The sequence below is a fragment of the Apodemus sylvaticus genome, chromosome 1 (assembly GCF_947179515.1).
Source record: "Apodemus sylvaticus chromosome 1, mApoSyl1.1, whole genome shotgun sequence".
Lineage (NCBI taxonomy): Eukaryota > Metazoa > Chordata > Mammalia > Rodentia > Muridae > Apodemus > Apodemus sylvaticus.
This window is the reverse complement of record NC_067472.1, coordinates 201,525,405-201,586,352: the sequence shown is the minus strand read 5'-3', so window position 1 is coordinate 201,586,352 and position 60,948 is coordinate 201,525,405. Positions and strand designations below refer to the sequence as shown.

The 60,948-nt window shown below is 55.0% G+C and overlaps 2 protein-coding genes and 1 long non-coding RNA gene across 5 annotated transcripts; 1 reads left to right on the top strand and 2 right to left on the bottom strand.

The window, feature by feature from the left end:
• Positions 1-328: 328 nt before the first annotated feature.
• On the bottom strand, positions 329-34,215 carry Nectin2 (nectin cell adhesion molecule 2). 2 transcript variants are annotated; one of them, XM_052171333.1, is made up of 9 exons: positions 33,889-34,215; positions 22,393-22,755; positions 15,692-15,988; positions 13,303-13,420; positions 12,686-12,834; positions 5,127-5,280; positions 2,953-3,016; positions 2,730-2,816; positions 329-1,464 (listed from the first exon to the last, which is right to left on the bottom strand). In XM_052171333.1, the coding sequence occupies exons 1-9, from the start codon at positions 33,974-33,976 to the stop codon at positions 1,192-1,194; spliced, it is 1,593 nt and encodes a 530-aa protein (XP_052027293.1). In that variant the 5' UTR covers positions 33,977-34,215; the 3' UTR covers positions 329-1,191. The 2 variants fall into 2 exon arrangements, with proteins under 2 accessions (XP_052027293.1, XP_052027298.1); XM_052171338.1 differs by lacking the exons at positions 329-1,464; positions 2,730-2,816; positions 2,953-3,016; positions 5,127-5,280 and adding an exon at positions 7,900-8,605.
• Positions 34,216-34,539: 324 nt separating this feature from the next.
• LOC127683757 (uncharacterized) lies at positions 34,540-38,553 on the top strand. 2 transcript variants are annotated; one of them, XR_007977582.1, is made up of 4 exons: positions 34,540-34,628; positions 36,019-36,183; positions 36,684-36,775; positions 38,262-38,553. It is a non-coding gene; the product is annotated as an uncharacterized LOC127683757 (long non-coding RNA). The 2 variants fall into 2 exon arrangements; XR_007977581.1 differs by lacking the exon at positions 34,540-34,628 and having other exon boundaries at positions 34,659-36,183.
• A 3,294-nt stretch (positions 38,554-41,847) lies between these two features.
• On the bottom strand, positions 41,848-56,416 carry Bcam (basal cell adhesion molecule (Lutheran blood group)). Its single transcript, XM_052171324.1, is given in 17 exon segments — positions 41,848-42,343; positions 42,434-42,551; positions 44,029-44,173; positions 44,262-44,406; positions 44,563-44,699; positions 45,440-45,482; positions 45,484-45,582; positions 45,744-45,815; positions 45,817-45,863; positions 49,025-49,181; positions 50,073-50,209; positions 50,988-51,170; positions 51,348-51,444; positions 52,344-52,414; positions 52,491-52,719; positions 54,182-54,303; positions 56,277-56,416. Coding segments are annotated over 17 exon segments (1,872 nt in total). The 5' UTR covers positions 56,341-56,416; the 3' UTR covers positions 41,848-42,337.
• Positions 56,417-60,948: the final 4,532 nt, after the last annotated feature.

Below are 60,948 nucleotides of genomic sequence, written 5' to 3'. Positions count from 1 at the left end.
CACGGCTCCCGCTTCTTATCTCTGCCTTTGGCTCATTGGCTTAGCTACATTACCCATCACGCCTTGGGGGCGTCACTGAAAATATTGCCTCGTGATCTTAGACACCTCTTGCATACCTATCGTTTTTTACTTTTAGTTGATGTGGTTTTGCTTATTATTCGCTAATTTCTGGGGCATCTTTTGGCTTTTTGGGCAGTGTGGGGAATCTATTCTGTACTGACTTACAGATCGCGAATGCCTTCAAGCGTCAGCCCTCATTCATTTCTTTCACGTGCTAGCCCACTCCCTTCACATTTCACAGAAAACACAAGACTTTATCAAAGTATAAACTCATATTAGGTAGGAAATGCTTACAAAATAATATTCCCAACCCAGATTCTCCATCACACACACACACACACACACACACACACACACACACGCACGCACACGCACCCCTAAAGAGGGATGTGTAGTTGTCATCTCACTGGGTAGGGCTTAAAAGACTTCAGTAGTCTCCAGGGTAAGAGCAGATTCTCCCAAACTTTGGGTGGCAAGGCACACACACTTGCATTAGGCCCTCCCCTCCGGCACTGGACCTGGAATTCACTCTGTAGACAGGAACTGGGGTGCTAGGTGATGAAGAGAGGGTGCGAACCCTGAGATTCCTGCCTGCAGGAGTGGGTGGAGATGGGGAGGCCCTACCTTACATTGGGAAATCCTCTCCTTTTCACTTTTGGGGAGCAGGATGGGGAGGATCAGGGGGCTTCTGCTGCCTGGAGGGCTCAGGTCTGAGCAGCAGGGAGCCGCTGACCCGCTCTTGCACATCTGTCGGGATTCTGTGGCCTGAGGACAAGGGCAAGGCCCGCAGTCTTTGGACTTTAAGGGTAGTTGAGATATAAGTGTTCAGAGACAGGCATGGTCAAAGAAAGGGTCAGTCTTAGGAGTCCTCGAGGAGCCCTAGGCGGTGCTGAAGGATATTCTGAGCGCCCTGTCTCTAGAGATAGAATTCTCTGGTTTCCAGTTATGCAGGTTTGCCTGCCCCAGGAGTCACAGGTTGAACATCATGGTGGAGCCACTAAGAAGTCACAGGTGGACTGCATGGGTGACACCTGTCCCTGGCTTGCCTGGAAGTCAGAGTGTCCTAGATCACTGGTGGAAAGCTGATGGGTCAAGGGTGAAAGGTGAGAGGTCAGAGCTCCTGTGCCTCCCTCACACATACATGGCCCGTGACACAAAAAAGTCTTTGCTCTGGTAGGAGTCAGAGGGGCTGGGGTAGGACAGGGCATCATAAATAGGGTTGATTTTATCCAGGAAGTCTTCTTCCTCCTCATCTTCCTCCTCATCTTCGAGACCCAGGGAAACTCCCTCCACAACATTGGGTCCTGGAGGCACCAGAAGAGAAGGTCCCAGGCCTGTAGCCCCCAACAGCAGGGGCCCTGACCGCTCTTCCAGGGTGGGCAGCTCATGATACCGAGGCATCTCCTAGAAGTGGGGAGCAAGCAAGATGTCAAGCCACCTCAGTCTCAGGATGGCATCCCAGACCTGCCCCCTGCCAACCAGATCCCACGATACCACTGCCATCCCTTCTCCCTGGACCGAACTTCTCTGAACAGTCGCTTCGAACCCAGGCCAGCACTGACCTCCTCACCTGTTTCAATCTTCTTTGACCTCTGAAGCCCAATCCTTACCCTAGAACTCTCTCTCTGTCTCTGTCTCTCTCTGTCTCTCTGTCCCCCACCCCCACCCCACCCCCGTTTATGTAGCTCTGGCTATTCTCGTGGGCCAGGCTGCCTGCCTCAGTCTCCCGAGTGTCCTGAGTGTAGGAATCAGGGTCTGAACTCCCATGATTACAAAATGCTGAGCATCGAACCCAGGGCTTTGTGCATGGTGGGAAAAAAAACAAAACAAAACCAAAACCAAAACCCAAAACGGGACCAACTGGCTATAACCCCAGCCTAGCCTTAATCTTTTTGTGTGTTCGGAAAAGAGGTCTTTTGTAACTCAAGGTGTTCTCTGTAGCCAAGGATGCCCTTGAACTTCTGACCCTCCTGCCTCTATCTCCTAGGTGTTGGGAGGAGAAGTGTGCACTGCAGTGGTCTGACTGACTTTTTTGTTTGTTTTATTTTACACAAAGTCTCACTAGGTAGCATAGGTTGGATCCAAACATGGCAATCCTGCCTCAGACTCCCAAATACTGAGATTACTGGTGTGTACCCCGTTCTAGGCTTGGCTTTGGTCTTTTATTTCCTAGATATTTGGAAATTGTGTGTGTGTGTGTGTACTACTATTTGTGCAGAAGCCAGAGGAGGGTATCTGATCCCTCAAAGCTGGAGTCACAGGCACTGGAGGACACCTAGTATGTGACTCAGACACAACTCTGGTCCTTGTGACCCAGCAAGCTCTAAACTGCAGTCAATGGTCACAAGGTGGAGCTACAGCGCACAGTTCTGACCTCAGTATTTACTTTATTTGACTTCGAGTGCCAATCAGGTCTCTCAGGATGCTTTGGCCTCCTTATCTGACTCTTGACCACCAAGGAGATGGTCTATGATGTCTCCATCATAGAGGGGGCTGCAGAGAAATGTCTCCGCCACAGGGGTGGGGTGGGGCGGGGGATGGCTCCAGGGTGGTCTCTCTCCACACAGCCCTGGACGACTCCTATGTTCTAGTCACTCCACTCGACCACCCTTGACCCTCAACCCTGCAGCCACCCCTAAGCCCACCCTGGTTTGCCCAGAAGCTCCCACCTGATCAGCACAAGAGACACCAGCGTCGAAGTAAGGCGTCTTCACCGGGCTGTGCTCCGAGGCCCCCAGAGTGAAGAGCTGAGAGGGCTGTGGAAGGACACACGGGGAAAGTAGGGCCCTCCAGTCTGCCACTCCCAGCCAGCCCCGCCCCAGGCCTACAGCCCCACCCGCCTGACCACAGGAAGGGAGGCAGGGTAGCCTGGGCTCTAGGGGAGCTGCTCACCATCTCTGGTTCCTCCAGCTTGGCCTTTGGGGTGGGCGGCTTATAGGAGGGAGGTCCTTCCAGTCTGCAGGGGTCGGGGTAGGAGGCAGATCAACGGGAGGTTAGCCGCCCTTCCCGGTTCCCCTCTTACAGGAGGTGCCCCTGGTTCTCTAGAGAAACAAAGGACTGGCCACACTGGCCCTTCTGCCGTCTGGCCACGCGATGGGCAAACAGGAAATGCTGTCTTTCCGGGGTTCAGCGCCATCCCTGCCCCTGCCCCTGCCCCAGCGCCATGAGGGACTCAGACTGAGCAAGTCCCAGTCCCAGAACCCTCCAGAAAGAATTCAGAAAATTCTCTTTCAAGCAAGTGAGCCGGGTGTGTGGCCCACACCTGCACTCCTACCACGGAAGGTTTCTGAATTCAGTGCCAGTCCCAGCTAAGTGAGGAGCCCCAGGCCATCAGTGTCCCAGAGTGGGACCCTGCTTCAGAACCAAACCAGAGCAGGCAGAGCCTGGGCAGTGTTGCCAAGGTTGTCCTCTGCCTTCTCTATGTGTGAGCATTTATTTAGTAACACACTTGATTAAGCTGTTATCAACACACACAGATAAAAAACAAAATGGTGCTGGCAAGATGGCTTAGTGAGGGGAGGGGCTTGCAGCCAAGTCTGATGACCTGAGACCCAAACAGTGGAAATAAAGAACCTTTGCCTTCCAACAAGATAATACTATCACACACACACACACACACACACACACACACACAAAGAGAAACAGACAAATAGTCATATAGAGACAGACACAAACACCAATAACATATCTTTTTGAGACAGGGTTTCTCTGTGTAGCCCAGGCTGGCCTGGAACCTCCTCTTGTCAACTGGCATCAGATTCACAGAGATCCACCTGCCTCTGCCTCCTGAAGACTGGGATTAACGGCGTGTGCTACACCGGCCAGGCAAGAAGATAATCTTTTTTGTTTTTTTTTTGTTTTTTTTGATTTGGGTTTTTCTGAGACAGGGTTTCTCTGTGTAGCCCTGGCTGTCCTGGAACTCACTCTGTAGACCAGGCTGGCCTCAAACTCAGAAACCCGCCTGTCTCTGCCTCCTGAGTGCTGGGATTACAGGTGTGTGCCACCACCGCCTGGGCGAAGATAATCTTTAAAAAAGAAAAACAGCAACAAAAACAAAGAAACAAACAAACCAGGCAAGGGAGTTGGTTCAGCAGATAAAAGTCTTGAAAACTTGAGGACATGTTTTATCCTCAAAATACACATAAAAAAGGAGGTCCCCTGTGGCCACAGGTCCTCTGGCCTCCACATCCACGCCACGGTCTATGCACACATGCACAAACACATGATAATTCTAAGTTTACAAATTGTAAACAACAAGCCAGGTGGGAGGTGGCACACGCCTTTGATCCCAGCATTTGAGAGGCAGAGGCAGGCAGATTTCTGAGTTCGAGGCCAGCCTGGTCTAGAGTGGAATCCTATCACAAAGATAAATAAAGGGCAGGAGATGTGTTCAAGCACCCGTTTTGCTCTTTCAAAGACCCCTGGTTTGATTCCTAGGACCCACATGGCAACTCATGCCCTCCTTGGGAGCCACGCATGCATGCAGTATGCAGACATACATGCAGTACACAGACACGCACGCAGGCAAACACACCATAAAGTAAAAACAAATCTGTGTTTTATTTTCCCTAGACTGAGTTTCTCTGTGTAGCTCTGGCTGTTTTAGAACTCAAACTGCAAACTCACAGAGATGATTTTTTTCCCCCAACAAGGATCTAGGATCCTTACAAACCAACTAATCTCCCTGACTACTGTGCAACTTTTTGTTTATTTTTTTCATTGCTTGGTTTTTTGTTTTTTTTTTTTTGAGTCTCATGTAACAGAGGAAGCATGACCTTTAACTTCTAATCCTCCTCATTCTCCCGCCACATTCAGCAGTTCCTCAGATCTGAAGCTCTAGGGACAAGCCCTAGGGAGCAACAAGGTGGTGGGAGCCTGGGTCCTGCCGGCGCCTCAGACAAACTCACACCCATACTTCACGAAGAAGGAAAAACCTCCTCCCCACCCCACTTAACATCTCAGTTAGTTCTGGAGGGGTCTCTGTCTTACACGGTCTCAACATCTCCTTCTGTTCCGCTCTCTGTACTCCCCAGCTCTGCTGTCCCTCCTCCCCACCCATCACTCACTCTTCCTCCTCCTCCGCAGCGTGAAGCCTCTGCTCCTTCCGCTGTTGTCGGCAGATGAGGATGCCGGTGCCAGCCACTGCGGTGGCGATGATGGCAGCGATGATGCCCCCGATGATGCCACCCGTGGCCCCTGCTCCTGCTGTGCTGGGCGACTCTGTCAGGACAAAGACAGCATGGGTCATTATGAGAAACTCACGGATGCTTCTTCCAGCCCTGTGCTTCAGATAACACATATGCCAGACTTTTCAAAATGATTGTTTTATGTATTTGTTGAGACAGGGTCTCATATTGTAGGCCAGGCTGGCTGGACCTCTCTGTAAACCAGAATAAATCTGTGCTTCTGCCTTCCAAGTGTGGGGTGTAGCCAGCAGGGGCACGTGTCACCATACCTGCGGTCATGTGTGTTTCCTTTTGGCTGCACTGGGGACTAAACCCAGGGCCTCAAGCATGCCTGGCACATGCTCTAGGTATGCCTGAGGACATCCCCTGCTGTCCACCCAGCCACGGCCAGGGGCTTGGCTTTATCCAGTCACCCCGTGAGCCTGATTTCAGGAACACTGATCTACACAGAGGTGCACTCAAAGCAGGGCATTTTCACCCTCATGGAACGGAAGTTACCTGTAGCCCGGGCTAGCCTTGCCCAAGAGCAAACAAGCAGATCTGATGCTATCTAATGTCAAGATGGAACTGGCCACAAGTAGAGAGGAGGGAGGGGACAGGGAAGTCACAGAACGCTGGACCCAGTAAGCCAGCCAGCCAGGGCTAACCTGTGAAGGGGCATCTGAGGCCTCTGGGTATTGCAGACGGGGAAACAGGGTACTCTTAAGGAAGAGCCAGTTGTGAGTTTAGAGGAACCTACAATTCCAGCACTCAAAAGGCTGAAGCAGGAGGATTATATAGTATGAAACCAGCCTGGGCTACATAGTGAGTTCCAGGCTAGTTACAGCTGCATAGCCAAGACTGCTTCAAAGACCAAAACAAACAAAATGTCACACACACACACACACACACACACACACACACACACACACGCCAAAAACAAAACAAAACAAAACAAAACGAGGAAGCAGCAGGCAGGACATGCTTCAAGTCCAGCCTCAGTTCTGGGCTGGACTGGAGAGGAGAGAGAAGGATGGGGTGTGGGGGAGGAAGCACCCCTTATTATTATTGGAACGCGATGTTTTCCAGCCCATCATGAGACAGAGCTGAGAGCCCCAGGCTTCCCAATCCCAACTGTTCTGTGCACCTCTCCTAAGGCGGCGTTCCCCGAAAGGACCGGGTTCCTCACCGGATCCATTGCCCTGGGTCACAAAGCAGGCACCTAAGAGAGGATCTGTGTGCAAATCAAGCAAATTGCCCACCCTGCCCTCGACGGCTGAGAACAAGACAGGGTCACTGAGAACACTCAGAATAGACAAGAGTTCAAAACCTTACAGTGTCATCCGTGAAGTTAATGCGCTTCCCACACACGGAGGGGAAGCGGCCCAAGGGTACTGTCAGCATCCGCTCTCCAGCTGGGTATCCTCCAAAAGGTCGCTGTGTGTGTGTGTGTGTGTGTTGGGCAACTGGCGTGCACTACACAGGGCCATACCAAACACTCAGCATTTCCTGCCATTGTTGCTGGCTGGCTGCGTTCCAGGATGAGGCTCTGTGATCTAGGCCTGATTGTGTCCCCAGCACGGCAGGCACAGGTTTGGTAATCTGAGGTCTGTGACACCTGGTTGAGGAAGTGCGTGACCAGGCCTCCTGGCTGCACCACCCACCCAGAAGGCAGCATCTGATCCTAGCTAGTGTCCCAGTGCCACAGATATGTGGGGAAGATAGTTTATCTTCTCTCGGGGATAAATGCTCCAGGGCCCCGAGAGTCAAAAGACTGCTAGCTATAGGAGGAACACGTGCGTGCATATTGTACATGTGGTGTATTTGTATGTTGTGTGTGAGTATATGTGTGTCAGTGTGTACATGTATGATATATATATATATATATATATATATATATATATATATATATATATATGTGTGTGTGTGTGTGTGTGTGTGTGTGTGTGTATGTGTGTTGTGTCTGTGTGGCCCATCTGTGTTCTGGATATGTGGTGTTTATCTCTGTGTGTATGTACACCGTATGTGTCTACATGTGTGTGGTGTGCCTGCATGTTGTACATGTGGTGTATCTGTGTGTATGTATGCTGTGCTTGAGTACATATGTGTCTGTGTATGTATATATGTGTGTCTGTGTGGTGTGGGGGCACAGAGACATATCAGAATTGCTGATACCTTCCACAGACCCAGACCCTGCTCGGAGGGTAGAAGACAGGCCCCCAAAGTCAGGCTGCTTTGAGGACACCAAGGTGGGACATCTGGGTATTGCCAACACCTGGCACAAGCCTATGTGGGCCTTGAGGTCCTCAAATAGAGAGAAGCCACCCTCCGTTCCTAGGACCCCTCTACAGAGAAAGGAGATCTGTGTGCCCCCCACTCCCGGTCATTAGGACCCAGCACAGGCAGCTGACTGCTCTTCCTAAGGCAGCCTGCTCACCGGCCGGCATGTTAGCTGCGAGTTCAAGCCCTCCCCACACTGAGTCTCAGAGCAGCACGGCCAGAGAGCCCCATTCTAAACCCTGCAGCTTCAGGGAGGCTTGGGTACAAGTGACCAAGATCTCCCAATCTGGGTCCAGCTGGTTTCTCTTCCTTCGTACTGAGCGATCCCCGTCCCACCCAGTCGTTCCCTGGGACACAAAGAGTGGGGTCTGATGTATTACAAGACACCCCGAGGTTTTCTGACAAGGCATTTATTAGCTCCTGAGTGTTTCGGGGCCAGGGCCAGGCTGGGGCCGAGGCAAGCTCTGAGGAGCCCTGAGCTGCACCACGGTGCTCCTGAGTCCTGACTCCACGAGGCCCTAGAGACAGGAGGCTGGTGTGGGGCTCTACTTGTCCTCTATCCTGAAGCAGGGCGGGGCCCTTCCAACTCCAGTGTGCCCCAGAAGAACCAGTCCAACCGGTCCCTAGCCATCGGTGCTGGCTGGCATTGGTGTGGTTGGCATTGGGGGTGTGACTTGGCGTTTCCACGTGTCCAGCGTCTATGTCGTGGGGGGGTCACACGTAAACCGCCCGCCGAGAGATGAGGGAGCCGTCCAGATGGGACTCCATGTCGTCCTTAGGTGACTCGTGTGGAGGTAGCATGAGGCCTTCCTCTGCCTTCATTTCTTCCTCTTCCTCCTCCTCCTCCTCCCTGCCATCCGGCCTCATGGGCTCAGGGGATGCTGACCTCCAGAAGACAGGACCCCCGTTCCCAAACACCTGAGTCTTTGGATCGTAGGACCCTCTGTCGCCATCATCTCCTCCTCCAGGGCTCTTGCGCCTCCTCCTCCCCCTCAGCAGGATCAAGGCCAGGAACCCCCCAGCCAGGAGTAGCACCAGCAAGGTTCCCCCCACGGCCCCCCACACCAGCGGACCCACATCTCGGGAGGCCTGGGGGGTGTCTGAGGAGAGAGGAAGGAGAGAGAAAAAGAGGAGAGGGAGTCAAGAGGACACATCTGGGTGTGAGGGTGTGGGGGAGACCCAGGACACACACGGGTTAGTGACCAGACCAGGACTCAGGAGGAGACTAGCTGAGAGAAGGGGGGAGGAAGACGAGGAGGAAGAGGAGGGGTATCCGTGACCCTTCACTTCAGGATGGGCACTAGACAAGGAGGGGCTGCCAGCTGATGCTGCCTAGATAGATATCTAGACTCAAAATGTCCCCCCGAATTGCAGACTGCAGCAAGGGGTGGTGGCACAAGACTGCTATATCCTAGCATTGGGAGAACGAGGAAAAGGGACCATGCTATCAAGGTTAGCCTGGGCCATGTAGTGAGACTCCAGACTCTCAAAAACTCTACAAAGGGGAAGGTGTGTTGGTGGACTGCAGATGATCAGCAGGAGAGCCCCTCCCCCAGTGAGGGGCTGGGGGCGTGGCTCAGTGGTAGAGCATTTGTTTGCTTAGAGGCCCTGTATTCCATCTCCAGCATTACCAAACACTACGAATTAAAACCATTTTTGTGACCTGTAATCACATCTATTGAGGAAGCTCAGGTAAAATCCTGCTTGAGGCCTGGTTGTCTCCATCTCTTCCTTAAAACAACAAAAGACAACGAAGCCAGTGATTGGGTACGGGGAGGGTGCTGGCCTCTCGTATGCAGAGGTACAGGGTGGAGACCACTGTGAGCAGAGGCCCCTTTCCTCTCCCACTAGGATCCAGAACGTGGCTATGGGAGGAGGGAGTGGGAGGCTCTGGTCCTCTCAGGACAGCTCCTTGGTTTGGGCGGTCTCGGGTCACCTTCCCCACCTCACGCTGCTGTCCCCGCCTCCTGCTGTCCCCGCCTCCTGCTGTCCCTGCCTCCTGCTGGTCCCATGCGCACCTCCCACAGCTCCTTCCCCACCTGCTCCACCATGGCAGGGGACATAAAGAAAGCCAACAAGAGACCTGGGGGACTGTCATGATGGTCCTCAGCCCACAAGGGAGACACGAGCAGACACCTGCAAGCCCCCGACCAGCGAGCCTGAGGTACCAGGAGTAGAAGTCGCCCAGCCCCATGCAGCCTAGTTCTCAAGTGCTGAGACTGCAGGGCTGGGCTGCCACACCCAGGGTCTGAGCAGTGTTTGCAAGTAGAGAACTGTGCTAGCTTCAGATACTGCTCATTTTTAATCCCACCATGTAGGAGGAGGCGGAGGCAGGTAGAGGTCTGACTTCAAGGCCAGCCTGGTCTACAGAGTGCGTTCCCCACCAACTGCAGCTACGCACTGAGACCCTTCCTCAAAACGACACATAACAAAATCCAAGGGACAAAATAATACAGACATACAAATAAAGGCATAGTTTTTTGGGGGGGAGTGTTACGCGGAAGCTCTTTGCAAGCAGCGCATTGTACACACGGGCCTGCATCTAGTGCGTGTGGATGGTCTGCAAAAGGACACTCTGACAGAGGCAGGAACGAGGCTGCTCCACTGGAAATGTGGGTGCAGCCATGAAGTGAGGGAGGGGCCTGGAGTTCGGCTCGGACAGTCTATCCTGGGTCAGTGAGTTCAGGATCGTGAGTCGGCTGCAGAGAGGCCCGCCATGCCCACTCGTGCTTTTCATTGTTGAGAATCTAAAGCCATGCTCATGCAAGACTGTGAATGCGTGGGCGCTAAGACTGCATGTCTGCGAGTGGGCGCGGGCTCAGTACCATGGACAGCGTCAGGACCGAAACTGCTGAAGTTTCCCTGGTGGGACTCGGCCACTCCAACCTCTGCCAATTGGATTTATATCCTCCCTTTCTCTTTTCTTTTTAAAAAAATTATGCTGGTTTGGAACCTGCTATATAAACAAGATTGCCCTCTAACTCAAAGAAACTCTCCTGCCTCTGTCTCGCAGGTGCTATGATTACAGGGCGGCACCGCCGTGGCCAGCTTGTTTGGTTTTCTGAGGTCCTCAGGCTGCACAGACGGCTCTGGACTCACACGGTAGCCAGGCCGGCCGTGACCATCTATCTGATTCCCCCGCCTCTGCCTGCCTTCCTGAAGGCTAGTCTTCGGTGTGTGCCGCACGCCGAGCCCAGCCACTCGTGCGTGGGGGCTCAGTCTGCTCTCTTCTGCTGCTGTGAAATGCGGGACTTGTCTTAGTGACGCTGTCCTCAAGCACGCTGCTGTCGTGTGGCAGTTTCACGTGAAGTAAAACCTGCGTCTTGGAGGAAGGGAAGTCAAAGGGAGGGAAACCGTTCCATCCCCAGGGAATCACCCTAAGCTTAGAAAATAAAGGGCTTAAAAGGTTCCAGGAAGTCCCAGATGCGGGCGAGGCCGCCCTGCTCGCCCTCTAAGCGGAAGTAAGAGATAATGAAAGCAGAGAGTCTCGCACCAGGAGCCTCCCAGAGGAGCCGAGACAACCTGAGCTGCGCGCGCGCGCGTGTGTGTGTGTGTGTGTGTGTGTGTGTGTGTGTGTGCGCGCGCGCGCGCGTGTGAGTGTGCACGTGTGCGCTTGCGTGTGTGTGTCTGTGAGTGCGTGTATGCGCGCGCGCGCGTGTGTGTGTGTGTGTGGGGGGGGGACTCCAGGCTCCGGCCTTGTGACTGTCACCTATGCTGGGGCCGGTGTTGGTGCTGCAGCTGTCCTTGTGTCATTTCTGCTCCCATAAAGAACCTCAGTGCGACTCTTCAGCAGTGAGGAAGCATGTTTATGCGTGTGAACTGTGGCCCTGTTTGACATTGCTTTGCTAGGAGCACATGTCCAAGGACTCAGCAGACCAGCAGCGCGAGGGTGTGTTCCTACAGGAGTCAGCCGGCCCTGGGGTGTCTCAGCAGGGGTGTGTTTTCGAGAAGGGCGGGTCCAGCATATCACAGGGCCAGGCTCTAAGCCATTTTTGATTCTGAGGGGCTCAGGTCCTGCCTGGTAGGGTCACCACTTAGATCCATGTATTTGCAGAGATAAACTGTGTGGTACCTACACCAGGGCTGCTAAGGCTTCGTTTTCTGTACAGGAACTGAGGCTTGAACTTAAGGTGTCCAACATGCTAGGCAGGGTTCTACCACTGAGCCACGCCCCCAGCCCCTCCCTGGGGGATTCTAGGCGGGGCTCTACCACTGAGCCACGCCCCCAGCCCCTCCCTGGGGGATTCTAGGCAGGGGCTCTACCACTGAGTCACACTCCCCTTACTAGGGGAGTCTAGGCGGGGCCCTACAACTGCCATTTCTCTAGGCCTCATCTTATGTTTTATTTTGTGAGATTATAGTTTTGTTCAGTAGCCCAGTGTAGATCAGAACTACTTCTATAGGCCCTGCACACTCTGAACTTGCTATTCTCCTGCCATACCTTCTACCAAGTCTGGCTAAGGGTGTTTCTAAGAACCTTTCTTTCCTGGTTCCTGTGACATGTCATAGGCCCTGGCCAGTGTCTCTCTTTCTTGGGATGTGTCTCAGTGACAAATGTTCCAACTATACAGGGTTACATCTGGACGATGTCCAGGCTTGGAGAGAGTCCCCAGGCCTGGGTCTCCAGCCGAGGATCTTCATGCCTGAGCAAACTGCTTCTAGCTTTGCGTGGGTCTGGGCATCAGCGGTCATAGGCACCAGGGTGTTAAGACCCCCGTCTCTTCCCAGGGACGAAGCTCTACAGCTGCCCTTAGACCTCCCCCACAGACCCAAGCCAGCTTCTTGATTCTCTTTTCAGTGAACTTGGAGCATTTTCTAAAACAGGAGTCTCACTAAGTAGCACAGGCTAGTCTCACAGTAATCCTCCTGCCTCAGATTCTTGAACAAGTGCTGGGAGTATAGACTTCCACCATGCCCAGCTTAAGCCTTGGATTAGGTATAGCCCCAGTTTAAAGGCCCCCACTGGCTCCTCCCTGGTCACCTCTAGTCACAGCCCATGGTCACAGCCTACACCTGCAGGCCAAAATGGACAAGCAGAGCGATCTGCTCATCTGTGCAGACAGAGGTGGGTCTGACTCTCTTTCGTCCGAGGGCAGCATCAGTGACACCCCAACGTGGACCCAAGCCCCAAAGGGAGAAACCATTGGGCTTTAAACTCAAGCACCACACGGCTTCCTTACCTCGCACCAGGATGACCTGCTCGGCACGGCCTGTCCCCACAGCATTGGTGGCTGTGCAGATGAAGGTGGTGTTGACCATGCGATCCACAGAGTGGACAAGCAGCTGGGAGCCCTGGGCCACTGCAGAGGCTGGGAAGACGCCCGAGGTCCTAAGGGCATGGGGTGTGGTGAGCGACAGAGCAGCCACCGGGGAGAGCAGGCTGCCCTGCAGACTCCCAACAGTCAGCCTTCTCCCTCAGACCCAGAGATGCACACCCCAGCCCTCCTCTCTCAGACCCAGAGATGCACACCCCAGCCCTCCTCCCTCAGACCCAGAGATGCACACCCCAGCCCTCCTCCCTCAGACCCAGAGATGCACACCCCAGCCCTTCTCCCTCAGACCCAGAGATGCACACCCCAGCCCTTCTCTCTCAGACCCAGGAGTCCAGGCCCCAGCCTCCTCCCTCAGACCCAGGTATCCAGGCCCCAGCCTCCTCCCTCAGACCCAGGGGTCCAGGTCCCAGCCTCCTTCCTCAGACACAGGGGTCCAAGCCCCATCCCTTTTCCCTCAGACCCAGGGACCTCGGCTCCAGCCTTCCTCCCTTCCTCAGACCCCATCCTAGGTTCACATCACTCACGTGCTCCAGTCATAGCCTGTGGGTTCTGGGTTGCTTCGTACATCACAGGTCAGTATGGCCTCACTGCGGCCAAGGTACCAGTTGTCATCATAGCCGGAGATGGAAACTTCGGGAGGGTCTGGGGGAAAAGGATGACTGACTCAGAGACAGGTGGAATCCAGAACTGGGGACAAGTTAACAGCATTGGTGTCAAGAGATCCATCAGTTATAACAAACTTAGGTTAGCAGACCACGCCATGTGTGCTCTAACTAGTGTAGACCCAACCTGGGAAGCCACTTGAATATCAGCCCAGGCAGGGCTCAGAAAGCAACTACAGGTACCCTGTGTGTGGTATGTGTGTCCCCGTGTCCGCACACATGTGTGTGCAATACAACATGCACAGAGTATACCCAGACAGGTTGGGGTGGCCAGTGTGGACAGACAGGATGCCAGGGTAGCCAGGCTCACATTGATGGTCTCAGGATGAACATGGCTGGAAAGAGCCACTGCAGATGAGGCAGGGGACTGACTCTACCACACGGCCGAGGGGATCCCGAGTCGGCTGCCGCAGTGAGGTGACAGGATGGCACTGCAAACACTAGATCTGAAGGGCGTGGCTCATGCCTGCAACCTGGCACTGAGGAGGTGGCAGCAGGAAGATGAGGTAAGGTCATCTTCAGCTACAGAGAGAGCTCAGGGTTAGCTCAGGTACACGAGACCCTCTCAAAGAACGGAGGCTGGAGAGACGGCTCAGCGGTTAAGAGCACGTACCGAGAATTCGGCTTCCAGCGCCCGCATTTGGAGACTGCCAATTGCCCAGCTCCGGATGCATCCAACGCCCCGGCCTACACTTGTGCAGAAAGTTCAAGGCCAGTCAGGGCTACATCGTGAGACCCCGACTCAAAGCAAAACAACAAAAAAATGAAGCTGGGGGGGGTGGGGGGAGAGAGAGAGAGAGCGCGCGCGCGCATGCATGCGCGTGCATGTGTGTGTATGTGTTTGTGTGTGTGTGTGTGTGAATTCCAGCTTGGGTGTAGAGGGCTGGGTGTGTCTCTAGACAAAACTGAGGGCTGTCACTTGTCACTGCAGGCAGTTTTTGCAGAGGCCTAGGACACTTTGGGGAGGCTTGGGGAACCCCCAAGGCAACAGCCCAAGAGAGCAGGGGTCAGACGATGGCGGTTTAAACAGGGCTGGGCTGGAGTTCTACTATTAGCTCCTCAGAGGTTCATGCCTGTAATTCCTGCACTCTTACATGTGTGTGTGTGTTTATTAATTATATGAGTACACCATAGCTGTCTTCAGGCACACAAGAGGGCATTATAGACGGTTGTGAGCCACCATGTGGTTGCTGGGAATTGAACTTGGAACCTCTGGAAGATCATCAGTGCTCCTAACTACCGCCAATCCCTGCACTCTTAAAGTAGCATCTCGTGTCTCAGAAGTTTCAAGCAGTGGTTATCCTCGGTTACATAAGGGCAGCCTGGACTACACAAGACCTTGTCCAGAAACAAAAGAATTGGAAACCTTTGGGAGTCTGCTCAGGGTTGAAATCCAGGGGATTCAGGCAGGAGAGAGCCCTGTGGGAGACTACAGGCTACAGGCATAGGTTATGGGTCTGCATATGAGCAGATCATCCTCATCTGTCTGGGGTGTGTGACGCTAGACCAGGCTACATGAAACCCTGTCTCCAAAAGTGAATCAGTAACAAAATAGTGTGGCAACAAAGCGGGTGAGCAGTGTGTAGACTGTGGCCTAGGATAGTTAAAGACCTTTTTTTTTTGGATTTGGTTTTTTTCAAGACAGGGTTTCTCTGTATAGCCCTGGCTGTCCTCGAACTCAAGAAATCCTCCTGCCTCTGCCTCCCAGAGTGCTGGGATTACAGGCATATGCCACCACCGCCTGGCTAATTAAAGACTTTTAGGGAACCACACATTACCTGGTGTCCCTGGAGGCCAGAGAGGATGATGCAAGGGACAGCTGTTTGCAGAAAAACCCAGACTTTTCTCCTTTTTTTTCAAGACAGGGTTTCTCTCTGTAACAACCCTGGTTGTACTGGACTTGATTTGTTGACCAGGCTGGCTTTGAACTTAGAGATCTCCTACCTCTGACTCCTGAGTGCTGGGATTAAAGGCCTGAGCTGCCACCACTGCCTAGCATATTTTTCTATTTCTCGAAACTGCGAAGTAAGTGAACCTTTGGGCTCTCAACCCCTCTCAGCTTATCTTTAATTCTTGAAGGCAGGAACCCACAGCAGCGAGTGTGCCTCTCGGTACCTAAGAGACTCAGAATAGCGCGGATCTCTAGAACAGACCATACACAGGCAAGATTTGGCTGGTGGAGACTGAGGCAGACAGAACTCGGAGCCAGGGCGGACAGCAGGGGAGGAAAGCCTCCTCCCGTCACACTCACAGCGCACGGAGAGGGTCACCGGCAGCAGGATCGGCTCTTCAAAGCTCTCATGTTCCACTCTGCACGTGACCTTGACGCCATCCGCTCGGCCCACCGGCACCAAGGAGTATCGGCTGACGATGGTGACCGTGCCGGGCTGGAGCCCCGGCTCCTGAGTATCTCTGGCCTCTCCACCCAGGGATGAGATCCACGTGATTCTGGCAGGGGGACGACCCCCCGTGGAAACACAGCGGGCAACAGCCACCGCCTGGGGGCCAATTGTGACCTCCTGGGCTTCGGCGTGGTTCTCAGGCTGGGCTAGGGAGACCAAAGAAGGCTTGTAACTCACGACTTGCAGTCACTTTACAAAGGTCTCAACAGGGGAGGGAGGCACGGGGAGGGGGGGGGACGAAGACGACGGGACCAGACAGAACTAGACAGGACGAACTCAGGATAGATAATAAGGAACCACACAGTCAGGATCTGCTTCCTGGGTCCAGAGCCCAGCTCACCAGCCTAGCATATGCATAGCTTCGGGCAGCCGCCATTTAAACCATTTTCTCTGATGTCACATGGGACTGACGCATACCCAGTGCTTGGATCCGTGTGGCATACATTATCCTAGTCTGGGCAATTACTATATACATATATATATTATATATAACTTATGTATTATATATTTCATATTTATAATACACTGTGTTATATATCATTGTTATGTTATTTATATGCAATTATATATATAAACTTTTTTGAGATGGATCTCACAAGGTGGTCTTGGCTGACCTTGAACTCAGAGAGCTCCAACTGTCTCTGCCTGAGTGCTGAGATTAAAGGTGTGCAACACCAAGCCAGGCCTAAGTAGACATTTTACAATATCCACTGTGCCCTATCAGAAAGATGTCCAGGCTAAGCCTTGTAGCACAAACCTGTGATCTGACTACTGGGAGAGGCTGAGGCAGGAGGATGTTGAGTTTGAGGATGGCTTGATCTTTATACTCAGACTTTATCTCAATAATCAATAATCAAAAGAATAAATGGGCTATAAATGGGGGTGGTAAAAGGAGGAGGATCAGAAGTTCAAGGTCAGCCTTAGCCACACAAATTCCAGGCCAGTCTGAAATATATGAGATTTTTTTTTTTGTCTAAACAAAACAAAACAAAACAAAACAACTAAACCAAAACCGAACAACAAAGTTACTAAAATTAATCTGTAAAATTAAAAGCAGAGACAGAGTGTCACAGCACGAAAGAAAATGAAAATTCCCTAGCGGAGCCTCTGGTTTGAAGGTCCGGCCTGAGCTGGCGGCACACACCTTTCACCCCAGCACTCCACAGGCAAAGGCGTGCAGATCTCTGAGCTCAAGTCTAGCCTGGTCTACAGAGCAAATTCCAGGATAGCTTGGAATACACAGAAACCCTGTCTCAAAACAACAACAACAACAACCAAAAAAAAAAAACCCCAAAATTCTTTTTTGAAAAAACAAAAACAAAAAGCCAACCAAACTAAGGGTCTGTGAGTGGGCTCAGTGGAAAAGCTCCTGCCCACGATGGTGAGGTGCCCAGTCCCATGCCCAGCACTAGGAAAGAATGGACAAAGTGTCCGATCTGTTTTCCTGTGACAGCCATTGTACTGTGCTTCCAAAAGGAATACAAACAAGAGGGTTCCCCAGCCGCTCACTTTCACCCTTCCGCCTTGTCCTTCCGAACACAAGGAAAAAGCAAGGCCCCCTCCCTCGCTTGTCTGAGCCAGGACTCATGGGTCCCAGTGTGCCGCTGGACCCGCCCACCGGGGCAGGCATCCCCTGGGCTGCCAGTCTGCTGTTCCTTCTGCTAGCCTATCCGCAGTTTCCTCCTGACCACCATCCGTCCGTCTGTCCGTCCGTCCGTCCGTCCTGCCCATCAGCGCCCATAGGGATATTCCAGATCCTTCCCTTGGGAGGCTCCTCTTGCCCGCGGAGCCTGCCTAGAGTGCACAGCGCTAAGGTGGGGGTTCTGCACCCTTCAGATCCCATCCCCAACTCAAAGCTAGATTCCTAAGGGGACTTTTCCGGCCTCTGTGGCTCCGAAACCACCAGGCTCTCCAGAGGCAGATGGTGCTGTAGCCACCGTACCTATGGCCTACTCCATGTTCTAAAAGCAGGCCTGCCCCTCTTCACCTCCCTCTCTCTCAATACTACAGACAGAGCTGAGGACTTCGCAAATGACGGGCGTGGCTCTGCCCGAGCCTACCCCACGGCCATGCCCCTTGCGCTCCTGTCTCCCTCCCTTTCATACAACAGCTTCAGCATGCAGATCTAGGACCCTGAGCTTGCTGGAGACACACTCACTCCGGAGCGCCGACCCCAGCTCCCCTTGTCTGTATTTATTTTGCTTTATCACAGTAGGATCTGGCTATGTAGCCCAGGCTGGTCTCAAGCCAGTAACCCTGCTTCAGCCCCTCATGCTTGAAAAAAGAGGCACCTCTTGAGGCAGGGATTCTCTGTGTACCAGGCTGGCCTCGAACTCACAGAGATCTATCCGCCTCTGCCTCCCAAGTGCTGGGGTTAAAGGCGTGCATCACCATGCCCAGCTTGAAGTATGTCTTGACTGTGCTATTGCATTAAGAGTAGACAGTTTTATGCAGCTTGGGAGAAGGGCTTTGCAGTGTGTGTGTGTTTTGATTTTGAGACAGGATCTCCTATAGTACCAGCTGGCCTCGACTCACTTTATACACCTGATGATGACCTTCCGCCTGATTAGCCTAATTCTACCTTTCAAGTGCTGGGATCACAGACCTGCCATTATCCCTAGCTTCGTGTGGTGCAGGGGATCAAACCCAGGGCTTTGTGCATCACAGGGAAGCATTCCAACAACTAAGCCACATCTCTAGCCCTGCTTCTATTCTGCATAGGAGATTGAATGTAGAGCACTGTGCATGCTGGGCAAGTGCTCTACCACTGAGCCACGCCCCCAGCCCCTCACTGGGGGATTCTAGGCAGGGCTCTACCACTGAGCCACGCCCCCAGCCCCTCACTGGGGGATTCTAGGCAGGGTTCTACCACTGAGCCACGCCCCCAGCCCCTCACTGGGGGATTCTAGGCAAGGGCTCTACCACTGAGCCACGCCCCCAGCCCCTCACTGGGGGATTCTAGGCAGGGGCTCTACCACTGAGCCACGCCCCCAGCCCCTCACTGGGGGATTCTAGGCGGGGCTCTACCACTGAGCCACGCCCCCAGCCCCTCACTGGGGGATTCTAGGCAAGGGCTCTACCACTGAGCCACGCCCCCAGCCCCTCACTGGGGGATTCTAGGCAGGGGCTCTACCACTGAGCCACGCCCCCAGCCCCTCACTGGGGGATTCTAGGCAGGGTTCTACCACTGAGCCACGCCCCCAGCCCCTCACTGGGGGATTCTAGGCAAGGGCTCTACCACTGAGCCACGCCCCCAGCCCCTCACTGGGGGATTCTAGGCAGGGGCTCTACCACTGAGCCACGCCCCCAGCCCCTCACTGGGGGATTCTAGGCGGGGCTCTACCACTGAGCCACGCCCCCAGCCCCTCACTGGGGGATTCTAGGCAAGGGCTCTACCACTGAGCCACGCCCCCAGCCCCTCACTGGGGGATTCTAGGCAGGGGCTCTACCACTGAGCCACGCCCCCAGCCCCTCACTGGGGGATTCTAGGCGGGGCTCTACCACTGAGCCACGCCCCCAGCCCCTCACTGGGGGATTCTAGGCAGGGGCTCTACCACTGAGCCACGCCCCCAGCCCCTCACTGGGGGATTCTAGGCAGGGGCTCTACCACTGAGCCACGCCCCCAGCCCCTCACTGGGGGATTCTAGGCGGGGCTCTACCACTGAGCCACGCCCCCAGCCCCTCACTGGGGGATTCTAGGCAAGGGCTCTACCACTGAGCCACGCCCCCAGCCCCTCACTGGGGGATTCTAGGCGGGGCTCTCCCACTGAGCCACGCCCCCAGCCCCTCACTGGGGGATTCTAGGCAGGGGCTCTACCACTGAGCCACGCCCCCAGCCCCTCACTGGGGGATTCTAGGCGGGGCTCTCCCACTGAGCCACGCCCCCAGCCCCTCACTGGGGGATTCTAGGCAGGGGCTCTACCACTGAGCCATGCCCCCAACCCCTCACTGGGGGATTCTAGGCGGGGCTCTCCCACTGAGCCACGCCCCCAGCCCCTCACTGGGGGATTCTAGGCAAGGGCTCTACCACTGAGCCACGCCCCCAGCCCCTCCCTGGGGGATTCTAGGCAGGGGCTCTACCACTGAGCCATGCCCCCAACCCCTCACTGGGGGATTCTAGGCGGGGCTCTCCCACTGAGCCACGCCCCCAGCCCCTCCCTGGGGGATTCTAGGCAGGGGCTCTACCACTGAGCCACGCCCCCAGCCCCTCCCTGGGGGATTCTAGGCAGGGGCTCTACCACTGAGCCAGGCCCCCAGCCCCTCCCTGGGGGATTCTAGGCAAGGGCTCTACCACTGAGCCACGCCCCCAGCCCCTCACTGGGGGATTCTAGGCAGGGGCTCTACCACTGAGCCATGCCCCCAACCCCTCACTGAGGGATTCTAGGCGGGGCTCTCCCACTGAGCCACGCCCCCAGCCCCTCACTGGGGGATTCTAGGCAAGGGCTCTACCACTGAGCCACGCCCCCAGCCCCTCCCTGGGGGATTCTAGGCAGGGGCTCTACCACTGAGCCATGCCCCCAACCCCTCACTGGGGGATTCTAGGCGGGGCTCTCCCACTGAGCCACGCCCCCAGCCCCTCCCTGGGGGATTCTAGGCAGGGGCTCTACCACTGAGCCACGCCCCCAGCCCCTCCCTGGGGGATTCTAGGCAGGGGCTCTACCACTGAGCCAGGCCCCCAGCCCCTCCCTGGGGGATTCTAGGCAAGGGCTCTACCACTGAGCCACGCCCCCAGCCCCTCCCTGGGGGATTCTAGGCAAAGAGCTTCATCCCTAGCCAGTCCTTTTTAAAATTTGATCCCAAGACTTGGGAGGCAGAGGCAGGTGGATCTCTGTGAGTCCGAGGCCAGCCTGGTCTACAGAGTGAGTTCCAGGACAGCCAGGGCTACACAGAGAAACCCTGTCTTGAAGAAACAAAAAATTAAGAGATGGAAAAATCTGACTTTGACACAGAGCCCACGTTGCCCAGGCTGGCCTTCTAAAGCTTGCCTCATTCTCCTGAATTCCGGCATAACAGACCTGTTACACAGGAACTGGGGAGAGCTGTGCTGTGACTACGGACGCAGCCCCCTTGGCCTCCCTCAGAAAGGAAGTGTCTGTCCTGGGCTGTGCAGGGAGTTCCAGGGAAGCTCCAACTCTCTGAAGCCAGAACCAGGGCCGACTCTGGGGAACGAACCGTCTGGAGGGCTGGACTGCTGTGCCCTGAGGGCGTTTTCCAGCCCTCCGGCCACTCCCGTTGAAGCCAGGAAGAGTCCTTTATTGCTTGTGTGTGTGTGTGTGTGTGGGTGTTGTGCCTGCATGAACCTGTGCACGTGTGCAGTGTCCCCAGAGGAGAGAAGACAGCGATGGCTCCGTGAGAACCGGAGTCAGAGAGGGCTGTGAGCTGCCTCTCGCCTGTCGGGTCTCTTCCCCTGTGTCATCTGAGCCCCATGGGTGGGTGTGTTCCTTCTGGTCCAGGGACAACTGTGTAAAACTGCCTAAAACTTCTTCTATGGTGCTGCCTCACCGCGTGTGCAGCCAAGGCAACCCTATGCCACAGCTCACCTCCTGCGTCCTCAGCCTTTCCTGCCGCCCCCATCCGCCACCCAGTTACATTTTTTTCCTTTTTGAACAGGTTGGCCTTCCTCACCATGTCACTGAGCCCCTGGAACCTCTGCGGTTCTTGTTCTCAGGATGAGGCCAGAGTAGAGTGTAATGGCCCGTGCTTACAGACCCAGTTCTGAGGCAGCTGGGTTGGTCTGAATTTGAGGCTAGTGTCTGAGCTACATATTGAGCCCCTGACTCAAGGGGAAAAAAAAGAATAACTTGCCAAGCAGTGGTGGCACACAGCTTTAATCCCAGCACCCGGGAGGCAGAGGCAGGTGGATTTCTGAGTTTGAGGCCAGTCTGGTCTACAGAGTGAGTTCCAGGACAGCCAGGGCTACACAGAGAAACCCTGTCTCAAAAAACCAAAACCAAGCCAAAACAAAACAAAAAAAAAAGAATACCTTGTTGTCTGCCACATCCTTGGTGGACAGAGTAAGCAACTAGCACCCTGTAGGTGCTTAGTAAGCACTTGTCAAAGCTAGGTGCTTTGGCACACTTCTGGAATCCTAGCACTAGAGACGAGGCAGGAGGATGCAGTGTTCAAGGTCAGCCAGGCTCCTAGAGGAAGGAAGGGGAGTCCGGAAGACGGCGGCAGAGTGCTAGCCGTCCTATGCAGAGTGCTGCTTTTGTCCCCAGACCCAAGAATCTCGGTGCGATGGCTCATGCCCTTAATCCCAGCACTCTGAGGTACAGGCAGAGGCCGGGGATGACAAAGTGGCTCGGCAGGTAAGGACGACTGCTGCCAAGCCCGACACCGGACAACCTGAGTTTGATCCCCTGGCTCCCGTGGTATAAGGAGAGAACCGAATCCCAAGAGTCATCTTCTGATCTCTAAACATTGCAGGGCACGGACACACACACACACAACGTACAAACTTCTACAAAACGAGAAGACACTTGCCAACACATTAAGAGTGTCAACCTGAAAGCTGGGACGCGGAGCGACAGCCAGGCTCGCCCCCACTCACCGATGACTCTGAGCCAGGTCACCCCCCTGCGGGTGCCGTTGGGAAACGTGGCGAACTCGCAGGTGTAATTGCCCTCGTCTTCCACCCGCAGGCCCCGGAAGGCCAGCGTGGCATCCCGCAGGTCCGCGTTGGTTTCCGGGCTCGCTCTGACAAAGGACAGACGCTCCTTGCTGAACTGTGAGTTGGGGAAATCCACGCCGAAGGACGGGTGGAAGGCAGCCACAACTGTGCCATCCAGGCGCTGCCAGGTCACCTGAGAGACGCGCTCCGTCGTGGGCGGGAGCAGGTGGCACGGTAACTCCACGGTGCCTCCCAGGCGGCCCCGAACCTCAGGAAGCACTCGTACCCGCACATCTTGGGCTCCTGGGGAGAGGAAAGAGGTCAGCCCTGTCGGGGAGGGAGGGAAAAGCCAGAGATCTCCAGGACAGGCGATACAGGCTCTCACAGGATAGCCCGGGGCTGGCCGGGAACTCACAGAGATCTGCCTCCCAGTGCTCGGATTAAAACTGCCTGTCACCACACCTGACCCACCTTGTCTTTTTAGTGTTATTTTTTAGATTTATTTACTTTTAGTTTATGAGCCGAGTGTTTTGCTTGTGTGTTGTCTGTGCACCATGTGCATGCAGTGCTGGTGGAGGCCAGAAGGGGGCGTCAGAGTCCCAGACACGGGAGTTACAGGTACTTCTCAACCTTTGTGGAAGCTGGAACTTATGGAAGAGTAGGCAGTGTGCTCTTTTTGAGGGGACCGAGGGAGCAGGGTTTCTCTGTACAGCAGAGCCCAGGCTATCCTGGACTCGCTTTGTAGACCAGGCTCTGCTCCCTGGTGCTGGGATTAAAGGTGTGTGCCACCACACCAGGAGGCAGAGTGCTCGCTCCTGAGTGCTGAGCCATCTCTCAGCGCCCCACAGTGTTTGAGAAAGGTCACTTGTTGGCCCGGAGTTCACTGTTTCAGCTAAGCTGGCCGGCAAATCCCAGGGAGCCCTGTTTCAGCCTCGTCAGTGTTGGGGATCGAACTCCGGTCCTCACACTGACAGAAAATGCATGGCCCACCGCTGTCTTCCCCGGCTCTGTTCTCTGCACTCTTACACAGATGGTCATTTGACTCGGCGAATTACACATGCTCGGTGGGCTACACTCGTTTGTCCCTGGGGGTCTCTTGCATGCATACATACAGTCTGGCCACTGTCACCCCCACTTCCGCCCCACTACCTCCTCACCCCCGCATGGCTCCTGCTGAACCCCTTTCTTCCCAAGAAGTCTGTCTCTGACTTGGATGTCTTATTTTCTGCTGCTCTGCATGGGCGGCTGTGGTTATCTACTGCAAGGTGGACTACAAGCCCCAGGCTACCCCACTGGTCACCACGCCCCTCTCTCAGCAACTTCCCAATGTCTCCTCTAGGAAGGTGGGGTCTTAAGAGACCCTTCGCCTATTTTCCCATTTTATTTATTTTTGTTCTTTTGGAAACAGGCTCTCTCTACATAGCCCTCGCTGTTTTAGAACTCACTATGTAGACCAGGATGGCCTTCAATTTAGGGATCCTCCTGCCTCTGCCTCCAGAAATGCTGAGATAAAAGTTGTTCACCGCTGTGCCTGGCTGTATTTTTATTTAAAAAATTTTGTTTTAAAAATTATTTGAAGCCGGGCAGTGGTGGCGCATGCCTTTAATCCCAGCACTCTAGGAGGCAGAGGCAGGTGGATTTCTGAGTTCGAGGCCAGCCTGGTCTACAGAGTGAGTTCCAGGACAGCCAGGGCTACACAGAGAAACCCTGTCTCGAAAAAAACAAACAAAATTATTTGATGTATATGGACGTTTTGTCTATGTATGTCTGTGCACCACAGGTGTGCATGGTGCCTACGGAGGCCCTGAGAGGGCATTTGATTCCCTGGAGCTGGAGTTTCAGACAGTTGTGTGTTGCCGTATCAGTGCTGAGAATTGAACTCAGGTCCTCTGGAAGAGCAGCCAGTGCTCTTAACCGCCAAGCCAAGTCTCCAGCCCCCAATATCTCACTTTAAAGTTTTTATGTTTTTTGTTTTGTTTTTCGAGACAGGGTTTCTCTGTGTAGCCCTGGCTGTCCTGGAACTCACTCTGTAGACCAGGCTGGCCTCGAACTCGGAAATCCGCCTGCCTCTGCCTCCCAGAGTGCTGGGATTACAGGCGTGCGCCACCACCGCCCGGTTCCGGCTTAATTTTTTATCTTATGTGTATATATGTATGTGCATCTACGTGCGGTGTGTATGCAATATAGTGTATCAGGTACCTGTGCAGGCCAGAAGGGGGCGCCACAGCCCATGGAATCAGAGGTCTAGGCTCTGGCCCGGGAAGCTCAAGTCCTCTGCATGAGCTATGGCCTCAGGCTGTCTCCCCGTCTCCTGCACTGTGAACAAATATACAAACGAGGAAGCACTCCACGGTGACCCAGGGCACAATAATGTGTGGGTTTAAATCCGGGGCTTAACATCTCTGTGCCTCAGTTTCCCAGCTGCATAATGAGGGCATAATGACAGTGCCGCACACCCCAGGGGTGTTATGAGCACCGAGGAATGCTTGGAGAGTACTAGGCCGAGGTCCACAGAGAACTTGAACTTTGTAAACAGAGGCCAGATAATTACAAGTGGCCATTGACAGTGAGCCCCGAGGCGAGGGACTCAAAGACTGCACAGGACTCGTTTCTATGAGCAACTGCTTACAACCAGAGAGACAGAGAGAGAGAGACAGACAGACACACACACACACACACACACACAGCTGCCACTCAGCGGACAGTGGTCAGTGCGTTCCGTCCTGGACTCCTCACACAGAAGAGCCCACGGAATCTGGGGTGTGGTAGCAAAAGCTTTTAACACCACCACACAGGAAGTGGAGGCACAGGGATCCCTGTGTGTTTGAAGAAAGCCTGGGCTACATAGTGCATTCCACACCAGCCAGGCAGACATAGCTAAACCCTGCCTCAAAAACAAAAACAAAAATAAATAAATAAAAAAAAATAGCCAGGGGTGGGGGAGATGACAAGGACCTAGAACCTAAGAGCACCGGCTATTCTTGCAGAAGACCTGGGCTGGGTCCTGAGACTGGCTCACAGCCATCCCACACGCAGCCCTTTCTTGGACACTGCACACATATGGTGCACAGACATGAATGGAGGCAAAGTCGCTTCTCCGCCTTTTGGCTAAGATCAAGTGTATGGACGTAGGCAAAACACCAATTCACTTCAAACAGTCTTTTAAAAAGGAGAACCTGGGTGGTCCTGCTGAGGGAATCTGACAGAACCCAATACTGGGGTCAGACAGTGCCAGGGAGGATGAACGAGTGGCCATCAGTTAAGAGAGTCACGCCGTCTCCGATATGCGATATGCCTCACCACTCAAACCCAGCAGACCACCGAGACAAAGAGGGCTTCATCGTCTGCCACAGAGCAGATCCACATGGGCTGAGAAGCGGACAGCTTAGCAGGAGAGCCCTGCCTAGAATCCCCAGTGAGGGGCTGGGGGCCTGGTTCAGTGGTAGAGCCCCTGCCTAGAATCCCCCAGTGAGGGGCTGGGGGCATGGCTCAGTGGTAGAGCCCCGCCTAGAATCCCCCAGTGAGGGGGCTGGGGGTGTGGCTCAGTGGTAGAGCCCCGCCTAGAATCCCCCAGTGAGGGGGCTGGGGGCGTGGCTCAGTGGTAGAGCCCCGCCTAGAATCCCCCAGTGAGGGGGCTGGGGGCGTGGCTCGGTGGGAGAGCCCCTGCCTAGAATCCCCCAGTGAGGGGGCTGGGGGCGTGGCTCAGTGGTAGAGCCCCGCCTAGAATCCCCCAGTGAGGGGGCTGGGGGCGTGGCTCGGTGGGAGAGCCCCGCCTAGAATCCCCCAGTGAGGGGCTGGGGGCGTGGCTCAGTGGTAGAGCCCCTGCCTAGAATCCCCCAGTGAGGGGCTGGGGGCGTGGCTCGTTGGGAGAGCCCCGCCTAGAATCCCCCAGTGAGGGGCTGGGGGCGTGGCTCGGTGGGAGAGCCCCGCCTAGAATCCCCCAGTGAGGGGCTGGGGGCGTGGCTCGGTGGGAGAGCACTTGTATACCAGAAGAAAGGCTCTGGGCTCCAGCCCTAGCACTAGGGAGCAGCAGGAGCAGGAGTACTTTTTTAAAGAATCGCAACACAGATAGATGTGAACTTCCTGCTGCTTGCTGCTTCTGGGCTGGGTGACCTTTTCAAGCCCAAGTTCTTCCATGTGTAAAATGGAGACATTTAAGTCACCCTGCAGGGTTCCCTAGAACAATTCCAGTAAAAGATCTGACACTCTTTGCAGGACAGGTCACAGGGTCAGTGCCTGTCCCCACCGGCCACATGTGGCACCGCTTGCCTTTGCTTCCGCTTGGGTTTTATTTTGTTTGTTTAGACAGGGTCTCAGTGTTTGGGTGAAGTTGGCCTTAATTCACATCAATTCTCCTGTCTCAGCATCTGGAAGAGCGGGATGACACATTATAGCTAGGCAGAAGGACATTTAGGGCAGGACAGTGGGCTTGAAAGGGTGTCAGGGAGGGGTTGGTGAGATGGTCCAGCGGGTAAAGGTGATTGCAGCCAAGACTGATAACCAACCGGATTTTAATCCCTGAGATCCACATAGTGGACAGAGATAGAGTGGACTCCTGAAAGCTGTCCTTTGCTGTCCACACGTGTATTCACACACACACACACACACACACACACACACACAGAATCAGGCTCAGCAACCTTCAGTCATATTTTTCAAAACTAAGGAGGCAGAGGCATAAGGATCATGAATTTGGGGCCAGAGAGCTCCGGGTTAACCTGCACTACCCGGGGACGCCCTGGCTCAAAGTCATAAATGAAAGCATACAAATGACATGAATCTTACCGCCCCAAGACTCCAGACTCAGTTTCTAGGTCTTTTATTCAAAGAACGGATGTTCAGTGATAGCTCAACAGTGGTTTTTGTTTGTTTGTTTAACTACTACATTTACTTGTGTGGGGGGCAAGAGTGGGGGGCCAATGCACCGGTGCAGGGCTGGCTCTCTTTTTCCACTGTGTGGGTCTTGGAGACAAAACTCAGGCTGTCAAGTTTGGCAGCAAGCATCTTCACCTGCTGGGCCACCTCCCTAGCTCCTGTTTTGTTTTCTTGGGATGGGGTCTGACTACCTAGTCTCGGCTAGCCTGGAACTCAAGACACTGATGTAACATAGTTGTACCAGCACCCCACTACCACCCAGAGTAGTGCTTTTTTTTTTATTTGTTTGCTTTGGTTTTTTGAGACAGGGTTTCTCTGTGTAGCCCTGGCTGTCCTGGAACTCACTCTGTAGACCAGGCTACCTCAGACGCACAGGCTGCCTCTGCCTCCTGAGTGCTGGTCTGTTCTTAAGGCCCTTCCTACCCCTGAGAAGCAGGTCAGCACGGAGGCCTGATGCACTCTCTCCCCTCTCCTGGAGTAAACACCACCGGGAAGCGCATCCTTGTAGGCTCCATCTTTAAAATTTTCCTTCAGTCAGACACTGTGTGCTCCTTCAGGGCTTAACTTGCCAGCCTTCCCTGCGTGGGTCACCTCTTGGTACCTGCCTCTCGGGCTTTGTCCCCACACACAGCTAGAGGACCTTTGGTAGCTGGTGCCCCTCTTCTCTGCTTGGGGCGTTCAGTAGCTCCCTTCTCACTCAGAGCCCTGCGTGTTCGTGCCCAGCCCCTTGGTATCCTCTCTAACCTCTCCTCTCTGATCTTCTGGCCAGAACAGTTCTCTCCTTATCTAGCTCACTGAGGCAGGATCTGGTCACCATAATGATAACAAGAATTCTTTTTTTTTTTTTTTTTTTTTTTTTTGGTTTTTTCGAGACAGGGTTTCTCTGTGTAGCCCTGGCTGTCCTGGAACTCCCTTTAGACCAGGCTGGCCTCGAACTCAGAAAGCCGCCTGCCTCTGCCTCCCAAGTGCTGGGCTTACAGGCGTGCGCCACCACTGCCCAGCTGATAACAAGGATTCTTAATCCTGCTCCCTCCAGCACAGAACCAACCTCCCCCTCCCTGGCAGAGCCACAGGGGGCACAGCCCCGCTTCATCCATTATGATATTCCGGAGTCTAGAACAGTGTCTGGTGTTCTGAAGGTGCTCTATAAATGTGCTGAATGAATGAATGATGGACAACCAAAAGTGCTGCACTTCCCAGTATGGGGGTACACACTCCCAGTATGGGGGTACACACTCCCAATATGGGGGTGCACACTCCCAGTATGGGGGTGCACACTCCCAGTATGGGGGTGCACACTCCCAATGTGGGGGTGCACACTCCCAGTATGGGGGTGCACACTCCCAATATGGGGGTGCACACTCCCAGTATGGGGGTGCACACACCCAGTATGGGGGTGCACACCTTTAACCCCAGCATGGGGAGGGAGTTTGGCACAGGAAGAGCCTGGCCTGTGCCAGCCTATGAACACCCGTCTCCCAACAGCACAAGCAGCAGTTGAACTGGAGTGTGTAGGCTTTTCTGTGAGGGAACTGGGGATCTACGGGGAGGTGTGAACAAGGGGGAGGAACAGGATAAAGTTTGGAAAGGTCAGTGAGTCAAGAAAAGTACTCCAGTGCCAGGCGGCGGAGATGGTGCACACCTTTAATCCCAGCACTTGGGAGGCAGAGGCAGGCGGATTTCTGAGTTCAAGGCCAGCCTGGTCTACAGAGTGAGTTCCAGGACAGCCAGGGCTACACAAAGAAACCCTGTCTCGAAAAACAAGCAAACAAACAAGCAAAAAAGAAAAACACATATTTCTAATGGCTTTAGGAACAGAGACACCACCGCTCGTAGCATGAAATAGCACTGAAAATAAACTATGGTTGGCGCTGCCTAAGACCATCGGAAACAGGTTGAGGACTGCTGATCTAGATGGAAGGTTTTCTCCGGAGCAGGAATGGGAGCAGGACACTGGGTTTGGGGAGGAAGACAGACGTGTGGAGTTTGAAGTCTATGGTGAGGGGAGCCAGGGATTCTGGGTGTCAGATGGGGAAGCAGGGGAGATGAAGTCATGAGGCCAGGAAGATGCGCACATGGCCTGGTGCTGGAAACACATTTCCTGCGGGGGTGGGGTGGGGAGGAACTTCTCAGCAAGCTGCTGTGGTGACCTTGCAGGGACACACACAGCCAACACCACACCCAGAGACAGTGGCCAGAGAATGGCCAGTGGGAACCCTTGCTTCTCTCTGGTGACTGGTGACAGCTCTACAGAGATGTCAGCTGGGTCCTCAAACACACTTCCTAACTCCCCTGGGGGAGGGGCTAGCAGGCTTCCTGCAGGCCAAAGTAGAGACTGCCTCTGGCACAGGGGAAGCCTAGATGGAGAGAAGGCACAGGGCAGGGCTGGACCTGGGGGTGTAAGAGTCTGAGGGAGGAGGTTAGAGGAGGGTCCGGAAGGAAGGTTCCTTTCTTAGATTTCCGGCCTGGCTGGCTCCTCCAGTCCCAGCTGGCCCCTGCACACCTATAAAACCTGCTGCTGTCCTACCCCCCCCCCACGTCAGGGTGGGGCAGGGCTGGACAAACCCTTCAAGACCAGAGGGCTTTGAGGGCCAGCATCAGCTGCTGCCTCAGCCACCTGGGTAATTAATTAATTACATTAATCGTAGTTCCCACCCCCACAGCGGACATCCAGAGCCTGTCTGAGGGGTGAGAACACAGCCAGGGTGGCCAGGGTGCACGGCTTGGGCTGTGTCTGGAGTTCTATGTGAGCCTCCCGAGGCCCCTCTGCATGGCTGGACGCACGGTCCCCTCTGCTGCTGGGCTCAGCTGCACACAACCTCCCTATGGAAGCAGGCGCGTCCTGGCTGGGCCCAGGGATAGAGCCCAGGGATAGAGCCCCCTCACATCCTGCCCCGAGAGCGAGAGCGGGCCCCAGTGTGCGTCCCAGTTCCAGGAGATTCTAAACTCTGCTTGTGCACGCATCCTGCTCCTAGGGCCTGTTTCTTCTTTCCCTGACCCTTGGCCTCTCCTCTTATTCCCTAGAGTACCTGCCTATTTCTCTAAATGTAATATAACACACACACACACACACACACACACACACACACACACACGGAGGGAGGGGGAGGGGGGAAGAGAGAGAGAGAGAGACTTATTAATATGTATCTCTGGCTGTCCTGAACTCTCTAATTAGACCACACACTGACTTTGAACTCAGAGATCTGCCTGCCTCTGCCTCCTGAGTGCTGGGATTAAAGGCTTACGTTTTGTGAGTCAGGGTCTTACATAATTCAGGCTGTCCTGAACGTAATTATAGAGCAAAATATGATTTTGAATTGCTGAAGCTCTGGTGTCTACCGTCCATCTGCAGGACTGCATGCCCACTGGTGATTTTTAGGGTGCTAGGGATCGAACCTCACGCTTCCGGCATGCTAGGCAATCGCTCTGCGGACTGGTTTGCTCCCCTTGTTCTCTTGAGAGAAGGACTCCGATAACCCTGCCTGGCCTCAATTTCACTACATAGCCATGCAATCTTGAATTCACGCTTGGATTCCAGTCCTGCACCACCTGCTTTTGGACGTGCCGAGTTTGGAACCCAGGGTTTCACACACGCTAGGTGAGCGCTCTGTCCACTGAGCCATGGCCCAGCCCATGTCTCTTCCCCCCCATTCTTTCCGCTCTGCAGCCAAGGCAGCCCTGGGGGTGGACAGTCTGCTGCCTCAGCCTCCTCCACACTGGCACTGAGATTACAGGCCACTCTGTTTTTCCTGAGACAAGGTCTTCCTATGTAGCTCAGCCTGGCCTTGAACTCCCTGCAACCCCCCTGCCTCAGCCTTCTCTGAGTGCTGGAGTTCCAGGTGTTCACTCTCCTCCTGTCTTAGGTTTCTGTGACCCTGGGCTCTCCATGTCTGTGTCCCCAGCACCCACACGTCTCCACGGCGCCTCATGGCCCGGCCATCTCTCCTGGTCCCTCTCATCCTCCCCTTCCGGCTCTGTTTCTCAGCAATGCTGGGCATTAAAAATGTAACAGCATCCCAGGCGGGGGCAGGGGAGCTGGCCCTTGTGCAAGACTCCCTGTGCCTCCTGTGTCCCCTACAGGCTGGCCGGCCTTGAGACTGGCCTGTGATCTGACCTTTCTGAGTCATAGGACCTCCACAGTCCTTGGCTGGGGTCTTTTGGTCTCCTCTCCTGTCACCAAACCTCTCTGCCCTTCCAGGGTCCCCACCACACCCCTCCCAGCACCGCAGCCCCTTTCCTGGATCTTTCCGCCCTCCCTTGCAATCTTCTTCGTTCTCCGTGCTGACTCCATCCTTAGGTCTGCTTCCGGTCCCCTCTCTCGCTTGGCTCCTGTCCCTATATCCCCCCCCTCTCTATCCTCCCCCCCCATTTCTTCTCTGCTCAATTCCCCTTCCCTAATGAGAAGAGACAGCCAGGCCCTCCTCTCCCTCCCCGCGCTGTGTGGGGCTGCCTGGATGACTTAGATGAGCCGAGAGAGATAGGGAGGAGTGGGGAGGGCGGCTCAGGCTCGGGCGGGCGGGGAGGTCCAGGTGGTGCAAGCCCCACTCCCAGAGGAGGCCGGGAAGCAGGGAGGCTGAGCAGTTAGAGCCAGGGGAAAAGGGATGTAGGGAAAGCAAGGGAGACATGGAGAGAGCAAAGGAAGGACAAACAGAACAGAGAGGACAGAGCCAGAACAGAGGCAATGGAAAGAGAGAAGGGAGAGAAGAAAGGGAAAAGAGGAGGGAGAGAGAAAGAATGAGGAAGTGGAGATCCGAGTAGGGTGGGTTAGGCAGGGCCCAGCCCCTGGGAATCCCTCCAGGGGCTCAGCAGAGAAGGGACAGTCACGGCAGGTCTGGGAAACAGGAAGCACTTTGAGGAGGCTGCCCAGAATGGCTGCTGACTTGCTGGCTTTCAAAGGCTTCCAAGGGACAGAGTGGAACCTTGGGAGAGAGGGTCCTTTTTGGTTTCCTCGTTTGCAGGCCGGGAGGAGGAACAAGGTTTGCTCTGGGGTTCTGTGGAATCTGCCGTGAGGTACCACATGGGTGGATTCTAAGAATTCACCCGGGGGACAGGTACTGAGCTCATCTATCTGGGAGGTCAAGGCTGATGACTTCAAAGGAGGCGTGTAAAGAACAATGAGGCCAAAAGTGACGGGCACTCTCCCCACGATCCCTCTGATTCCCGCTCTGAGCAAACTCTCCAGAAACTTCCCGCTGCCCAGCTCCCCATCCCGCGGTGTGTAGTTGGAAGGAACAGCCAGGTCACCTGCTAGGGGCGGGGCCAGGTCAGGACACCTGTTTACACCCCACCCCATCCCCCACCCCAGGCCCCGCAGATCCCCGTACTCAGGGGCTCTGCGCTCCAGGGCTGGGGGTGGAAAGAGGAGCGTGTCTTAGAGAGGAGGCTCCTCCCATTTACCTCTCCAAGTGCTTCGAGGACAAAGGCGTGACCAAAGGAGAGATAAGGTCCCGAAACCGGGAGTCGGACTCCAGAGCGCTCCAGCCCCGCCCCGCCCCTCCCAAACTAGGTGAAAGCGATACCGGAAAACTTCCCCAGGGACGTCGCCACTCACAAGGAAAGGGGGAGGGGGAGGAGAACTGCAAACCTCCCGGGCTCTGGACTCTACCTGGGACGCAGCCAACTAAGTTCCCAATTTCAAACTGAGTCTTTAGCCTTTGATTAGATTTGGGGCGGGGGGTAAAGGTCAGAGTCCCCCGATCATTAAATTCCATTGCCTACAGTTAAATGCGAGCCTTCAAGATAGTTTCTCTGGACCCCAAATGCACCTGGATCCTCTCTGGACCCCAAATGCACCTGGATCCCAGCGAACAGAGCTCTTTACCCACAGTTAAACAAACCCAAGACCTACAAGTTTGAACCCCTTTTCCCCAATTCTACCTAGACCCCGGCTAGGCTCGCCTTCTGAGATCCTGGAGGCAGAACCTCTTAATTTCCCCAGAACCCAGAGGTCAGTGTCGGTAAACTCCCTGAGGCCGGAAGCCAGCACTCCAGACTCACACCCTCCCCGCCCCACGGTGCCCCCAACTCTCATCACTGGTTTGCCAAGGGCTCCCAAAGACCGAATTCCCCCCACCCCTCGTCTAGGGAACCTCGACCGTGGGTCCCCTCGCGCCCAATTCTCCCCGGGCCTCAGATGCCCAACCCAGCAAGAAGGAAAAGAAAAAAAAGAGGGGGGGGGGTCGTCCCTCCCTACCATCACGACCCTCCAGCTAGTGTGAGTGGGGGGGAACATTCTCCACATTCCTAAGGGGGGGGAGGGCAGAGACGGAAATCCAGATTCCGGATAAGTGATCGGCACTGGATGGAGAGGATTTAACCCCTTCTAGGCTGAGGGAGGTGGAGGGGGACAGAAACCCGGGTTAGAAAGGGCACTTGTGATGAAGCGGGGTGCAGAGAGGGAGGTTAGGAGACTCGGACAGAGAGCCCGGTGTTTGAGGGGATCTCGATCAGTAGGGCCAGCCTGGAAGGGGGCACGAGGGAAGGGGCCTCGGGGAGAGAGGTGGGGGACGATGCCCGTTCCCTCCCTTCTGAGGACTGACGAAGGCATCCGCGCGTTTTCACCTGTTTCCTGAAGCAGGAGCAGTAGCAGCGGCAACAACGGCAGCGTCGGTGACAATCTGGACGGCGGGAGGACTGCGGCCCGGGCCATGGGGGGCCCGGGGAGGCACTGGGCCCGGGCAGGGGGTGCCTAGGGACCACTCTTCGTGTACCGATCGGCTGGGAGGGCAGTCAGGGGTCTGAAGTGTCCGGCACCAGGCCGGCTTCCGCCGCTCACGGCTCCCCGGATCAGTTCTTTCGGCCCAGCTTTCCCTCGCCTGGCTCTCAGGATCCGCGCCCCCCGGCCCCTCGCTTAGCTCCAGCGGGCCGGACTCATGACGTCACAGGCCCCGCCCCTCTTCGCCAAGGCGATCCTAGGGCTCAGGCTCCGCCCCCTCCCAGAGCTATGACCCCGCCCACCCCGCGTCCCACACCTGTCTGGCCCCACGATTCCATCTCCGCCTTCTCCTGGAATTAAGCTATTTGACCACGCCCCCTGCCATGGAGCCACGCCCACACGTAACCCGGGAAGACCCGTTGCGCCCCCTACTGGTCGCTCTAATGAGACGCAGTCACACCCCCTTCTAAACTTCCGGTCGCCTCCCACCAGAAGAAGCCACGCCTCCTCGTCCAGACCACGCCCCACTGCCCTCTGGTTAGCCTGAGGATGTGGGCTCTTATAGGGCCTCCCTTCTTGAGGCACCGCCCCCTGGCGAGGCGAGACCACACCTCTGTCCAGCCTTTCTTCTAGTCCTGCTGCTGTGGTAGGTCCGGGTCACTTCTTAGTGGACCCCGTCTCCTTGTCATCTCCGCCCTAGATTCTCGTGTCGCCTCATCATTTCTTTCCAGATTTCTTCTGTTTCTCTATCGCTGAGTCTCCCTCCGCATCCCCATGTTTCCCTGTGGCTCTGCTCTTGTGTTTCTTTGTCTGTGCACGTGCCTATGTCACTTAGTCCCCGTGTCTCGCTGCATTCCTTTGACTGTGTGCGTCTCTCTTTACGTCCCTGTCACTTTCTGTTTCTTGTCTCATAGTTTTGTCTGTGTCACTCTTAATATTTCTGTCCCTGCATCTGGCCTCTGGGTCCCTCCCACCCAGTGTCCTTTTTTATATCGCAGCCTTCCGCTAGGGGGCAGCATAAACCAGCCCAGCAGGCCGAACCCCGCTGGGTGGGGCTGGGCCAGTCAATCTGTCCTCTGGCCCTACCAGTCCCTTCCGGTTGTCCTTGTCCCACTTTCTCTATCGCACCAGAATCCTGTGGTCTTTGTTGCTGGTTTTGAGGCGGCCCTTTTGTCTCTTCCTAGACGCTCCGCTCCTCTCCACGCCCACCTGCCTTTTCACATTCCCAGGGCCGCCCAGGGGAGCTAGGGAGAAGGGCCACTTGTTGGGGTGGGGGAGGGGACCCGCTGCTGGAGCGCCTCATGGCCAATCCACCCCAAGGGCCAGGCATTTGCAGGTTTCTTGTGAAAGCCGCCTGGGCTGGGCTGGGGCCCCTTCTGCAGCCTGCCACATACACGAAGGCCCTCTCCTAAGTGGCGAGGCCCACGGAGTGGACGCTGGCTCTGACCCACTTGCTTCCCACTCTTGCTAATGCTCCTATTTGTTGGTCTGCTAAGTATTCTGTGTGCGTGTGGGCCATGGCCGACAACTTGCTTTGAGTTGGTTCTTCCATCAAGTGGGTGCCGGGGCCCCGACTCACATGGCCAAGTTTGGTGGCAGGTGCTTTACCCTGGAAACCAGTCCACCCACCTTGGTTTTGTTTTATGAGATGGCGGCTGACCAGCAGAGGGTTACAATCCTGAGACTGTAGGCTCGCACCGACGACGCTCTGGGCCATGTGGCCTGTTCAGGAAGAGCCAGCCCTCTCCACTGTGAGCTGCTGCTGTATCCCTTTAGCAACATTGTTAAAGGGTTTTAGCTTTGCCCATCCACCAGGCACTCATGTAAGCCTGCTCCAAATAATCCCCCCAATCAAACCATGGTGGAGGTAGGGGAACTGAGTCATGGGGAGGGAAAATGACTTGGTCCCAAAGGTCAGGGTTACAAACAGAGGCGGGACCACGATAGACACTATTCCAAATTCCTTTGTCCTTGTTCCTTGCTCACAAGAATCTCAGGAAGGGGGTCAGACTGGGGCTGTGCAACTTTAATCCCAGCCCTCAGGTGGCAGAAGCAGAAAGATCTCACCGAGTTCGAAGCCAGTGTGGTCTGCAGAGCCAGTTCTAATCAGCCATGGCCACCATGTGACGATCAGCATGTCTGAAAAGTGGGCTAAGGCCCTGGCCCTTTCCAAACCGCCGTCAGGGGAGTAGCAGCGTGAGGTTTGTTGGCATTTCTAGTAGCTATGCAACATGACATGGAGATAATCTCTCAGGCTGGATGAATGTGGATAACAGGCACGGAAGAAACGCACCAAAGGCTTCAACTTGGTTCTTTTGTCCAAGACAGGGTATCTTAGTCAGGGTTTCCATTACTGCAACGACACACTGTGACAAAAAAAGCAACTTGGGGAGGAAAGGGTTTATGTAGTGACAAGTTTGGAATTTTGGTTCCTTTAAAAAGCACAGAAGTTAGCCGGGCGATGGTGGCGTACGCCTGTAATCCCAGTGCTTGGGAGGCAGAGGCAGGCAGATTTCTGAGTTTGAGGCCAGCCTGGTCTACAGAGTGAGTTCCAGGACAGCCAGGGCTACACAGAGAAACCCTGTCTCGGAAGAAAACAAACAAAAGAAAGAAAGAAAGAAAGAAAGAAAGAAAGAAAGAAAGAAAGAAAGAAAGAAAGAAAGAAAGAAGTATTATGACAGTGTTTTCATTTTAATCCCAGGTGTGGGGATGAGCGGCTGCCTCAGACTGCCCACAGCAGCCGATTGTGATTTTCTTCGCGCTCTAGCAGAAGTGTCGACTCGTCAGCTGCAGGTAGTTCTGGGAACTATTCAGAGGGCAAATAAATGCTAGAGCCCCAGTAGGTGGGGTGCATGGTCACTGGTTGTGGTTTGTTAGTTAGTTGTCCTCAAAGAAGACACAAAAGGAAAGGAATTAGAGTCAGGGATCTATCTCTTTCTCTCCTGTCTAGTGATAGCAAGTGAAACGGGGCGTGGTGTGGAGTTGAGGGTGGGAAAGAGAAAACCCCACAAAGTAGCAAAGACCCGCTGCAGACTTGTTTGCCTCACACGTCCACACTCCTGTCGTCTCTGAAGGAAGTCAGGGCATGAGCACAGCAGGGCAGGAACTGGAGGCAGGAGCAGAGGCCATGGACGGTGCTGCTGACTGCCTTCCTCCCTGTGGCTTACCTGGTGTGCTTGCTTATAGAACCCAGGACCTCCAGCCCAGGGGTGGCACCCCCACGATGGGCTGGGCCCTCTCCCATTGGTCACTAGTTGGGATATGTTTCATAGCCAGATTTTATGGAAGCATTTTCTCAGGCTCCTTCCTCTCTGATGGTTCTGACTTGTGTCAAGTTGACACGCAAAACCAGCCAGTATACAGGGTCTCGCTATGTAGCTCTGTAGCCTGGGCTGGCCTGCAATTTCCTAGGTAGACCAGGCTGGCCTTGAACTCACAGAGATCTGCTTGCCTCTGCCTCTGCTTCTGTAGTGCTGTGATTAAACCACCATACTGAAAGCCTTGATGACTTTTTTGTTCTAGAGATTTAATTTAATTAATTAATTAATTAATTAATTTATTTATTTATTTATTTAGGCTTTTCGAGACAGGGTTTCTCTGTATAGTCCTGACTGTCCTGGAACTCACTCTGTAGACCAGGCTGGCCTCGAACTCAGAAATCTGCCTGCCTCTGCCTCCCAAGTGCTGGGATTAAAGGCGTGCGCCACCACCACCTGGCTTTGTTTTTCTTTTTGTTTTCTTTTTGTTTGTTTTTTCAAGACAGAGTTTCTCTGGGTAGCCCTGCCTGTCCTGGAACTCACTCTGTAGACCAGGCTAGAGATTTAATTTGATGTCTGTGAGCATTTTTGCCTGGATGGATGTGCACCCTGAGTGCCTGGTGCCTGTGGAGGCCAGAAGGGGGCAGCAGATCCCCACCTGGAGTTATGGATTCCTGTGAACTGCCACCCTAGCTTCGGGAGACAAGCCTGGGTCCGCTACAGGAAAGAGCAGTGACTCTCTCTACATGTGTGTCTACATGTGTGTCTACATGTGTGTCTACACTTACTTGCTTATTTGCGTGGGGGAGGGGCCCGTGGGCCACAGCATGTGGATAAGGTGCAGGAGTCAGGTCTAGCCTTCAGTTTTGCGGGTCTCCAGTAATCGATCTTAGGTTCCAGTCTTGTCCTGGATTATGACCTTCCCTTCCTCTTCCTCCTCCCCTTTTTCTTCTGGGGGAGGGAGCAGAGCATGCACGGAGGTCAGAGGGTAAATTTACGGAGCCAACCCTCTCCTGTTCCAGAACCAAATGACGATGCTCAGACTGGTACAGCTGTGTCCGAGCAGCTGCCTGGCGGACCCAGCACTGTTTTTCTGAAGCTGTTTTATCTTGACTCAACTAAAGATGGAGACGGACTGGGGGCTGGAGAGATGGCTCAGTGGTTAAGAGCACTGACTGCTCTTATAGAGGTCCTGAGTTCAAGTCCCAGCAACTGCCTGGTGGCTCACAACCATCTGTAATGGGTTCCTATACCCTCTTCTGGTGTGTCTGAAGACAGCTACAGTGTATTCATATAAATAAGATAAATCTTTTAAACAAAAAACCAAAACCCCTGAAGAGTCCGGCCATCTTTCCTGCTGTGCACCTGCTCTTCGGGACGACTACCAAGTGGCTCCCTCTAGGCCCGTCTCCGTGGGCAGGCAGGCTCAGGAAGGAAGCCGGGAGTGTTGTGCTCCCGGGTTTCATGCCTGTGAGGAGTGCTTCAGCCAAGGGCAGCCTGGTGTGTTGACAGAGAACTGGGCGGGTCTCATACTTGGGAAGCCAACCTCCAGCTAGCTAGGGTCAAGGAGCCTCAGAGGCAGCACTACGCTCCGGATCCAGAGCCCGCTAGGCACAGAGCCAAGGGCTTCCTGTTCTGAAGAATTTACCTGCTCTGCGACCCTGCCCTTGCGGGAGCCAGGATTTGCGGCCCCTCCCCCAATCAGTGATATTGTCTCAGAGATGGAAGTGGGTTCCAGCCCCTAAACCCAATGGTGCCTGGAGGTAGTTTACCTTTGAATGCTCCAGTTAGTTATACATCTAACCTTTTGTTTTAAAGATTTATTTATTATACGTAAGTACGCTGTAACTGTCTTCAGACACTCCAGAAGAGGGCGTCAGATCTTGTTAGGGATGGCTGTGAGCCACCATGTGGTTGCTGGGATTTGAACTCAGGACCTTCAGAAGAGCAGTCAGTGCTCTTAACCACTGAGCCATCTCTCCAACCCCTTCATCTAACTTTTAAATTTAATTCAGTATGTGTGTGTACGGGTAGGATTTATACACACACACACACACACACACACATACACACATCAATATTTATTTCTCTGTGGAGCCCAGGCTGTCCTGGAACTCTCTGTAGACCAGGCTGGCCTCGAACTTACAGAGATCCCTCTGTTCTGTCTCCTGAGTGCTGGGGGGGGGGGGGGGGGTGCGACTTACCTCTTCTGCTTCTCAAATGCTTGGATTCCCAGTACACACCAAGATACTTTGTCTCCCCTGCCCCGCCCCCTGCAGCCCCAGGGTCTCCTTACATCACACCCTTGGCTGGACTTGATCTTGCAACAGTCCTCCTGCCTTGCCTCAATGCTCTACTAAGAATACAGATATGAACCACCATGCCTAGCTGGACTTATCAAAATTTCACTCTCCCTGCCCCCCACGTGTATGTTTATTTAGTATTGTGTGTGCCTGCTCCTGGAGAAGTCAGCTTGTGTAAGGTGGACCTCCTTCCATTGGGTGGGTTGGGGGGTGACTCAGGTCACCTGGTTTGGGGACTCTGAACCCTCACCTTTTGAGCCATCTTCTCTTGTTTGTCCCAGCATTCTAGAGTGTGAGGCATGAGGATGGAGAGTTTGAGGCCAGCTTGGTTTCCCTGAAACCTGTCACAAACAAGCGAGCCAATACCCAAACCCACCATCTCCAACTGTGCCACACATAGGAGGACAAGAGAGCTCTGCCTATGGACAGAGAGGTGGGAATTTCTGACCAAAGCCTGGATCTGGGGACTAGAGGTGGTCCCCGAAACCAGCGTCCCTTCCTTCTTCCCAAGGTTTCAGTAACCCATGGCCACTCTCTGTCCAAAAATATTCAATGGAACATTCCAGATATAAATAATTCAGTTTAAAATAACTTTTGTTTTAAACAATTTTTAACAATGCCTTATTTTATGTCCTTGTAATTATTCAATTTAATTTGTGTGAACGTGCATGTGTGTGTGACTGTGTATGTGTGTGTGTGTGTGTGTGTACATGTTGAGGCCAGAAGACAACCTCAGGTGTGCCTTAGGCACTATGAACCTTAAACAAATTTAACCTTTATGTATATGCGTCTGTACATGGGTATGTGCAAGTGACTGCAGGTGGCCGCAGAGGCCAGAAGAGGGCGGCAGAGCGCCTGGAGCTGAAGTTACAGGCGGTTGCGAGCTGCCTGATATGGTGCAGAATAGGACTGCAGTTCTCTGCACCCTTGACTACAGAGCCGCCTCGCCTCTCCAGCCCTAGCCACTTGGGTGTTTGAAAACAGCGTCTCTCACTGCTCTGGAAACTTGCCAAGCAGGCTGGACTAGCAAACTCCAGGGACTGGCCAGTCCTGCCTCCCAAGCAGTGGGTTACGTCCATCTTCACACGTGGGGCTCTGGGGAGTGGACTCACATTTCTATGCTTGCAAAGTGAAGTTGACTGAGCGCCCCCAGCCCTCCACGTTACTAACGACTGTTCGCTTTTCTTCCTTCTTCCCTAAGTCACTTCTTAGCTGGCTCTCGCACTGAAGCCCTGCCTGGGCTTGAATTCATGGCGATCCTCTGGCCTCGCTAATATAACCAGCACCTCCTGCGGGCTGGGATCATGAATGTGAGCCGCTGCACCTGGCTTTATTAATAGCTACGAAGTTTTTACTGATTTTAGTTTATAAGTGGGATTTATCATAGATGTGTGTATATAAGAGAAAATACACACACACACACACACACACACACACACGCACACACGGCTTGGTGGTTTCTATGGGACTTGTTCCAAGGGGACAGGTGACTACTATATTAAAAATGTGAACTGAAAGCCAGCTGTGGTAACGTACTCCTATAATCCTGGGACTTGGGAAATTAGGGCCATCTTCAGCTATACAGTGTGAGTTCAAAGCCAGCCAGGGCTACATGACGCAGTCCCAGCCACAGGCTTGGTAGCAAGCGCCTTTACACACTAAGGTGGCGCACTGAGCCCTGTTATCTCGTTATTCTGAGACGGTCTTGTTCTGTCGTCCCAGCCCTCCTGGAACTCCCTGTGTAGCCCAGGCTGGCCTCAAACGCACTGCCCAATTGTTCTGCATCTCAGTTGCTCAGATGACAGGCGTGTGTCACCACGCCAGGCCTCCATCCTTCTCTCCAGTCCCCGTGTAGACCTCAGAAAGTCCGTCCGTTTCTTCGTTCTGCCCCAGTTCCTTTTGTATCGCTGTCATCGCCCCCGCTTCCCCAGGGAGTCCCTGGCTCCTCCAAGAAGGAAGAAAATTTTTCTAGACTTAGCTTCAGCCCCTAGGGAATCACTCTGGGAATTCTTCCTTAAGGGGACAGGACCTCGCTCCTCAGCAGACCCTGGGCCCTGGTTCCCAGTGGCCAGGCTGCTGCTCGGACCCGGGTATCTCCTTTCCAGGGTCAGCCGGCTGAGTCTTGGTCCGTGCTCCGGCTCTCCAACCCTCTCCAGCCTGTCTCCTCCTGTTCTGCTCCACATCAGATCTCCCCTGAGAGTGTGTGAGGAGGCAGCCTCACAGCCGGCTGAAGTGGCAGGGGAAAATGGCCGTACCCTCCTCCCTTCCCCTTTATCCTCCTCCCGAGAAGACAACCTGGCTGTAGGAGAGTCCACGTGACAGGCAGCATTTATTTCAGAGTCCAGTGTTCACGAAGGGTGGGCTGAGGGTGCGGGCAGGGATGGGGTGGGTCGGGGACTCCAGTGTCAGACTACACAGCAGGGTATCAGGTGGGGGTAGTGCCCAGCAAGGGAGACAGGAGGTAAAAATAGCCCAGCCTGCCGACCCTCAGCGCCATGTCCCAGGCCGGGCCCTGGGCTTCGCTCCAGGAGCTATTCTGGGGCCTGGGAGAGTTACATTCCCTGGAGGAAGGCCCCCTCCCAGCCCCCCACCTCCCTCTTTCCCTCCCAAGGCCGCTGGCCACTGTGGGTCCCTGCCCAGCAGGCAGAGGAAGGAAGGGAGGGCGGAGGCCGGAGAAGGAAGGAGGCGGAGGCGTGCGCTGAGGCCGAGGCGGAGGCGGAGGCATGCTCAGAGCCGGTCCTCCGGTGATGCCCAAAGTTCCAGATGCAGACACTGCCTCTGGGAGGTCCTCAGGCTCAACACTGGGGACAGAACGGGCAGCTAAGCCGGAGCCCACAAGGCTGGCCATGCACTTAGCTGGTTCCCCATTGGCCACCCAGAGCGTCACTCACCTCATCCCCAAAGCCCCCACTGCCACCTCTGCCTCCTCCGGAGGGCCCACCCATGAGAAGGCCCGTGTGTTCCGGCCGCTCCGACCCAGAGTGGCTGAGCTCCGGCTCTCTGGCTGGCCTGAGGGAGGACAGCATGTTGAAATGGTTACAGCTGGAGAAGGGGGTGGGAGAGCGGAGGGTGCTGATGGCGCTGGGTTTGGTGTCGGAGGTGAGGCTAGTTGCGGAGGTTGGGATGGGTTTGAAGCATCTGAGGTCAGCCCGGGATGCTGAGGGGCAGAAGCTGACGGTGCTACGGGAGGATGGAGATGAGGTGAAATGCGGATAAATTTGGTTGGTTACAGGTGGCAGTTGCAGAGAGACTGGGTATAGACAGTTTGGGGCTAGCCACAGACGGGGGTTGTTGGGCTGTGGCTCTGAAGACTGACGGTGGAAGTGTGGTTTTAAGGAGCAGGTCAGGGTATGGCTAGCATTAGGATGCAGTCAGTACCGTGTGGAACTTCGGATAAGACAAAAGTCTAGTCTGAAGATGAAGCTGGGTCTTGTGACTTTAATCCCAGCCCTTGGGAGGGTAAAGAGGGCTGGAAGTTCAAGGGCAACCTGGGCAAACCTGGACGACACACTGAGACCCTGTCTCAGAATACTCAAAAGGGCTTAGGATACATGGAAAGTACCTGCCTAGAATCCCCCAGTGAGGGGCTGGGGGCGTGGCTCAGTGGTAGAGCCCCACCTAGAATCCTCCAGTGAGGGGCTGGGGGCGTGGCTCAGTGGTAGAGCCCCACCTAGAATCCCCCAGTGAGGGGCTGGGGGCGTGGCTCAGTGGTAGAGCCCCGCCTAGAATCCCCAGTGAGGGGGCTGGGGGCGTGGCTCAGTGGTAGAGCCCCGCCTAGAATCCTCCCAGTGAGGGGCTGGGGGCGTGGCTCAGTGGAAGAGCCCCGCCTAGAATCCCCCAGTGTACTGGCTAGTTTGATGCCAATTTAACATACACTAAAGTTATTTGAGAGGAGAGGTCCTAAACTGAGAAGTTGCCTCCATGAAAATCAAGCCTGTAGGACATTTCTTTCTTTCTTTCTTTCTTTCCTTCCTCCCCCAAGCTCCTCTTTTCAGTTTTTTCAGACAAGAGTTTCTCTGTGTAGCCCTGGCTGTCCTGAAACTCACTTTATAGGCAAGGCTAGCCTTGAACTCAGAGATTCCTCTGCTTCTGCCTCACGAGTGCTGGGATTAATGGCGTGGGATATCACATCCTATAGGTGCGTGGCTCACGAGTAAAGGCTTTGTCTAGTATATAAAGTCTGTGTTCCAGTCACAATACTTCAGACAAAACTAGACAGGACTAGAGCTAAAGTTAGGCAGAGCCCTGCAATGGAGAATGATAGGAAGGAGATGGAGTTAGGTCTTGCTGGGGGAGGTTTAAGGTGGCTTAGGGTGAGATTCTGGGTTAGGTAGGCAAGGCCATCCTTGGGCTGGAGATGGGTGAAGATAGGCGGGAGAGGCCGGGTAGCTGATGGCTTTGGGGCTCCTTTAAGCACAGAGCTGTTGTGTTGGGCTGAGGGTAAGAGCTGGCCGAGGTTGTAAAAGGACTCGAAGCTTCCACTTACGGGGTCCCTTTCTCTGCTCGCCGGCAGCAGCCGGGGCGCCCCTTGCGTCTCATGCAGTAGAAAGCAGCAACCACGAGTAGCAAGAGGCCGACGCTGACCGCCACGGCCATGACAGCCACTCCAGCCTGGGCAGTCTGAGGGGCCACTGTAAGGAGAAAACAACGACAACGTACTCAGAGCTAGCTCAGGGCCACCTGCGAGTCCACGCCACTGCTCCCCTCTTGGTCACCTACCAGAGCCAAAGTGGAAGACGTGGTCCTTCTTGCCGTGGCTGTTAGACGCTTGGCAGGACACGCCCTCTCGGCTCAGGGCGCTGGTCACTTTCACCATCAGCGAGCTGCTCTTCCAGCCTCTGCCCTCAAAGGGCGGCTCTGCTGGCTGTGGAGGCTTGGATCAGGCCCCGCCCCTCGGGATCAAGGGCTAGGGGGGGCGAAGGCTGAGTGGAGTGTTGGGGGGTATGACCGTGGCTCGTTGAGGGTCAGGGTTCCCTGTGGAACTTGGGGTGGGCTCAGGGTGGCAAGGAAAGCCCCTTACAGTATCGCCTCGCTGACTCCAAGTGAGTTTGGGCTCTGGGAAGCCCCGGGCAGAGCACGTCAGCATGACTTCATCGCCTTCTGTCCAGCTATCCCCTGATTTGGGCTTTATCTCATTCGGCTTTAACTCCGGTGCTCCTGTGGGTGGCAGGGAAGCCCAGTGAGTGGGAGACACGGGAGGGTAAAAAGGAGGGACTGGGGAAGCACTCGGTGGATAAAGTGTTTGTTGTTCAAGTGTGAGGATTAGGGTTGAGATCCCCAGCACCCACCGAGAGGACGGCAGTGGGGATGAGCATTTCTAACCCTGGCACTGGGGCGGGGACGGGGGTGGGGGAGACAGGAGGATTCTGGACTTCTCTGAACAGCCATGAACCTAATCACTGAGCTCCTGGTCTCAAAGAAGGTGGAGGGGGCTGGCAAGATGGCCCAGCAGGTGAAAGAGCAAGCCACCAAGCCTGCCGCCCTGAGTTCCTGATGTCGTGGAGAGAGAAGTGACACCGGAACGTCGTTCTCCGACCACCAAACCACCCCCTCCCCCGCCAAAAAGGCCCGAATAAACATATAAAAAAAAATACAGCTGTGCACAGCAGCACACATCTTGAATCCCAGCACTCGGGGAGCGGAGGGCAACTGAGTCTCTGTGAGTTTGAGGCTACTCCGATCCAAATAGTGAGTTCCAGGCCAGACAGGGCTACGCAGTGAAACCCGTCTCAGACACTCGTTCCTCCCTTCCCAGGAAAAAATGGAGCGGAATAGAGAAAGACACCCTGAGTCAACTTCTGGTCTCAGACATGTAGACACATGACTAGTTACATATACCACACATGCACGTGCAAACATAAGACAAATGTTCACGTAAACCACCCAACCATCCAAACCTTGGACCATGAGCTGGAAACTCTGTGTGCGACTCAGGAGGGGGGACCGTGGGTGTGGCCGCTTCACATGTGTAGGTGCCAGCTGAGTCAAAGGTGACAGAGTCGAGAGAGAGCACGGGACCATCTGCAAGGGTCACGGAATCCTAGGGAAGGGAGAGGAAGAAAGGCCGGCAAGGGCATGAGAGGAGGGAGACAGGAGCGGGGGGTGGGGTGGGGTGGGGGGGTGGGTGGGGCGTGCGGGGCGGGGCGTCCGGGGGACGGGGCGTGCGGCACCCGAGGTCCCACAGCTCTTTCCTCCAGTCACCTTGGTCCAGCGCAAGGTAGGAGCAGGTAGGCCTCTAGCGGAGCAGTTCACCTCCGTGCCACTGCTGTTCAGGGAATATGGTGAGCTTCTCAGGTGCGCTCAGCTCCAACGGATCCAGGTCTACAGCGGGGAAAACATGCTCACATTCCCAAGGCCCAGCCAGGTCCTCTACAGGGTCACCAGGGGCAGACAACGCCGTGTTGTTCTAGTCCAGTACAATGACATCTTTACTTTCCACCCAGGCCCGTCAGCAGATACCAGAAGAGCCACTCTAGAGAATGTGCTATCTGGCCTGCAGAGGCCTTACCTGCTCTGGACAGGACCCAGGGCCTCCCACCTGCCGGGCAAGGAAATGTACTACCACTGAGCCACGCCCCCCAGCCCCCTCACTGGGGGATTCTAGGCGGGGCTCTACCACTGAGCCACGCCCCAGCCCCTCGGGGGGGGGGGAATTCTAGTCAGGGGCTCTACCACTGAGTCACGCCCCCAGCCCCTCACTGGGGGATTCTAGGCGGGGCTCTACCACTGAGCCACGCCCCCAGCCCCTCACTGGGGGATTCTAGGCAGTTCTGCCTAAGCGCTGTGCCTCCAACTCTCCACCTCAAGTTTGCTTGAGCTCAATTTTTTTTCTGTCTTCTGTGCCAATCCATCCCATCTCCATAAAAAACTTGATGGACTTGGACCAGCAAAGATGGCTCAGTGAATAGACACTGACCACTAAGCCAGACAACCTGACTTCACATCTCTGGACCCACAGAGTGGAAGGAGATACCACTCCTGCAAGTTACTTACATACGTGTGCACAGCGCACGCAGTGAATTAAAAATATGATGATAATCTTAATTCATCAGACAACTTGGTGGGCTCAGGGCTACGTATAAACACGCGGGATAGAGCATTTGTTTAGCATGGATAAGACCCTGTGTTCAATTGTCAGTGTCTCCGAAGACAACAACTAAATTCTGACTGGTTTGGTGGATTGTGCCTATGATTCCAGCACTTGTGAAGCTGAGGCTAGGAGACTTGAGTTTCAGGCTAGTCCAGGCTACATAGTAAGACACGGTTAACGGAAAAGATTTTCTTTATGTGACCCCACTCTACCCCGCCCTCACCTTCTCCGCACTTTTGCTCACTTGTTTTATTTATCTATTTGCTTCATTTACTTATTTGCATAGAGACAGGTTTCTTTCTGTAGCTGTGCTGGACTTGCTCTGTAGACCAGGGTGGCCTTGAACTCATAAATATGCACCTGCTTCTGCCTCCCACGTGCTGGGGACTACAGGCGTGCGGGCAACCGCTGCCGACTTACCCCTCACGTTTTAAAACTTGTATGTCTATTGTCTGTCGTGTGTGCACGCGTGAGTGCCACGGACCACGTAGGAAGGTCAGAGGGCACTTGCTGGAGATGCTTCTCTGTCGTGTGAGACCCGAGAATCAAACTTTCCTCACTTGTCTCCCTCTGTCACCCTCCACCGCCCGGCTCCAAGGGTGTTTGTAAAGAACACACTGCTCCATCCTTACCTTTCCGTAAGCCCTGCCGTGGTACCCGGTGCCCTCGGCATCATGGCCACGCAGCCACAGCCGAGCAGAGCCTGCCTGGTCTGTGAACACTGCTGCTCTTCCTCTCCGCCTGCCTCCTTCTGCCTGCAGCAGAAGCTCCCAGCTCTGGGGCTTCCCGCAGCATCTTCAGTGCCATTTCCCATCTCTGTGTCCCATTCTCTCAGAGGCTCCCCTGCCCGTGCCCGTGGACACCCTGACCTCGGGATCTCTTTTCCAGCACCGACAACTGATTCCGCCAGCTGCTGCGAGGGGCCAGCAGCTGTCAGCCCTCAGCTGTCAGGAGCCCCTCACCCAAGATCATCCCCTGTCCCTGCACAACACACAGTCAGGCCCCGGCTCCTTCATCCTAACTGAGGATCACTGTGGATTCCGCCCCAGCCTCGCCCTTTTTAAGCTTGGGCTCCTGTTTATCCCTGCTGATTCTCAATGCACAGAGACTTTCCAAGAAAGTCTCTACCTGCACCCGGGGGAGAACACTGTTGTGAACTCAGACTGTGACAACCCTGTGTCACCTGACACCTCTGTCTCATCAAGGCTACTGCTTTAACACACACTAATGTGACTAAAAGGGTTTGGATTGGTACTTGCCAATCTACTGCTCTGCTACTGTAGTGGGGCTACAACGTAAGTAGCCGGCCTAGCTTCAGGAGACTGACTCTGTCCTGACTAAAACAAAACAACCAAACAGGCTAGAAGCACTTAGGCCCCTGCCTAGAATCCCCCAGTGAGGGGCTGGGGGCGTGGCTCAGTGGTAGAGCCCCGCCTAGAATCCCCCAGTGAGGGGCTGGGGGTGTGGCTCAGTGGTAGAGCCCTGCCTAGAATCCCCAGTGAGAGGCTGGGGGCGTGGCTCAGTGGTAGAGCCCTGCCTAAAATCCCCCAGTGAGAGCTGTGGCTTAACAGTAATCCACCTGCCTAGAAGCCCCAGGTTCTACATAAAAAGGCTAGGTATAGCTATGCAAGTTTAATTTTTGTGCTAAGGAAGCAGAGAGGTAAAAAGATCTCTGGGCCATGGTGGCTGGCCAGCTAGCGTAGGTTAGTTAGAGAGCTCCCGGTCAATGAAGAGATCCTTCTCAAAAAACGGTGTCAGTCCTGAGGAAGGACAGCTAAGGTTGACCTCTACCCTTGGCGCACATGCACAGGATGTGTGCACCACACACACACACACACACACACACACACACACACACACACGCAGAACAGAGCTTTCTTCTAGTGAAATAAACTCAAAAGCTTCTTTAAGAGCCGGGCAGTGGTGGCGCACGCCTGTAATCCCAGCACTTGGGAGGCAGAGGCAGGCGGATTTCTGAGTTCGAGCCAGCCTGGTCTACAGAGTGCGTTCCAGGACAGCCAGGGCTACACAGAGAAACCGTGTCTCAAAAAACAAAAACCCCCCAGGTTCTAGTCAAGTCAGAAATCAATGGCCTTAAAATCGAGGCGTTCCAAGGAAGAGAGGAGCTTGCCGGGAGCAGCAGCCTCGGTCGGTCAGCTGACGGCGGGGCTGCTTGGGTGACTACAGACTGAAGGGACCCGGTCTTTGTCTGGAAAACGCCGGCCGGGGAGCCATCGCACGTTCTAAACATGGGAGAGTCCAGGCTGTGCTCTGGATACAGAGCTCTGGAAAATCTGGGAGGCAGTTCGGAGGGGGCAGGGCTGGGACCCCGAGGGAGCGGAGCGGATGAAGCCGGACCCCGCCCTATCCTCCCTCCTCCCGCCGCTCTCACAGGCCACGTGCAGCTTTAGCTTCTTGACAAGTTGCACTTCCTCTCCGGCGTCGTAATCCTCCACTCGGCAGCCATAGGTCCCGCTCTGGCTCCGATGCACCCCCTCCAGGGTGAAGTTCCCCTTGAGGTTGACATTCAGTTGTTCCTCCTGGGTACCCTGAGCGAGGGGATGGGAAACCAGATTCAGTAGCTGCTCTCAGGGAGGTGCGGGTGGAGTCAGGGGTCATACTTGGTTAGAGTCGGTTCATGCCAAGGGTCAAGAGGTCGCACAAGTTGGTGTATCCTCCAAACCATGTCAAGTTAGGGTCAGAGGTCCTTCAGCTCAAAGATCCTCACCAAGCCAAACACCCCCTACTCTGTCACAATTAGCAGCTGGGGCTGGGGGCGTGGCTCAGTGGTAGAGCCCCTGCCTAGGATCCCCCAGTGAGGGGCTGGGGGCGTGGCTCAGTGGTAGAGCCCCGCCTAGAATCCCCCAGTGAGGGGCTGGGGGCGTAGCTCAGTGGGAGAGCCCCGCCTAAAATCCCCCAGTGAGGGGCTGGGGGCGTGGTTCAGTGGTAGAGCCCCGCCTAGAATCCCCCAGTGAGGGGCTGGGGGTGTGGCTCAGTGGTAGAGCCCCGCCTAGAATCCCCTAGTGAGGGGCTGGGGGCGTGGCTCAGTGGTAGAGCCCCGCCTAGAATCCCCTGTGAGGGGCTGGGGGCGTGGCTCAGTGGTAGAGCCCCGCCTAGAATCCCCCAGTGAGGGGCTGGGGGTGTGGCTCAGTGGTAGAGCCCCTGCCTAGAATCCCCCAGAGAGGGGCTGGGGGCGTGGCTCAGTGGTAGAGCCCCGCCTAGACTCCCCCAGTGAGGGGCTGGGGGCGTGGCTCAGTGGGAGAGCCCCGCCTAGAATCCCCAGGGAGGGGCTGGGGGCGTGGCTCAGTGGGAGAGCCCTTGGGTTGCATGCAGCGGGCCCTGGATTCTCTCTCCCTCACCCACTGAGGATCCACACGAGGTTGCTAAGGCTGGTACTGACAGGTTTCGGTGGCAGGCAAAGGGACCACTGAGTGAGTTACCTGCTGGCGGAAAAATGAGTACTCGGGGCTGGGGCTGCCGTCGCCCTGGCAGAGCAGCTGGACAGCATCGCCCTCACGCACCCAGCCCTCCGTGGTGGACGGGCTCCCCACCCAGAATTCTACATGCTCCGTGGGATCTGTGGGAGGACAGGAAGTGAGGTCACGGAAGTGCCCAGGCTGGGCTGAGGAGGAAAGGTCAGTTCTACTTATGCAGCATCTAAAGCTTAAATGTCGGTTCTCTGTTTAGTTTTTTAAGGTTTATAAGCCGGGCGGTGGCGCACGCCTGTAATCCCAGCACTCTGGGAGGCAGAGGCAGGGGGATTTCTGAGTTCGAGGCCAGCCTGGTCTACAGAGTGAGTTCCAGGACAGTCAGGGCTACACAGAGAAACCCTGTCTTAGGGGGGAAACGATTGTGTGTGTGTGTGTGTGTGTGTGTGGTATCCCTTTTGTTTGATGTTGAGATACGGTCCCTCTCTGAGGCTCAGCTAGATTTTGAGTTCCTCATCTTCCTGCCTCTGCCTCCTCCGTGCTGAGGTGACAGGCACATGTCTCCTCACCAACAGGTCCAGACTTATTCTCAGAACACCAAAGGTAGAGGTTGAGGGAAGCTGACAGAATGGCTCAGAGGTCAGAGGTCAAGGTACAATTTGAGATTTAAGACCAGATGACATATGGAGACCCAATTCAGAGGGGGTAGTGGAGCATCCTGTGGGGTTCAGGGCCCTGTGCTGGAGTCGGGGTCACTATGATTGTTCGGGGATACCGTTGGAGGCCAAAGGTCAGCCACCCAGCCCAGCGTCACTTCAGTATGCGGTGAGTAGGTAGAGTAAGGACGTCAATTAGAGTCGGGGCCTGGGAGTTGGGCCTTCATGGGATGAGATCTTAGGTTAGGAGCCGAGGGTCATGGGGACTCACAGTGCAGGGTGAGGCGGAAGGTGTGGCTGTCCAGGCGGCCATGTTGGCCTGAGGGCAAGTCGTAGTGAGCAGCGCAGTGGAAGTTGGCATCCCGATCATCCTTGTGCAGTCTCATGTAGAGGGTGCTGGTCAGGGAGTGCAGGCCTGAGGCTTCCCGGACAGTGCGGCTGGTCTTGTAGCCCTCTGAAAGGGAGGCAGGGAGCAGGCTGCGGTGAGTTAGCCCCGCCCCTGGAAGGCCTTACCCCGCCCCTAGAAGGCCTTACCCCGCCCCTAGAAGGCCTTACCCCGCCCCTAGAAGCCCTTACCCCGCCCCTATGAGCCCTTAAGCTCCGCCCCGCCCCCTGGCTCCTGAGGGCTCACTTTGGTTCAGCTCCATGGGTACATCCAGAAGCTGCCCGTTCCGGTACCACGTGATCCGAGGCACCGGGTTCGCGTTGCGGCTGCTGCAGGTAGCAATCTGGGGAAGACAGGGGCGTGGCCTGGGCTGGGTGCAAGTCTGCTTCCCTTTTTCCCAGATCTGCCCCGCTGGGCTCTTTCTCCCCAGCAGAGGAAACAGACGCCCCTGACTCCCATTCTTCCCATTAAAAAGCCCAGAGCTGCGGCCTGTGAGACGGCTCAGCCAGTATGATTGTGGGGCATGGAAGGCCTGAGTTAGGTCCCAGGACCGTGTAAGGGAAGCGGCTCTCAGAAGCGGCCCTCTGCCTTACACACTCACACTGTGGCATGTGTGTCCCCCACCCCCATAACTAGTTAAAAACCTAGGCCAAGCATAGCGGCATCCAGACGCAATTCCAGGTAGGTCTCAGAGGCTGGGATAGAAACATCAGGTTGACCCTAGCCTGGGCCACATCGTGAGTTCGATGCCAGCCTGAGCCTCATGAGACCCTATTTCACGCAACCCCAAACCAAAGTGAGCTCCCGCATGTAATTCTAGTACGTGAATCAGTCTCGGAGGCCGGTGGATCAGGGGTTCAAAGTCAACCTTAACTACGGAGCATGTTTGAGGTCATGCTGGGCTGACTATGAGACACTGTTGCAAATTAAACCAAACCAAGAAGGAGACGGGTGGGAAGATGGCACACACGCCGCACCTCAGTACTTGGAAGGTTACATGGAAAGTTTCAGGATAGCCTGTGCTACATGGGGTCACCCCCCTAAAAAACAAACAAACAACAGAAAAACAAGTAAAAACCCCATTAAGGGAGGCTGAGGCTTATAGTTCATGGATAGACCACCTGGCATGCTCAAAGCCCTGACTTCAGTCTCTAATACCACACACATGCGCGCACACACACACACACACACGCCCTGCTCTTGGGTTCTTCACCCACTAATTGCAGCTCCAGTCCACATTACCTCCTGGGCAAGCGGGTCCATCACCGACAGCGTCCCTCCGTTGGGAGACACCTCCGTAGCCTCTGGTGTTACTGTTGGAAAGATGGTCGAGTCAGGAGCCCCTCCTTTGGTCCCCTGGCTCCTCAGGATGATTTTAGGGACACTTACCAAACACATAGACACTCGAGGTGGCCTCTGAGGTACCCGCTGCCCCAGCCTTCACTCTGCACACGTAGTCCCGTTCATCGCCCACCTGGGCCTTCGCTATTACCAGGCGCCCACGGGAGTCTACCTCATATGGGGGTGTGCGGCCCCGAGAGCTGTGCACTGTGCCCAGGAACCCTGAGCCCTGTGGTTCCACAGAAGCCAGACGGTGTCGAGCCCCAGAAGCATCAACCTGTGGGTGTGTACAGGGAACAGTCTTAGCTTGGGCAGGGAGCCCTCCTTTATTTTATATTCCAAGGTTTTTTTCTCTAGGTCTACGGAAGGAACCCAGTGGCTACACGCTAAGTAATCACTCTACCACTGAACCACGCCCCCAGCCCCTCACTGGGGGATTCTAGGCGGGGCTCTACCACTGAGCCACACCCCCAGCCCCATCACTGGGGGATTCTAGGCGGGGCTCTACCACTGAGCCATGCCCCGAGCCCCTCACTGGGGGATTCTAGGTGGGGCTCTACCACTGAGCCACACCCCCAGCCCCTCACTGGGGGATTCTAGGCGGGGCTCTACCACTGAGCCACACCCCCAGCCCCTCACTTGGGGATTCTAGGCCGGGTTCTCCCACTGAGCCACGCCCCCAGCCCCTCACTGGGGGATTCTAGGCGGGGCTCTACCACTGAGCCACGCCCCCAGCCCCTCACTGGGGGATTCTAGGCTAGCATTCTACTAGTTACCAGTGACTTACGCTTTCATCCCTCTTTTTATTTTTATTTAACTTTTTTGAGACAGGGTTTCTTTGTGTGACCTGTTTTTCTGGAACTTGTCGACGAGTTTTGACTCAAACTCAGAGGTTTATTTGCCTCTGCCTCCTGAGAGCTGGAACTAAAGATGCATCATGACACCATACATGACCGATCGCTCCTTTTTTTTTAATATTTTTATTTTATGTATGTGAGTACACTGTCACTCTCTTCAGACACACTGGAAGTGGGCATCTGATCTCATTACAGATGGCTGTGAGCCACCATGTGGTTGCTGGGAATTGAACTCAGGGTGTCTGGAAGAGCAGTCAGTGCTCTTAACCGCTGAGCCATCTCTCCAGCCCCCAGTGGTCATCCTTCTTTAAAACTGTTTAAAAAAATATTTTTGTGATTTTTATATGTGTACGTGTGTTTCTGTGTGTACTTGCACACGAGTACAGCTGTCTGTGGAGAACGGAAGAGGGCATCAAATCCCCTGGAGCTGGAGCTGCGGGCAGCTGTGAGCCCGGGAGCGGAGGGTGCAGCCCGGGTTCTCAGCCGCGCTGCTCAGCCGCGTCCTAGCTATCCCTGTGTCCTCACCGGTGGTTCATCTGCTGTCCCCACGGCTCCCGTCTCACTGTCCTTGCCCTGTCTCTCATGTCCTCTCCTTCCCTCTTGCCTCTGGCGGCCCTCGCTCCAGCGCTGCATTCCGGAGGGGAAGCGCTTCCTTACGTCTGTCTGCCCTGCGCGGACACCTAGCGCCTTGCAGAGGCCAAAGCCCTTCTAGGTCTCAACCTCTTCACCTGTGAAGTGGAGAGGCAGCTTCTGATGGCTCCGTGAAAGGCCCTCTGAGCGGACGGTCAGTGTAGGCAGAGCTAATGGCCGCCAGCTAAGGTGGCCGGCCGCGGGGTCCTCCCCTCCCCTCCTCCCCCATGGCTTCCCGCGAAGAACACTCACAAGGAACCATTCCAGCACGTAATGCTCAGGGTGCTCCCGTGGGGTGCAGTCCAGCGCGATTTGCTCTCCTCGCATCACCTCCACCCGTGGGGGTACGGACACGTGCAGCTCAGCCTGGGCACCTGCAGATGGGTGCAGCGTCTGAGTGTCCAGCCATACCGACCACAGGGAGAGCCCTCCAGGCCCCGCCTCCTCCTCAGTCTAGGCACCAACCTCCTCCCTCCAACGCAGATCCTCTCACCCTCCTTGGTTCTCTCTGAGTCTGGGTCCTGTCAGCATCTCTGCAACTCTTCTTTTTAGAAATAGGGTCTTACTGTGTCGCCTTGGCTACCTGGAATCCTGCTAGCTAAGTGAACCAGGCTGGCTTCGAACTCACAGAGATCTACTTCTGCCTCCCTCCTGATTACAGTCCTGTGCCACTGGCCCAGCCTCTCTGACTTGTAGGGTTTTTTTTTTGTTTTTGTTTTTTTGTATTTGGTTTTTTTGAGACAGGGTTTCTCTGTGTAGCCCTGGCTGTTCTGGAACTCACTCTGTAGACCAGGCTGGCCTCGAACTCAGAAATCCACCTGCCTCTGCCTCCCAAGTGCTGGGATTACAGGCGTGCGCCACCACTGAACAGCTCCTCTCTGACTTGTAAGGCTTGAGGTAAAGGCTTCTCCAGCACTCTAAGCTAAAGCCTGGCTTCTTCCAGCAGTTATAGGAAAAGTCCCCTCAAGGAAGGGCCAGGCCTGGCTCTCCCTCCGCCTCCAGGACACAGGGCAGGACTCAGCCCGGGGCTAAATAACAGGCCTTTCTCCATCTCAGCCCCATCCTATCTTCTCCAGTAGCTCCGGGGGCCTCTGCTCTCTCTTGTGTGGGGGGCTGGGGTGTGGGCTGCAGCTGGGCCAGAAGCCGCATGGGTGTGTGGGAGTGGCAAGGGGGGGACAGGGCTGGGCAGGTTTCAGGAATGTGGGAGGGCCAGGCTGGCTGAGACCTGCCCGGCTTGGCGCCAGAGCCCCCTACCCGCCTCCTGACCCCCCCCCCATCTCTTTACCAGAGAACCTCGAAAAGGGTGAGGTGAGTCACCTGGGCAGAGGGTGAGGCTGGGTCCTGAGGGAGAAAGGGCTGGAAGTGTAGACAGCAGCCTGAGGCGCAGCAGGCTGGAGGTGGGAGGCGTGGACTGAGCCCTAGGGGCCTGGGGACTTGGATTCCTGTGGGGGTCTGGCAGGTGGCTCTGGCCGGGAAGCTACCCTCGGGGCTGGCACCCTTCCTACCCCTCCCAGCCTGGCACAGCTACTCCTGGGTCCCCACGAGATGCCACGCTTGTGCCAGGAGCTGGGTCCTCAGGTCCCCACCTCTGGCCCCAGCCTGCCCCACGGGAGCTGATGTGGGCCAGGCTGGTGCCCGGCTGGGTGTGCGCAGCAAGCGGCAAAACGGACAGAAATGCTGTCTTCCCTGATCTCCCCACCCTGTCCCCAGTGTCCCCAGCTCCTGTCTCTCCTCCCCTTTCACCGCATGCAGGTGTGTGGGCTTATCAGGGGCCTCGGGAAAGGGGCCCTGTCAGTCGGAAACACTGTTCCACGGTCCCTGCCAGGCTCGGTTCTCCCGGCCGTTTTAGAGAGAGGCGGCCCCTTAGAGACAGCCTAGACTCAGGATTTTGGGGAAACCCCAACATTCTAGAAAGTGCCTTTGCCCCAGGGTCCCCAGTTTCTCTCAAGAAACTCTGAGCTTAGAGAACAGCTCTGGGATGCTAATCCTTAGTATCTTAGCAGAACCTACTTTGACTTTGGGGGGAGGGGCTGGGCTCCAGTCTAAAGGACTAGGGGCCACAGATCCCAGATTCCAGGTACCCAAGGTTATTAGGGGTCGCAGGGCTTAGACTCCAGGATTCCCAGAGAGCTGGGGGAGGGGCAGCTGTCCCAGATGTGTTTGCTCCAGAGCTGGGGTATCCCTAGCTCTCAGGTCCGGTACACCCCAAGGCCTCCCCGCCTTCCTCCCAACTGGGGAATCCCTGGGGAAATGGAAGCGTGTTCCCCTTGTGTGCTCGGGACTCCGGGGGCCTGCTCCACAAACCCCAGTCTCAAGTTTCAGCTCAGCTCTCAGCCCCGAATCATACCTGAGTAGCCCGACAACAGGAAGGTGAGCCACAACAGCCCTGCGCGGGCGTCAGGGGGTTCCATGTTCCCTGCAGTGGCGGCAGTGACTGAGCCCGGGCGAGGCTCTCCGCCGCCCTGAAGCTGGCAGCGGAGGCCAGGCCCCTGACCACGCCCCTGACCACGCCCACCCCATCCCCAAGCTGGGCGCAGGGCCAAGACCTCCCACTGCCCTGAGAGGACCTCCCACCCTCGCGCGCGGGGACCCGCCAGCACCGCCGCGCGCGCTGCTCCATCCAGCCCACGCCCGCGGCTGTCCTCCGCAGCCACCGGACCGACCGATCAGTCTAGTCAGTGCCCCGAGCTGGGATCTAAGGGACACCGCGCAGATCCTCGGTCCCTTCCTTCCTGGCCACCTGCGGGGTCTTGCCACGCATTCCCAATGTGGCTTGTGGCCCTCGGCTGCAGGTGGATCTTTTCCCTAGTTTATTTTCTTATGGAGACGGTGTCACACTGTGGCTCAGGCCGGCCTGGAGCTCATGGAAAGCCTCTGTCTCAGTTTCCCAAGTACTGGGATTACAAGGGTGAGCCATCGCCCTGGTTTGTGAACTGTCGGTTTTGACCAGCGGTCCCTGACATGATTAGTTGCCTCTTTGTAGTCTCTCCAGCATGACCGCCTCTCCCCGAGTGCCCTAGGATGCCCTCCTCTCAGAGCCAGCCACCTTGCTGGGAAGCGTCCCTCCTCTGACTGAGCAGTGGCCTGGAACTGCTCAGGTCAATCTTTTCTCTAATGGGTTTTCAATTCCCAGTCTCGTCGGCCTCTTTGGTGATGAGGTGGGGATGGGGTGCCCCTCCCTCTCCTCTGCTCTCCTTGACTCCCTCGCCTCCCCCATCCAGGGAATCCAAGGAATGTCACCCCCCTTCCGCCTTCCTTCTCTCCCCGCCATTCCTTCCCCACCTTGGGGGGAGGGGAGAAGTAGTGAGCGGCTGCTGAGGCAGGTGAGTGGTGGGGGGAGAGAGGAGGCGGCCCCTGGGGCCACCGGATGGAAGAGAGGGTCACAGGTCAAAGTAAGGGGTCACAGATCAGTCTACTCCAGGATCCTCCGGGAAGCAGTGTGGAAAATCCCAAGAATGCTGCACGGGGGCTGGAGAAGGAGGTAGAAAGTAGCCTGGGACACTGGTGTGGAGGGGTGGTGTCTCTGTGGGTCATGCTGAGAGAGGGTCCTCCCCCTCCAGTCTCTGACCAGTCTGAGGGCGGCCAGTGGTGAGCTCCCCTCCCCCCCACCTCCCACCTCCCCCCACCCCCCCAGCTAAGGTTTTACCCAGAAGCCCTAGAGGAAAGACTTATGTTGTAGGTATTGGTCTGGCTCTCAAAGCTCTTTTAACATTCCCTGTCACAGGAAGTGATTGTAAAACCGGGAAAAGTGACCTTGGCCTGGGGCTCCTTCGCCCCCTCTTCAGGAAGTCTTTCTCCAATCTTCTCCTGTCACATAGGTCTCTGTAAATGCCTGGACCCCCATGTCAGCCCTGCATACCCTGGGATACATTTAGCTCCCTTGCGTGACTCTCAGTCACTGTGAAGGTCCTGGCTGTCCCACATCCCAATCCCACCCCACAGCAGGCGACAAAGGGTTGCCAGATGCATAGTCAAAGGCTCATGGGAAAATGCTACCCATAGCTAACTGGGTATAGTGGTCCACTCCAGAGGAGACAAATGTATCCCAGGGTGTGCAAGTCTGACACAGAGGTCAGAGGTTTACAGGGAGGTATTGGACAGACAGAAGGGGGTTGAAGGAGGTCTTCCTGAAGAGGAGATGAAGGGGCATCCGACACTCAAGAGGAGTCTTGGGGATCAGAACCCAGCCCCTCACTAAACAGCCATCACAGTGCGTACTGGCTATCCTAGCACTGACGAGGCAGAGGCGGGAGGATCAGAAGCTAAGTCATCTTTGGCTATTGAGTTTTAGGACATCTGGGTGTGGTGGTGGGCTCCTTTAATCCCAAGTGCTCCCCAGCGCTTGGGAGGCAGAGGCAGGTAGATCTCTGAGTTCAAGACCAGCTTGGTCTACAGAGTGAGTTCCAGGACAGCCAGGGCTACATAGTGAGACATTGTCTCTAAAAAATCAAAACAAACAAGCAGAAAGTGATAGAGAACACAGCCTGTGCTACATGAGGTCCTGTCTCAAAAACAAAGAAAGGGCTGGAGAGGTGGCCCAGCTGCTTGGAGCACCTATGGTTCTTGCAGAAAACCCACGTTCAGACCCAGAACCCGCCAATCAGGTGGCTTACAACAGCCTGTAACTCCATCTGTAGGGAACGCGATGCCTTCTCTCCATTCTGTGAGCACCAGACAAACACGTGGTGAATGCACATACATGTAGGCAAAGACTCGTGCATATAAAATAAAACAGACCTTTAAAAATAAATAAGCACTAAAAGCAAAATAAAAGTAAAACTCTTAAAACAACCCAAACCAGAGTAGCCATCACAAATGCCATCCGCACTCCCAGGTGGCTGTCTTACACAGTGCTGAAGTGTTTGCTGGGACTCTCCTGTCCTTCTGTCTCTGGCCTGTGCATCTGATTACTGGGTCTGGAGACTGGCATCAGCCAACTCCTTTGCCCCTTTATAAAGTCAGCAGGTAGCTGGAGCACAGTGGCGCCTTTAATCCCAGTACTCAGGAGGCAGAGGCAGTCTTGAGTTCTAAGCTAGCCTGGTCTACAGAGTGAGTTCCAGGATATCCAGGGCTACACGGAGAAACCCTGTCTTGAACAAACAAACACACAAATAAATAAATGACGAGTGAGTAGGCCGCGATGCTGGGGAAGGAGGAGGATCACGTGGCAAGTGACAGACACAACACATCACCCTGGACTTGTGGAAACTAGCATCACAATGTCATCTCCCTTTGTCCCCTACAATTAAGTCCTACAAAACAGCCAGAAGAATCTATGAGGATGTGAGTCACTTGAGGCCACTGTTCTAGTCAGAACACGCCCACGGCTCCATGCCTCTGAGAGTGAAAGCCATTGTGCTCTCTGTGGTTTGAGAGGTCCTCGATCTAAGTCCTTTCCTTCTCTGACCCTGCCTTCCCTGAAACCACTTTCCTTCCCATCTCCCTCTCAAGCAACATTTTTATCAGCCTGGTCTCTCTTATGACACACTATTCCATCAGCCCCAGGACCTTTGCACTTCCTATGCCCAGGGTATCCTTCCACTGACTGGCTTCCTCCTCTTTCACTTCTAATTTCTCCCGAGGCTTGCCTCATTAGAGAACTTCAGAAACCAGCTCCCGATCCCCCAGCTGCCCAGCGTTTCCCTGCCCTGTCCCTTCATAGGGGGATAAATTCTGTTTATCTTGTATTGTCTAGCACGGAATCTGTACCCAAGGGGACAGGAACTCCACATGGGTCACAGTTGCCCACCATGATAGTACCTGACTTGGGAGATAAATATTTGTGTACTGAATTAAGTCATATTCTGACTCTGTCCTGTTACCTCACCCGTATAGATCAGCAGTCACGTGTCGTGTCACTTAACAATGGACATCCGGTCAGATAAGGGCGTTGCTAGGCAATGTGATCCTCACAAGCATCAGGAAAGCAGATCCTCAAGCAAAGTCAGCTGGGACATGGTTAGGCCATGTGACTTCATGAGCCAGGGTCCCACATGGGGCCTGTACTGTGTGACACTCCATTCTGTCTCACTGCCCCTTCAATAAAAGGTAGAGGTAGAGACACTGCCCCTTAGCTGTGCGCACCTCTCCACAGACTCACAATGATTATTGATTTACGTGTGCATGTGCCCTGAGCCCCTCCGTGCAGGTGCTGGGAATTGAACTCTGGTCCTCTGGAGGAGCAACAAGTGTCTTAGGTGCTGAGTCACGGTCACAGTCACCGTTGCATTGCTGTGAAGAGACGCTGTGACTAAGGACAAACTTTAAGTGGAAGTTTCCAGATATGTCAGGTGACACAGACTCACATGGTGAGGCCACTTCGTGGGGTGCTTTGCTGAGGCAAGACCCTCAGGAGGACAGGTGATGTTTGAAAAAAGTAAAAATAGGACTTTAGGGGCACTGATGGCGCACTTGCGTGGCTAGCCTTGGGACAGTGATGGCACTTGTATGGCCCTCCGTGACTTGCCTGGACGTTCTGCTGGTCTCGAGTTTTCCTCTTCCCTGTCTTTACTTCATTGAGAGAGGCGCACACCATAGAGCGTCTCCTGTTGTCCTCAATGGTCCTGGCAATGCTGCTGACTTGTGCTGATTGGGTGGAGCCTGGCGGTTGCTGGCTGCTGACTCTTCTTTGCTCTCCTGACACTACTCGGCTGGACTGCTGGGATCCTGACTGCGGCGGCTGGAATCACCTGAAAGAACTACCTCTGAACAGGCCCACATCCTCTTGTGCTATTTACCGTCTTTTCTCCCCTACCGTTGGCAGGTAGGCTAGAAGGGGGGGGGGTGAAGTGTTTGAGAACCTTATTAATAGTAGCTTAAAAAAAAAACTAAACCTACACAAATGATTAAAACAAAGAAAGCATTTACTAGGGTGCTTACTTAGAGTTTTAGTCCCCTGGTGTCATGGTGGGGAGCACGGAAGCATGGGGGGGAATGGTGATAGAACAGTACCTAAGCTAGAGAGAGAGAGAGAGAGAGAGAGAGAGAGAGAGAGAGAGAGAGAGAGAGAGAGACTGGGT

What these genes read in the sequence shown, in the direction of transcription:
- Nectin2 (XM_052171333.1), bottom strand. Translation starts at nt 33,976, where the DNA reads ATGGCCCGGGCCGCAGTCCTCCCGCCGTCCAGATTGTCACCGACGCTG. An exon ending in GCTCCTGCTTCAGGAAACAG is followed by an intron (nt 22,756 to 33,888) that starts GTGAAAACGCGC and finishes TCCTCTCCCCAG; the next exon opens with GAGCCCAAGATGTGCGGGTA. An exon ending in ACAGGCTATGACTGGAGCAC is followed by an intron (nt 12,835 to 13,302) that starts GTGAGTGATGTG and finishes CCATGCCCTTAG; the next exon opens with GACCTCGGGCGTCTTCCCAG.